The sequence below is a fragment of the Thunnus albacares genome, chromosome 17, assembly GCF_914725855.1.
Source record: "Thunnus albacares chromosome 17, fThuAlb1.1, whole genome shotgun sequence".
Classification (NCBI taxonomy): domain Eukaryota; kingdom Metazoa; phylum Chordata; class Actinopteri; order Scombriformes; family Scombridae; genus Thunnus; species Thunnus albacares.
This window is the reverse complement of record NC_058122.1, coordinates 11431288-11500524: the sequence shown is the minus strand read 5'-3', so window position 1 is coordinate 11500524 and position 69237 is coordinate 11431288. Positions and strand designations below refer to the sequence as shown.

General features: G+C 39.4%; 9 protein-coding genes and 1 long non-coding RNA gene across 10 annotated transcripts in view; 4 read left to right on the top strand and 6 right to left on the bottom strand.

Moving 5' to 3' along the window:
- Positions 1-5335, bottom strand: part of mrps34 (mitochondrial ribosomal protein S34) — a 21210-nt gene extending 15875 nt beyond the window's left edge. The window contains exon 1 of the mRNA XM_044330514.1: positions 5324-5335. The gene's annotated coding sequence lies outside the window, so the exon portion shown is untranslated. The remainder of the gene's footprint in view (positions 1-5323) is intronic.
- The window catches only part of atp6v0ca (ATPase H+ transporting V0 subunit ca), a 5946-nt gene extending 46 nt beyond the window's left edge, over positions 1-5900 (bottom strand). The window contains exons 1-3 of the mRNA XM_044330515.1: positions 5627-5900; positions 2169-2352; positions 1-1188 (exon numbers count right to left, since the gene is read on the bottom strand). The exon at positions 1-1188 is cut by the window's left edge and continues 46 nt beyond it. Of these exons, the coding sequence (XP_044186450.1) occupies positions 984-1188; positions 2169-2352; positions 5627-5705 (468 nt within the window). The 5' untranslated portion in view covers positions 5706-5900 and the 3' untranslated portion in view covers positions 1-983. The remainder of the gene's footprint in view (positions 1189-2168; positions 2353-5626) is intronic.
- Positions 5901-8888: 2988 nt separating this feature from the next.
- ypel3 (yippee-like 3) lies at positions 8889-16376 on the bottom strand. Its single transcript, XM_044332249.1, has 5 exons — positions 16025-16376; positions 14572-14690; positions 12582-12625; positions 11767-11875; positions 8889-10050 (listed from the first exon to the last, which is right to left on the bottom strand). The coding sequence occupies exons 2-5, from the start codon at positions 14686-14688 to the stop codon at positions 9961-9963; spliced, it is 360 nt and encodes a 119-aa protein (XP_044188184.1). The 5' UTR covers positions 14689-14690; positions 16025-16376; the 3' UTR covers positions 8889-9960.
- A 1398-nt stretch (positions 16377-17774) lies between these two features.
- Positions 17775-24835, bottom strand: gdpd3a (glycerophosphodiester phosphodiesterase domain containing 3a). The gene is made up of 10 exons (XM_044331512.1): positions 24282-24835; positions 23541-23583; positions 23094-23229; positions 22393-22438; positions 22127-22245; positions 21056-21145; positions 20685-20818; positions 20446-20505; positions 19550-19601; positions 17775-18396 (listed from the first exon to the last, which is right to left on the bottom strand). Exons 1-10 carry the CDS (start codon positions 24418-24420, stop codon positions 18268-18270), a joined length of 948 nt encoding a protein of 315 aa, XP_044187447.1. The 5' UTR covers positions 24421-24835; the 3' UTR covers positions 17775-18267.
- LOC122966142 lies at positions 21104-21348 on the top strand. Its single transcript, XR_006398330.1, has 2 exons — positions 21104-21185; positions 21293-21348. It is a non-coding gene; the product is annotated as an uncharacterized LOC122966142 (long non-coding RNA).
- Positions 24836-28483: 3648 nt separating the features above from the next.
- mapk3 (mitogen-activated protein kinase 3) lies at positions 28484-41128 on the bottom strand. The gene is made up of 9 exons (XM_044330359.1): positions 40237-41128; positions 38618-38800; positions 36927-37116; positions 34712-34828; positions 34506-34620; positions 34285-34416; positions 32628-32737; positions 31513-31641; positions 28484-29709 (listed from the first exon to the last, which is right to left on the bottom strand). Exons 1-8 carry the CDS (start codon positions 40446-40448, stop codon positions 31522-31524), a joined length of 1179 nt encoding a protein of 392 aa, XP_044186294.1. The 5' UTR covers positions 40449-41128; the 3' UTR covers positions 28484-29709; positions 31513-31521.
- Positions 41129-41530: 402 nt separating this feature from the next.
- On the top strand, positions 41531-46460 carry nudt9 (nudix (nucleoside diphosphate linked moiety X)-type motif 9). The gene is made up of 8 exons (XM_044330360.1): positions 41531-41742; positions 42333-42620; positions 42838-42927; positions 43434-43520; positions 43703-43814; positions 43988-44134; positions 44268-44352; positions 44558-46460. Exons 1-8 carry the CDS (start codon positions 41645-41647, stop codon positions 44701-44703), a joined length of 1053 nt encoding a protein of 350 aa, XP_044186295.1. The 5' UTR covers positions 41531-41644; the 3' UTR covers positions 44704-46460.
- Positions 46461-47800: 1340 nt separating this feature from the next.
- On the top strand, positions 47801-54464 carry si:ch211-11k18.4. The gene is made up of 12 exons (XM_044330358.1): positions 47801-48101; positions 49399-49510; positions 49923-50016; positions 50132-50186; positions 50659-50799; positions 51350-51510; positions 51934-52032; positions 52181-52326; positions 52721-52892; positions 53013-53125; positions 53545-53629; positions 53732-54464. Exons 1-12 carry the CDS (start codon positions 47984-47986, stop codon positions 53789-53791), a joined length of 1356 nt encoding a protein of 451 aa, XP_044186293.1. The 5' UTR covers positions 47801-47983; the 3' UTR covers positions 53792-54464.
- Positions 54465-57029: 2565 nt separating this feature from the next.
- On the top strand, positions 57030-65045 carry rabep2 (rabaptin, RAB GTPase binding effector protein 2). Its single transcript, XM_044330660.1, has 12 exons — positions 57030-57373; positions 59426-59581; positions 60260-60342; positions 60440-60817; positions 60986-61081; positions 61209-61307; positions 61608-61721; positions 62147-62225; positions 62349-62360; positions 62994-63148; positions 64008-64124; positions 64292-65045. The coding sequence occupies exons 1-12, from the start codon at positions 57328-57330 to the stop codon at positions 64394-64396; spliced, it is 1440 nt and encodes a 479-aa protein (XP_044186595.1). The 5' UTR covers positions 57030-57327; the 3' UTR covers positions 64397-65045.
- A 1029-nt stretch (positions 65046-66074) lies between these two features.
- The window catches only part of atp2a1 (ATPase sarcoplasmic/endoplasmic reticulum Ca2+ transporting 1), a 21423-nt gene continuing 18260 nt past the window's right edge, over positions 66075-69237 (bottom strand). Inside the window, exons 23-25 of the mRNA XM_044330659.1 lie at positions 69008-69125; positions 68324-68441; positions 66075-66250 (exon numbers count right to left, since the gene is read on the bottom strand). Coding sequence (XP_044186594.1) covers positions 66240-66250; positions 68324-68441; positions 69008-69125 — 247 coding nt within the window. The 3' untranslated portion in view covers positions 66075-66239. The remainder of the gene's footprint in view (positions 66251-68323; positions 68442-69007; positions 69126-69237) is intronic.

Here is a 69237-nt window from a genome sequence, read left to right as displayed (position 1 = left end):
GAACAGTGAGCTCTCATCTTAAACAAAAAAACCAAACAAAAACAAAAAAAACCAAGACAGCAGCACTACTGGTTAACAATACTAGTGTTTGAGAACTTCATATTAAACATAAATACATAAATACACTTGCACGCATTATGCACTCAGGTCATTCACACACACGCGCACTCACACACACACACACACACACACACACACGCACACTGTCAACTCCATGTCAACATGTGGACATCCTCCATTAATAATCACACTACATCCAGAGGAATTCCAAGCACTTTGAACAATGACCCACAGTGCAATTAATCTAACTATACACAGATAATTTATATATTTTTATGTATATAGGGTATTCAATAAATAGTATTCCATTTAGACAGTTTCATCAAGTCAAAATCTTCATAGCTTTCCATAAATAGTGAAAAAAAAAGAAAAGAAAAAAAAAAGAAAAAAAGTCTTGACAGCTCCTCACCACGGTGATTCAAAAATGGTCCCCAAAAAGAACATGAAAAAATAAATACTAATGTGCACGATTCTTCGGCGGTCTCAAACGAGAATGACAAAAACCACAAACGGAAAAACAAAAACTCAAAAGGAGGGGGATGGGCAGGGGGATAAACGTTGATACTCACACTCACAGCACAGACTGGTTACTACATTTACAAGGGGTGGAGTGACTCTGGACCACTGTACAGGTTAAGATCAGACAACAACATCAGGCAGACTGTCCACACATCATCCCACAACAACCAAAAACATCTTCATGCCCGTTCTGTACACATAGGACCTGACACAACTGGATGGCTTTAAACAATATGGATAGATCACATCTATTGAGGACAGAGCTGTCAAGTTGACCGCCAACATGTTTCTGTTGCCATCCCATCCTGCCAGACCCTCGGGGGTGTAATGGAAGTAGGTGAAAATCTCCTATTTGTTCTTGCTGCTTTGATGTGGAATGAATGAGATGATGTTGATGCACACACTTATTTTGTAGATAGGATGAGGGCCACGATGAGGCCGTAAAGCCCCAGGACCTCGGCGAAGATCAGGATCAGGATCATGCCCACGAAAAGCCGGGGCTGCTGGGCGGTGCCTCTCACGCCTGCGTCGCCCACGATGCCGATGGCGAACCCAGCTGCCAGACCACTCAGGCCCACGCTCAGACCAGCACCGAGATGCAGGAAACTCCTGTTGGAGAAAAAAAAAAAAAAAAAAACAAGAGAAAGGTGTAAGTTATCTGGGAAAGTGCTGCATTAAATTCTGATTCAATACTTTTGATTTTTGTGATCATTTACAGTACAAGAATTAGAATCAAGCCAGGCAAAGTCACTTCTCCGAAATCACTGTGACATTGCCAGGAAGCTAGCAGATACTCTAGACTCCATTGCATTAAGCAAAGTTTTGATGTTAACAGTGAGGGGCCTAATGGTTCAACCACCGATTTGATTGTGTAGCCTTCCCAAATCTGCTCCTATTTCTCTCCCCTAATTTCCTGTTTGTATCTGTATTGTTACATTCAAATAAAGTCAAAAAAACAAAAAAATCTTAATTAAATATGAGTGATGAATCAAATGTGTAATTTAAGATTTACTCTAATGGTCTCCCAGAAGAAAATTTGGTTCATCAAGGCTGACTGGGACATAAGTAATGTGAAAAGATCACTAATAGTGTCAAACCCTCTGAGATTCATTTTGGCTCTGTAGCCCACAGAGACTGTGAGGTTCAGACTCACTGTTCCCACCAAACACCGTCTAAAGCAAACTATCTGCCCAGCAAAACACAGAGAAGAACAAGACATAGCAAATGTACAGAGAAGAAGGAAGTTAATGAGGACACATGTTTTTGTCAGAGGCCTGTGAATATTGGACATATATTCATATATAAATGAGGATGATTTGACTTTTTGTTGAGTCTCTTTGGGTTGCTTTTATGATTTAGCTTGACACAGCTTTATTGTTTTTTGTGTGTTTATGAGTTAAGGAAGTTGGAGGTTATGCTCATGAATGTAATTCAACTCAAAAAGCATACAAACTGTGTACAACATATGAAATAATGTGTCTCACAATTTACTCAAATAACATCAGCAGAAATAATATGCAAGTGTAAAAATGATTGAAATTGTTCTGATCAACTACTGTAACATGTTTGTTAGAAATGTTTAATCTTACTTGTAAAGGGAGACTCTCTCAGAGATGTTGTTTGCTATCAGCACAGCCACCACCAGCCCGTAGATGGCGATGATACCGGCCATGACCACGGGGATGATGGACTTCATGATGAGCTCTGGCCGCATCACAGACATGGCAGCGATGCCTGTGCCGCTCTTCGCCGTTCCATACGCTGCTCCTAATGCTGAGTAAGAGAGAGGAGAGATCCTGTTAATTCAGCAGTTCAGTCAGTGTTAAATCTTCACGTACGAATGATTCCTGAAGGCAGAGAGGTTTCATGTTTAACACAAACCGGACACGTTATAGCTTCAAATTGTGCTGAGTGAGAATAGTCAGTTATGTGACTATTCTCGTGACTTGTGCCACAAATGTTCGCTTCTCCAGATGTCTCCCTCTCTGCTCTTCTGTCACCTCAGGTTTCACTGATGTCTGGTCTGCTTCATTAATGCTGCACATCACTGTTACAGTTTATTGTATTACCTTTGCAATCTGAAATAATATATAATAATACTGTAGCCCTGCAATAATCTCATTTTGTGAGGCTTAATACGATCAGTTTGTGTTGACACCGTGTTACAGACGTATTGACTGAACCTTATCTGGCTACACAACCTGCATTACATGTGGGGAGGATTCAACTCCTGCAGTTATTAATCCACACACACATCACTCAACACAGGATAATCAATGATTGACCAGTATCTATGCTTCAATATAAAAAAAAATTTAGACAATCCATAGTATTCAGTGCCTTTCTTTGACACGTGGAGAGCAGAAATCTGACATGACTCTGCTAGTCACATGCACTGAGCTGCTCTAAATGTGGGATGTTACCTGCTTAACATGAAGACCCGCTGAGAGTGAATTAATAAATAAATCACAAAACACTGCTTACATCTCTTCTCACTTGCTACGGTGGGTGTGTTGACACTTAGCTTATAAGCAATTGTTACTGAGCATTGTGTAAAAAAAGCAACAAAACACTTTCTCCTACAATTTTCACGGCTTTGCACTGACCGACGCTTCTCTTAACAATCAGAATCTTCAGAATCAATTTCAATAATGGTTTCCTTATATTTTCTGCAGTTCTTATTCACATAATGTTTAATTGCATCACCGATCAATTCCATCCTGTCTGGTTACCCACAGTGCCTCGAGAGGCTGTATAAATAAATGAATAGAGGTATCCTTTATATAATGAAAAGAGGTGGACATCACGTTTCTGTCCGACGGGTCTTCAGCCTTACACAGCTGTCAGCTATTAGATGCTTGATCGAGTTGCTTCGAGTGTTTTCTGAAGTGTCAGCTTTCTTATCCTCTCTCCTAAACATTAAAAGCGTTTCCACTCCAGGCAACCGTCACCCCAAAAAATCCCGGAATGACTCCATCAAACTGCTGCCATGACAGTACAACAGCACCCACAGAGATTTTACTGATATATGGATGTAACTTTTTTCTGATTCAAAGCTGTACAGCCCAAATTATACTCCTGGATCAAGATGTTGCTGTACCAGCCTGCTCCATTTGGTTATTACACTACCTAAATGAGAAACATGACAGTTCGAGCAGAACAAAATGCGTGCAGGATAGTCCTAACATGTAGTCGACGCTGAACAGGTAATACATAAGCTGCAAAACACACAGTTCTGGCACAGGCAGTAAGACGCTTCAACAAAAAAAGCCTAAGTCCGTTTTTAGCCCTGCAGTAAATTAAAACTAAATTACATTTCATATTTTAAATTAAAATTGTACGAGTCCAGTTTGTCACAGCAAGACGGACAAACTCCAAAAAAGGTGTCACCTGACGTCATCATCAATTCAAGCCAACTCTGATTTCCTCATTATGGAGATAGTCGTCTTTATCTACACACAACTGACATCACATGACTTAGCTGCCTTAAAATCTCTGTAAGATTATACTGTAAATTCAGTTTTGGGCAGGGGCTGATTTTACCTTTAGGCAAGGTGGGCAACTGCCTGGGCCCCTCAACTAAAAGGGCCCCAAACAGCTATAGTTTTATTATGATGCTTAGATATGAAAAATATTGATTTATGTTAATATCCTAACTCATTGCACCCTAAAATAACTTACAAAAGGCCCACAAAGCACTTAAAAAATTTGCAACTGCAACATTCAAACAGATTTTACTCAGAAAATATAACAATTATAATATGATGCATTATTATTCATTAAATTGTCCAGCATAATATAAAATTGTTAGAATTAAAAGCTCCAACTTGAATAGATGTTAAGTAAATTAACGCACATTTTGCTGATAATTCCTCTCGTTCACTCTTCACTTTAAAGGTGCAGTCTGTAGGATTTAGTGGCATCTAGTGGTGAGGCTGCAGGTTGCAACCAACTTAATACCCCCCTCCTATTATAAGCATGTAGGAGAACCTACAGTGGCTGTGAACTTGCGAAAAAAAAAAAGGTCCTCTCTACAGCCAGTGTTTGGTTTGTTGGTTCTGGGCTACTGTAGAAACATGGCAGTGCAACATGGCGGGCTCCGTGGAAGAGAACCCGCCCCCTATGTAGATATAAAGGGCTCATTCTAAGGTACCAAAAACACGATTCTTATTTTCAGGTGATTATACACTAATTAAAACATACTAATGAATGTTATATTCCATTTCTGCCAAGTCCGTTCTGCTAGATGCCACTTAATTCTACAAACTGGTCCTTTAAATAAAAATCTGAATGCAGGACTTTTACTGTGTGGTATTAATAGTTTTACTATTAATTACTTCAGAAAAAGTACTTCTAATACTGCCAATACGAAACATTTCCCAGTTAGATAAAGGGTAAGAAGTAAAGCAAGACTAGATTTGTCTGGGGCCCCAAAATCACTAAATCCGCCCCTGGTTTATGTTCCCTCTGTGACAGACTGGGTGTATCCTGCACGCTAAACACAGACGGTTATGAATGAATGAATGGATGGATGGATGGACGGATGGGATTATCTATTTTCCCACAGTGATGTTTAGGCCACGATGCTGGTTCATTCTCAGCAACAAAAAAAATCGTATTTCTCTTATAATAATGTGGATCTGGCCTCTCCTGTGCTGCAAAATAAACCCCCATGATGACAGATTAGAGACTGGCCTCTGCCTTGTTGTTACCTCGGTGAGGGTCTGCGTCACCGACATGCAACCACCAGACAACAGCATTAGATCTGGATATGATGAAAAAAAACAAAAAAAAACAACAAGCTGGTGAGGAGCTAAAAATGGTCAGCAGCGTGATGTCGGTGGAGACCTTCCCCACGCCTCTGACTCGCATCCCTGGCAGGTGCGTGAGCCGTGACCGCCTCAGCTACAAGCAACAACGTTTAACCAACGAGAGCTCACTGCTGTCATATATATGTCTAAATATATATAGACATATATATAATAATAATAATTCATCGTTAGAGCAGTAACCCGGGGATGTGAGATGAAGAAGCTGCTGTAGTTACCGCTGAAGACCATGGCCGCAGAGGCTCCCATCACGGCGAAGAAAGGCGAGTACTCGGGGCTCTCCTCAGCAGAAGACATTCTCGCACTTTTCACGGGGAGATACAGCTACGAAGCAGGCTGTCTTATTTTATTTTGAGTTTGCCCTTTTCCCACCGTCAGCTTTGGACAGATTAAAAAACCGAGAGAGGGGGAGCAACAACGTCTCTGTCAGCAAAGAGCACCGGTGGAGAAGGGGGGAAAATGGCGAAACGGAAAAAGTCACATGACCAACCATCTCGGAAGGATCCATCTGTGCGGACTCGGGGGTGCTCGACACAAACAGGGCTTAAAATATCTAACCCTTGTTGTTTATCGCACCGTAAAATAATTGTAGAAATTATTCTGGTTTGACATTGGTTTTCACAGCGGTTACATATGACAGGAGTTTGTAACACCACTATATATAATGTGAGTAGTTTATACAATATTTGTATTGTGGTATGTTCTGCTGCAAGTGCACAGCCTGCAGTTGAAACGCTGGTAGTCATTACACGCTGGCGTATTAAATATTAGGTGTCAAATAGATATTAGAACAATAAACCACAAACACTTGAGTTTTCTCGATACATAAAAAAAATACAACAACAAATTAATATTATAATCTAGAGGCCACTAAATAACAGAGTCGTGTCAACACCCAGCATACATGTCTCCATCCTCCTGGCTGAATAAGACAGTATGTGCTTGATGTATGTTGTTCTCTCAATGGAAACATCATTTAAATCAACAAAAGACAGCGTCCAGGTGTCAAACAAACTAAAACTGGCCTGACTGTTTAACCTGGACGCACATCCTCCGGCAACCTTTGTCAAGGTGACACTGAAATAGAAATGGGTGTTTTTGATGTCAGCTAAAGGGACATTTCACCTCAAAATTCACCTCAGAACATTTTTTCCCCTTCTTCTGGAAAGATTTTAGAGTATTGCCCGGATGTAGTCTTGTGCTTTTTTTAGTTTATTTACATTTTTACCAGATCCTATTTTCTTAACACAATTTAGTGTCCTAAAATGTCTATTTTCTCAACAGCATCCCTCAGGGAGTCTTGATGGTTATCGCAGTTGGCTGTCTACATCATTATCCTGAGAGGAGGGAGGTATTTTGTGTAAGAACAACATGCCATAGTTTATGTCTTTACCTGTCTCCTGGAAATTTATCTTGTCCAGTTTGCATCTTTCAAAACACTTTTTTTTGGTTAAAGTTTTCCATATAGTCAAAAAAAGATTCAGTATCATCAAACTGAGAGATAAGAGCTCCGGCAAAAGGCTTTTTATATAAAGATGCATCACTATATTCCAGTGTATTACACTAGAAAATTGTTTACTGTTTTGTTTTTTTGTTGTTTGGCAAGGCACTAAATCCTCACCTGCTTATTAATAATTAACCAAGCATAACAGATGAATATAGGACTAAATTAAATGCAGATGGGAACATTGTAAAGGAAATCGTTATTCCACAAGCGTTATGATGGATTAAAGGAAAGCTTTGAGGATAATAGACTGAGATAATCAATAAGTCTGTATACTGGAAATAGAAAATATATATGCATATCATTGATACTCTGCCAATTTTATAATCTTTATTTACATTCATTTGTTTTGCAAGTTTGAGTTTTTTATTCCCAGACTCCAGCAGTATTGTCCACAATACTAATTATACTCATGTCACATGTCATTCCAACTACCTTCCAGCTCCAACACTTATATGAGGCTTATCAGGGTTTTTTTTAAAAAAAAAAAAAAAAAAAGTCTAAAATGTTAAATTCAAGTTTTCAATTTCTTTTTTGTTCATTAGTTTCCCCCAGTTGGTGTCTTGGATATGTCTGTAACTCAAGCCCCAAAACAGGAAAACACTCTTGCATTTCCCCAAACATCTATAAATTCAGTACACTGGGGTACAAAGGACATGTACCATGCAGCATAGTAGACCCTCTGCATGCTGCAACATATTACTTAGGATCAAACAAGAAAACGTTGGAAATCATTATTCTTCTTGTTTAAAGTTTCTCTCATTAACTAAGTCCTCTGGTTTCCTCTTTAGCAAACTAGCTCAACTGTCTCATGCAAAAGTAGATTTTTGTGGAGTGAAAAATGAAAGCAGAGCAGACAGCTGAAAATGTTCTGCACACACATGACTGTCAGCAGCCTCGTTACCCGTGTGATTAAAAAGAGCTATTAGTTCTGGTCAGAGTTCATTCATGTGACTTGTTCCAGCTCCAAGTAATCCCCATTTCCTTACTGTAAGAGAAGAATACGTATTATTTTCTATATGAGTTGTCACATTTATGTAATCCTCATAATTACTGCTTTGTTGTCTGAGTATAATGGCCTGTTGTGAAACGCGTTTAGTGCACCGCAAATCCTAAACTTGAATTTTAAGATACATAAAAGGACTTTCTTTTGTTGTGCTGTCTGTGCTTTGCGAACATTAAACAAGTTGAATAAAATTAATATTGCAGCAAATAAACTCAGTAAATGGAGAGATTACAGAATAATATTTTGTTTTTGTCTACTTTTGTTGTTTGTGCAAGACACAGAATTAACATTTTTATAATCCAGTAAATTTCTCAGTAAATTCATTTTCTAACAGACAGAATGGATTTGAGAAAATACCAAAAACAACCTGGAAATATTTTACATATAATTACATATTCTAATAATGTTAGAATAATAAATCTATAGATTGTTTATATAATGTTTTAGTTTATTTCAAGCCCTGCTTGTATTATTTGCTGTAGCCTAATAACCAGCACAGTATCTAGCACATTGATAAATAGTATGAACATATTAAGTTCTAATATATTTTAAAGTACAAATATTTCTACAATCTAACAGTACCTACATCACCATCTGCTGGCTGAGTTACAGACAAGTCAGAGCTCTGTGTTGGATTTCTTCCTGCCTGTAAATGAGAGCTCTGCTAACATAAATGAAGGATGATTTCATCAGAAATTACAGTTGAAACAAACTGTGAACGTCAAAAGTTGCTTTCAACACAGTTTCCTCATATCCATCAGCAAATTTCTCATTAAAAAGGAAGTCAAAAATCATACTGAAAGTTTTGGTAATCAGACTGTCATTTGGAAAAACTCCCCTTTACTCAAACATCTCTATTCTTTAAAAACTATTTGAGTAACTAAAGAAAAGTACGTTGTATGTGGGAAATAGAGCCAAGTTAGTCAAATTACATATATATCACAAGCAAAAGAAAACTGCGCTATACATGTTACAGACACACTGTATTTTAATGAAAGATCAGGTTAAAATTATACACTTTAATGAAAGAAGCAGACATTAAAAATCACCATAAATATGCTACATAATCCTAATCACAACTGAGTAAATGTATCTGTAAGGGCAGCTCAGTGTTAGGTTATACACAAACACATGGAGGATAGATCCCATCAGCATGAAGTAAAACTGTGCAGTGGAAACTCTAGATGTGAACCCCAGACTAAACACCGTCCAGCTTACGACACCTCTCTCTCTCTCTCACACACACACACACACACACGCACGCACACCCACACACACGCACGCACACCCTCTCTCACACTAAAATGTATACCTACAAGCAGAACACACTCATAGTCCAGCTGTATGAATTCTTGCAGGATACTTTCGGGGGCTTTAACATTACTAATTCAACACCCTGATTGCTTTTGGCAAAAATATGAACAAGTGTTACAGATCTGACAATAAAAACATCAATTTCATTGATAGATAATTAAAAAGAACAAGCCCTCCCACTGCTCTAAGCGTTCCCATACCCTTGGATCACTGGAAATAACCTATGGGGTAAACTACTTTACTCAGTTTGGGCCAGATACGTCTAAGTGTGCACCTTAAACTCTAAAGGAAAACCCAAATACTTGTTGAAGAATGTCATATTGTTTGACTTGCACCGGCCTCACCGCCACAGAGCGAGACTGTTTTAAGTGGTCGCTGATATCACTCAAACACACGCTTAAAAATCCGACGTGCACCCACACGTGCCTTTGTGACTACATCTCCCAGTCTTTCACACACAAACCCTGCACTCATTCACTCCATGTCCCAGCACAACTAGCAATTGGGATAGCAGTATCAGCAAATGTGTTGTCGTGGCTGCCGGAGACACATGAAGAACAGAAAAAGATAAGGCATCACATGCTATTCTTGGCAAAGCCGTACGAAGTGAAAGTGTGGCACAGCGATGGCTCGTACGCGGGATGAGGAAGCTACACTTGGAACCCTTGTAAAGTCGAAGGGGATGCAACTTTGAAAAAGTCATGATGAAAGATGGAGATTTTCCCCTCTCAGTCCCAGCCGTTGTCCTTTATCATGTGGGACAGCTCGATGATGTACTTCCCTTCCTTGTACTTCTGACTCAGTTCAAAGGCCTGTTCCTGCAGAGGGGAGGTGCATTTGAGTTGTTAAAAGTCAAAAAAAAAAAAAGTCAGACTTATACCACAGTTATTTAATTTTCTCATCTTTCTTTGAACTAGCAGAATAGGTTTGAATTTCAGGGTGGTCTTTACACTTGATGCTTTCTTCATTTTCATTTAATTTTTTAATTGAAAAGATGTAAACACAGTCTCCCTAGGATATGGAATATTAAACAGCAAACATTAATGCATAGTTACTTTTTATGTCATTTAAAAAAATTAGGAGGCAGCGACAGCCCTGGTATCACAACTGGAGGACTGTTAACACAGCTCTGAATTGTCAGGATTATCAGACATTGTGTGAATGGGTAAAATGTTATTTCCTGTGTGCAGTACGTGGCGCTGGAGATGACATATTAGAAATTGTGTATACATTTGATGAACTATGTGTTATTTAGGCTTCACTTCCCGTTGCCTATAGGAAATACTACATAAGTGGAATATTAATGCAGCGATACATTTACAACTGACATGTATATACATTTTCATGAATATGTAGGTGATAACCATCACTTCCTGTGTCCACCATGTGGCGCTAGAGAACACCCAGTAATTAATACGTCATGTTGCTGTATATCATGTATAGACCACACCATGTACATTTAAAGTAAATAGGATGATGTTTATCACATAAGGCTGACTTCCTGTTGCCAGTAGGCGGTGCTACACAAGTGGGTCAGTTTCCACAGTGTGAAATGTAATTAAGAGATGGCCGTTTAGGGGAACTGTGGAGGTCAAGATGAGATCTGGAAGACCAAGAAAACTCTCAGAGGGAACTGCTCGTATGCTGATCAGAAAAGCAAATCAAAAACCTCCATTTGACTGCCAAAAAACCTGCAGGAAGATTCAGCAGACTCAGGAGTGGTGGTGCACCGTTCCACCGTGCAGCGACGCTCACACAAACAAGACCTCCATGGAAGAGTCAGAAAACCTTTCCTGTATCCTCATTAAAATCCAGCATCAGAGGTATGCAACAGAACATCTACAGACGTGCTGTGGACTGATGAAGTTAAAATAGAACTCTTTGGCCACAATTAGCAAAGGTGTGATTGGAGAAAAAAAAGGTGCAGCATTTTGTGAAAAGAATCCCTTTCCAACTAAATTAACCATGGAGGTGGATCTATCATGCTTTAGGGGTTGTGTTGCAGCCAGTGGCACAGGACACACTGCTGTGCATGCAAGACAGCCCAAGGATATTGCGGAACTAGAAGACTTTTGCAAGGGAGAATGGGAGAAAATCCCAAATACTTGAACTGAAAGACTTTTAACTGGCTACAAGTGTTTGCAAGCTGTGATATCTGCCAGAGGGGGTGTTACTAAGTACTGATTATGTAGGGTGCCCCAACTTTTGGACATGCCACAATGATGGGTTTTTTTTAAAATTTTTGTTCAATATATGACATAAACGTAACTATGCATTGATGTTTGCTGACAATATTTTGTGTGTTTTATGTTCCTTATCTTGGAGAAGCTTCATTTACATCTTTTCCATTAAGAAATCACCAAAATATGTTATTTGTCAAGGGTGCCCAAACTTTTGCATACAACTGTATGTGGCACTGTGCTTCACGTATCCTCTAACATTTGAAACTATTGTCTTTATTCCTGTAATCTGCAACAATATCAAAATAAGCGTAATGGTAAACAAACCAGCATCTTATGTGCAGGTGTACTTACATATTTCCAGCCCAGTGTGGTGTGGCAGTTTTCACAGTAGATGTCGGCAACTGCGTGAAGTCCTGTGAGCAGCAGCCTCTCCTCCGCAGGACCACAGCCAACGTTCACCCTGAAACCAGACAACCCAGTCGTCAAACAACAGCTCCTCTCTGATTTATGGGGGGCTTCGTGATGACAGGACAGACGCCACTTTTACAAACACTACAAGTTCTTTTAAGGGAGATTAAAAAAAGGACTTAAGTTCATGAAACAGTCATGGGAAAGGCCCTTTTCCAACAATACAGTGTTTCAGAGTTCCACCTAAACAGATCAAGGTTTAAATTTAATAGATGCTGATGAATTTAAGATTAAGTGCTGAACTAACCATGACTGGGGGCCCTCAATGGCCTCAGATCTTACAGTTAGAGCCTGACCTACTAACCCAGGAGGAGCATGACTAACATAAACTCACCAACTTCAAGGTCCACTCTATAGCAAATCAAATCATCTGTTGACAATGAGGTTTGTGTAAACATGTCTAATTCTAGGAATTTGATGTCAGGGAGAGCTATTTCAGTGATAATATGCTGGCAAAACAATAAATTCACTTATTTCTGTATCTACAATGTATAAAGATACTTATTCTAATCTGAAAAGACTTGCTATTAGTGATTCATATTTCAGTAATGTCTTTGGAAAGAGGTGACGGTAATTCTAACACTAACTGCCTGAAAATTGCTTTAGGATGCATGAATCATGATCAACAACACGACTGGAACCCAGAGATAAGAATAGTCACGTAATTGTGTGGTCAAATTTTAAAACAAAATACTCACACGGAGTTGAAGAGGTAAGCTCGTCCCTGACTGCCTTGGAAAGACTAGGAGACAGAAGAGAAGAAGACTTGATATACAGATCACAAACACAACATGATATTTACTGCGATTTTTCCAAGACTTACATAAAATTACATTAAAACACAAACAATCCCATAAATAAATAAGAGCAAGTGTGCAAAGCTGCATTAAAAAGTAGTGACAGTCTATTTGGCCTTGTTTAAAATGGATATTTCAGTGGGAATGAAAGAGTTGTGTTAAGTTCTCTTTTTGGCCAGAGATGCTCTGAAGCGGCTGTCTGATGGGAGTAGCTGAAAGGAGCGGTGAAGGAGGTGTGAAGGGTCGTCAGTGATTAAGTCTGCCCTTCTTTTTACTGAGTGACTCTTAAGGTCTGAGAGTTTGGTTTGAGTGGTGACGGTAATTTTGGTTGCACACTTGATGATTCTTGTGAGTTTTTTTCTTGTTTTTCTCTGTGAGGAAGTTGTACCAGGATGCAATGTTGAATGTGAGGACTGATTCGATGAGTGACCAATATACTGCTGTTAAAATGTCCTGTCAGACATTAAAACCTTTCAGCCTCCTCAGAAGACACGTGTGCTGTTGGGCCTTTTTTGTAGGCCACGTCTGCATGTTGTGTGAGGGACAGGTGGTGATCTCAGTGCCCAGGTACTTAACACTAGAACCGCCACAGGTAAAGTGTATGTCAATGTGTCTTAATAAAATATTTATGACTTTTCCTAAAATAATGTTATGTAGCAGCCTTATTATTAAAAGTAGTGAAGATGAATCCAGATTAAAAAACATGGGTATTTATACCTATAACCGCCAACGAGTAAAATTTACCCCTATATGAAATGTATTTATTTCCACTCAGTTCATGTTTAAACATTCTGAGTTGCTAGGCAACGACATTCATTAGAGTGTGTGATCTGACAACTACGTCAAGTCATAATTAAATGATAAAATGAGCAGAGGAGAATGACCTGCAAAAAACCTTCGACAAGTGCCTGAAGTGCAGGAAAGCTGTCTGTGGAAAATTCACAGTCGAGGTGCTGAATGTCTGCTAGAAGTGTGTTTGAGGGACACATATAATCAGATGTGTTCAAATTAAGATGGTTTAGCCTACACACAAATGTTAATTGTCTTTAAAACTTATTTTTAGTTCATTGATTATTCATTCATTTGTGTTTTGCCATGTTACTGTTTGTTGTTTTTAAGCTTTTTAGCCTAATTTGCCCATTGCCTTACTCTGTGTTCATGAATGAAACATCAAAAGAGAAATATATGTTATAAATTTAAAAAAGCTTTAATGGTTACCTCAAGTTTCTTGGTGATGTTCTTTTATTCACACATTGTTGAAATGCCTAAATTAACAATTGATTAGGTGAAATTGTGCACTCGATTTTGTCATTTGTCAACTATGTTGTGACATTAAATCACCCATAAGTGCGGTGGTTGTTAATTGTTATTATTATGGCTCATTATTATCAGTTTGGGGTATTTAGGCTACTTTGGTAATATAAATAGCATGGGTTATCATATTATGTGATGAATGTTGTTTTATAATAATATCACACCACCCAAATATGCAAATATTTTCTTCTAATATCCATTTTCAGTGTCATTTTAGACTGAATTATACTGACAGCTATGCAAAGAGATTAGTGTTCTTAAAGATACTTAGATTATACAACAAGACAAAAACACAGGTGACGATTAAACAAAACTTATTTTGTGACTTTAGACATTCCTTTGTGAAGACAATGCCTAAATACAATGACAGAGTATATCTTTTAGTATTAGAAATGCGATAGCCAGGTGCACAGGTAAATTTAACCGTCAGCGACCTCAGGAGCTTTTAGTGTTAAAGATCTCAGGTGTTTCATGTCAGTCCAGTTTTCTCAGTCCCTCCTATTTTCTAATCAATGTGAGAACAAAAGAGCCAACTGAAATGATTATCTACAACAAAAGGGCGGCAGTATATACTGACCTTGGAGATAAGATCGTCATGGTTGGCCAGATGGGCGCGGCAATGCACACAGCTGTAACGACGGTGGCAGGAGTCCAGGTAAGCCTGGAATGTCTTGGCTTTTGTCAGCTTCACCATGTCTGAGAAGGAAGACAGCAGGATGCTTCTTTATTGTTGTGCATGGTGTTAGGGATGCAGGGACATAGGCTGTGCTTCCTGATACATACAGATCAATCAGGTGCTGGGCTGGTTGCTCTCCTTTATTATTTTGATTAACTTTATCAGCAAGCAAGTCAAGAACATGAGTCACAGAGAGGGTTTACAACTTTTAACACCTTTAATTATAGCAATATGACACTGCAAAACTTCATCCGAATGTAACCTGAGCTGACCTATGTCTTAAAACTATAAACTATAGTGGTGTAAAAATCAGGCCATTAACTGATCAGACAAGGAACTTTTGCTTTTGTCAAGCAAATTATCTGCTTGTCACAGCATTTTATAGACCAAGTTGATTAAAGGAATAAATGAGGCAAAACATTATATATACAGTATATAAGGAATAAAACGCCCATTTCAACCTGGAAAAGAAAAAAGGATGAAAAGTTAAATATTAATTAGATAACAAGTACTCATGGTAAGTAATCAACATCATACAGTATGTCAAGATTACAACAGTTTTAGGTCAAAGTCAAAGGTCAAAGTTAACTTCCTAATAATTCAAATTTATAAGGTTTGATTTACTACCACATAACTTTGACTTAAAAGTAGAAATGTATAGTCATAGTTTAAACAAAAAAAGTTAATTAATTTAGACTTCTGTTTTAATAATTCTGTCTATGTTTCACTGAATTATGATTTACTACAAGTATTTTTGTTTTAGCTATTTTCACAATTCATCCATTTTTTTTCTTTTCTGGGCAGAACTGGACTTCCATAAAAGTAGACGTGAATGTATATTGACAGTGACTGAATTGCAGCCCTTCTAAACAAACAGCCTAATTGTGCTGTGCTCATGTATCTAATCTATTCACATCTTTCTGTCACTATTCAGAAACAGAGGCGGCACATAATAACAGTAACATTTGACAAAGCATGTATGCTCACAAATTGACTAAATAGGTTGAGTGATAGATTGGTTAGGACACATTTTTTTATCACGTAGCTTGCTTCCTAGTTCATTACAGTTTGCACAAACAATCCTCTCCTCTCCTCGCTTCATTAAATGAAACCAGTAACCCAAATTCAGGCCCCTGGCAACGTGTGCTGCACCGTTTCTGTACTTTCCAGCACCGGTCACCGTCCATCAGTCGCTACATAACGACACACAAACGGCCTGAACACATCTGTCAGCTGCAGGAGGACTCGGCCCCACTAGCTCTGACCTAGCTTTGCGTGTTATTACAGCACTGTCACAACATGCCGCAGCTAACAGCAGCTCAGATGCGCAATGCAGGATATTCCCTGGACTCACCTGATAATAACCGAGGCTCTTCACAGACGGTCTACTAAGCATCCGATGAAAGCAGGTATGTGGTCAGTTTTAGGCTCGGTGCAGCAGTCGACCACGCCGCGCTGACGGCTCGGACAATAAAGACGAACACAGACAGCCTCCCGTTTGTGCAGTGGACTCAGTCTTTACCCGCGTTTCTGTCTTTTTTTTAACGTAAAACCAGCTCTCAAAGTTCCTCCGCGGCACTTCGTTGAAACGGGAGCAGGAATCTGACAATGCTGGCAGGCTGACAGGGTTGTGTGCGGCGGCCCCGGCGGGACGAAAATGTGGTTTGTTTATGAAAACACGCAGAGGAGGAAGTCTGAAACGCGTCAGTGAGTGCAAAACAAATCCCCATCGACCAATCAGAGCCCCGCAGTGACGTCTAGAATGTGGGTCAACCAATCAGATTCGACTTCACATGAGCTCTTTGTGGCTATCAGCTCGGTTGCTGGTACAGCTTCATAAATGCAGTTAATAGGTTATCATTTCCTGCCTGTGGTTTTGGGATAAATTTCTCACAGTAGACTCGCTGTAGACCGTGACTGACTGACTGAACAAGTATTTGCGGTTATGTGAGAGAATTCAGGAAATGTTTTATTATCCTTGGACAGTACAGGAGGGATGGGGACAGTTTTGTTGCTGTGGTTTCTTGATTTATTCGCATGTCTGACTTGACGTTGCGTGTTTGCTTTCCTCATCAGTGCATGTGGAGGCCTGTAGCCAGGATCTCAGAAACGCTGAGGGGCAAATTCCCCGAAGACACTTCTACTAACCCATAAACTATCTGTAAAGTTGTCTCAGTGTTTTAACAATCACAAAATGTCACATTTTTTAGACTCTTTTAACCAGAGCTGCAACTATTAGTTGATTAATCGATTAGTTGCCAACTATTTTGATAACAGATTCATCATTTTGAGTCATTTTTCAAGAAAAATGTCCAAATTCTCTGATTCCAGCTTCTCAAATGTGAATATTTTCTGTTTTCTTTAGTCTTCTGTGGCTGTAAACTAAACATCTTTGAGCTGTGGACTGTTGGTCAGGACAAAACAAGACATTTTGGGTTTTGGGAAGCAACTAATCAAGTAATTGATAATGAAAATAATTGTTAGTTGCAGCCCTACATTTAACTGCTGTAGTGTATTTTCTATCTAGGCCAACATTATGATCTAAATGTTTGAAAAGTCTTCCCTCCAGGTAAGAAATCAAACATAGTATAGTATAGTACAGTATAGTATTTACACCAACATAATATCAGTGCGGACATGACTTCAGTGTCCTATCACTGTGATCACAAGAGCCTCGTTTCTCTGCTGGGTCACTAGAAGCAGACCTTTGCTCCTTGTACTGTATTAAAGACTCCACTGATCCACTTATATTCCATTAACTCACTTGTCACATTGCAAGGCACAGCCAACCAGGTCAGAAAAATACAGCCTTTGTTTCACCAACAGACTGGTTGATTATTATCACAGCAATGTGGCTGGACTTTGACCGTGGCCTGGGGAAACAAGGACACAGGTGAGGTCTACTGCACATTTAAACCTTCCGTTTATATGTGCATATATAGTAGATGAAATGTCGAATTAAACACAGATGCACAACAAAGTCCACTACTTTGCTACATCAGTAACGGTATTCATAGAACTAATATTCTTATCTTTACTTTTTCAACCGCACATTTGTGTTCTGTTTATCTCAATACCTCATGCAAATAAAGCAAACATGAGAATCAATTGTATCAGATACTTTATTTATTAAGTGCTACACGTACTGAAACCAATCAAATAATGGCAGAAAATAACATCGGACACAGTCAAAACAATGTCACGTTTACTCTCTTATCATCAGAAATAGTTTATCAGGTCACATGGTTCAGCTGGTTAAATATTCACCATAGCAATAGTCAGATTTGTTGCTGGGAAAAAAATCAATGACTCTCTTTAAACACTGGGAGGTGTCTGAAAGATTGTGGGTGGAGGCCATACAAATGAACCACAAACAAGTGATTCAATCAATATTGATTAAGGTTTAAGATTAATGAGTTTACTCATAGTTAAGACCAACAAGTCTCTGACTCATCTTGGCATAGCTGAGGAAATGCCTCACACTCCTCTTATATTTACTTTTCTCTTACAGTCATGCTTTCTTTTTTATTTTTACACAATCCTCATTTATCAGAAAGTGACCATTTCTGAGATATCATGAGCAGATATGTGTGGAAGTCACTCCTGACTTCCGTGTCTGCTGAGGTAGCTGGTCAGAAGAGATGGGTAGTCACTCATCACCCCCGTGGCCCCGACTTCAAATGCTGCCTTTATGTCCTCATCTTTGTTGCACACAAACAAATGTACCTGCAATTACAGATATGATAAAGTTTAAATCATGCATTTCACTGTTTAACGTTCATAACTTCCTGCAGTTTGGAGCATTGCATTATTGACATATACACAATACTGTACTTACACTAACATATGCAATGGATTTATGCACTTTAACTATTAACATATGATGGATTCTTTCTTTTTGGGGAAAAACATTTTTCTTTTTTATGTTAATGCACCCTTGTTTAGCTACTTTCTGTCATGATGTATAATAGATGATATTATTGCAGTATATCATGGAGTGTGGAGCTCTTCTGGAGGAAATCCCACCCCTCTGTTTTTATATGGATGATGCAGAGAAGACCTTTTCTTGGAAGCACTACTTCATAATCACTCATTCAAGTGTTCAGATGCGGTGAGGCCCTCGGCAGCTGATAAGGCAACAGCATATGACTTCAATTGTTTTCATGCTCAAACTATTCAGTGACCACTCATGGCCTGGCGATGGGGGTGATCTCATCCCGGCAGAGATTAGTCACATCAGGACTGTTTGTCTTGGCTGAAGTATTTCCTCAGTTAAACCATAATGTTTTTGGGTTGAATTAAATCCTACAGTTGATAATGCAGTCATGGGCTCAGCAGTAGCATGAAAAAAACCCAGGTTTTTCGGGTTTGAAAGTGTCTTTGTTGTATTTGGAGATTAAAACAATTTGAGGTTTGTCCTTCTACTTATACTAATCCATGACTACATCATCAGATGAAGGATTTATGAAGATAAATACAACTTTAAGTTCCCCTGTGGAGGTTTTGACCACCAGAGGGACTGTAGAGCAGTGTTTTGATAAGCAGGTTGATGTATTGTTTTTTTTTTTTTGACAAGCACACAGCTGTATGCGTGATCAATGAGCAGTGGGGTGATATGATGTACATTTCTGCCAAATGCAGCACAGGATAATGCATTCCAACGCTCGGCTGAAAACTGGATGGACACTGAAGCTCTGGATCAACACTGAGCTGCACAAATCTGATTTGTTTTCTAATAATTGTGTTTCCTTTTATCTAACCTTTTCATATTTCACAATCCTTGTTTCACAATCCTACGCATTCCTGTAATTCACTTTAAAAACTCCTGCCTACTGCCTTTAGGTATATACTATATACATTTATGATAATGACGTCATACCTGAATTCCACGAGCTGCAAGGTGTTTGAAGAGACTCTTCCTCATAGTTACTCTGGAATGACAGCATAAAAAATATATGAAAAATGTAGTGCTTTACATAAACTGCAGCAAAAAAAAAAAAAATCAGTATTATGTCCTGGGGTGTATTTAAGCTTCATAAGCTGCTTTGCTACACCCCAAAAGGTTGTAACTCTGCATAGATCAACCTCTGTATATTTAGTTTGAATAAGATAAAGGCTCATTTTTATATTCATATATTGACTTTTACATGATTTACAGTACTGTGCAAAAGTTTTAGGCACTTTAGATGTTTCCATTCTTATCCATAATGCAAAACCATCAGGGAGGCATCTGATCAGTCCCAAATTTATTCTGCAACATAACAACAACCCCAAACATACAGCCAGAGTCATAAAGAACTATCTTCATCAACAAGAAGAACAAGGAGTCCTGCAACAGATGGTACGGCCCCCACAGAGCCCAGATCTCATCATCATTGAGTCAGTCTGTGATTACATGAAGAGACAGAAGCTGCTGAGACGCCTAAATCCACAGAAGAACTGTGACAACTTCTCCAAGATGCAGGAACAACCGTCCTGCCAAGTGCCTCGAACTGTGTGCAGGTGTACTGAGGAGAACTGCTGCTGTTTTAAAGCATTGTCACACCAAATACTGATTTGTTATAGGCCTCTTCTGTTTACTGAACTTTGTATGAAGTTAATTGATAAATAAAAACTATTCATGGCATCATTTTTGACAACATCATCACTTTACTTTTAGTGCCTAAAACCTTTGCACAGTACTGTACATCATCAGCATATGTACTACCATATGCTTTAAAAAAAATTTCTCTGAAATGACTTGTAAGAAATGTTATTCTTGGAAACTTCACTCACTTCTCTAACAAAAAGATGACCAGTTTGTTCCTCAGGATGGGTTTCTCAGGAATGAACGTCCTGCCGCGCTCAGAGAAAGAGAGAGAAACAATAGACACATTCACACATTTGTCTCACACCTGACATAACATAAGAGTGGTATAGTCCGAGCAGAGAAATGTGCTCTCTCTTTATGAACAGATTTGGGATTTCACTGTGTAATGACACATGCATGAACACACACATGCCCGCAGCCACACCTGTTGATGATGCGCGGCAGGTAGAACTGCAGTAAACTCTCTCCCAGCGGTACGAAGGGTAGCAGGCCGCTGTAGAAGAGAAGAAGAAGCAGAACGCCTCGGTTCATAGTGAAACTGTACGGCATGGAGCCGTTCTACAAAGAGAAGGAGAGACAGAGACAGATGGGTGCCGACACTGCTACAGTTTTTCTGAATGTGGGGAGTGACGGACCACCAGAAGCTTGTAATACCATCAGATATTTATGTGAATATGTTGTTACGAAGCAAACAGTTTAATTTGAAATATAACAGTGTGAAGAGAATGTAATGTTTGTGATTTGGTAGAATGATGCTGCACAAGTAACTTTGTCTCCCCCAGGTGGTTCATGTACCGCTTTGTGGCATTCATTCATGATGCTGGAGCTCACAGAGGCCCAGACAGTGAGATCCTCCCTTTGGTAGCGTTTAACCAGCTCGGATACCTGCAGACGGACGAGGGAGGGTCACAGATGAGATGTGAATGTGAGTCAAATTGATTAAGAAAGTGTAAAACAAGATGGACATACAGTTGCACAGAAAATATTGATGAAAACACAAACATCTCAGGTATTTCTGTTTTTTTTTTACAGTGCAAATTGTGAGCAGGAGACATCAGGTATAACTATGGTGGACAAAATACTGAGAACACTTCAGGAAAAAGAACCTTTATTAAATAAGAAAGTCAAGTTTGAGAGTCATATCAGGCTTTATGTCCACAAGCATATCAACTTCAAACGGAGCTACATGTTTTTAAAGCAACGTGAAGTCCAGATTTCAAGCGCTTTGCTCATGAGAATAGACAAACAGCGGATGCGACGGACTGACATTTACATAGTTGCTAAGCACCACAAACGAACAGTCTCAGAACTATCAGTGTGTCCACTAAACACATCTGTGACACACTTTAACAAAAAACTATTCATCTTCAGCCTCACAAAGTGCCAGTGAGAGACTGCTTGTATCCAAGGCCCTCACACTTAAAACCTGAACACAAACTGCAGCTCTAAACCCTGTGAAACCTTTATATGGTTTGATGAGGTGCTTTCCTAATATCTGTTGCCCTTTTAGGAAAAAAATCTAAAGCCATGTTACTCATTTTATGGAATAATTTTGAGTATTGCTAGCTCTATTGCTTACTTAGTTTTTGTCTGTTTAATTTTAGCAATGCTACATATTTTCTTGATTTTCTTACATCTTTCAAGATGTCACTGGCTTTTGAGGAACACTTTTCATATCAAATATTGTATCACAGTTTAAATGTTTGTTGAGGTTTGTGTCCAGCACTGATGTTGAATATTACAGATGAAAATCAACATTTTCTCCTTTGACTTTGGGAGATTCTTTCATTTTCTAGGGAAGATGCTGAGATTGTGCTGTGGTCAGAGTTGTGTGTTGTTATTGTTGTTTTTTTGGGTGTACTGCACCTTTTTTATCAGCTGGCTGTTGTTCTCCTTGATCTCAATGCTAACAGGAATCTCGGGGAACTTCCTGAACACGTCCTCAAGCAGAGCAAACTTCCTGTCTGTACCGCTGCTATAGCGACCTGAGGGGAGGAGTGAAAAGGACAGTGACACATTACACACACGCACACACACACACACACACACACACACACTCCCACTGACCTACTTCTTCATTATATGGCTTTTCGTTAATGATTGAGAATTAGAGTATAGAAGGAGAAACTCACCTGCATAAAATGTAACCTCCAGTTTGTTCTTATACAAAGGCAAATCCTAAAAGAGTTAACAAGAGAAGCATAATTATAACAAAAACATTGTGATAATGATTATAACAGTCACCATAAAAAGAATTAAAATATATTTTGGGATAATCATCTGTTTGAACTGAATTGCTACATGCATCATAGCTGTTCCAATACTTAAACACTCATTCACTCAGAAATTGCCTCTGAGGAATAATTTAGATGCTGTGAATACTGTGAATGTGAATGAAAAAAATAATAAAAAAAGTGTCCTTTCACTGTGACAATGACAATGTCTGTATGTTTTAATATAGTATAACACAGCAGCTCACAGTAGCATGAATGAGCTTAGTTGGCAAACTACACTAAAAACACCCAGTAAAGTAAAAGAAGCAGTTGCACCCGTTGTAGTAACCAGCTAACCTAACACTCCTGCTCCAAGGCATCATGGGTAAGTTTAAACCGAATATTTGGGTTTGCATGCAGCTATTTTGCACATTGCAATTAAACTAGAGCAGAAGACTTATCCGAAATGTAAATGTAATTACAGTATTATAAATGTTTGAGAATCTCATTGTTTTGTGTGGGAAGAAACCGTATCCATGCCAACATGGTGGGCAACAAACCACCACTTGGACTCTGTTTGGTCCAGGCCAGAGCTGCTGTCTCAGGATCTGTCCTCCCACCTGTAGATTGAGGGAGGAGACGGTGACGTCGTGGCCGGTTTGCCTCAGCAGATTCTCATCATGTGACACAATCACATGTCCGTCGTGCGTCAAGTGACAGTCCAGCTCCAGCATCTCTGTGCCCTTCTCCACCGCACTGAAGACAAAGAACAAGATGCAGAAAAGGATCAAACATGAAAATACATGCCTTTATTACCTGTACACCGAGAAAACTTTGATTCCCTACAGAACTGTGAAACCTTACTAACCCCAGGATCTCTCATATGAGACAGTTTGCAAGTGGTAATGACTCAATTTCTACCTAAAAGATAAAATCAGACAAAGTTGGACGGTGCACAGTTGGTCAGACTCTCTAAAGAGTCTGTTTTCCTGTAATTCCTGAATGTAATCTGACTCTTTTACAGCTTTTCTGGGAGCTGCATGTCACTGCTTGAGTTTGGTACTCACTGTGTGAACGCCTCCATGGTGCTTTCTATCCTCTCTCCACATCCTGGCAACAAACAGAGGAGTCAGGGTTCATGATGGTAGCAGGAGAGCCCCGATCAGTCCCAAAATACAGAAAATATCTAAACCAAGCCTCATTTTGTCAAACTTGTGTTACTGTTAGCCCCCTTCTGAGAATATTCATGTTGTTAGATGTCATTTAGTACAATGACAACATGTTGTGCAACAACTTCTAGGTTGCACAACTTTCTCCACTGTCTTATTTGCTCAGTATTCAAACATCTGGTATAAAAATATTAGTCATATTTTCCAGATAGCTACAATGAGCCACCGATATCACCGTCCTTCTCACTGTAACACTATAAATGAGAAGTTATCATTCTGATTTCACCTTGTAGTATTTGCTGACTTTTTACATTTTCATTCCTTTATTTACTGCTGATAAAAAAAATAAAAAAAAACTTTTTAAGCTGCAAAAAAAAAGGTTGTTTTAGTGGAAATAACATAATATCATCAGAGACACTACAGGAAAGCTTTTAATGCATTCTATAACCCACAGGGCATCAGTGTGCTACTGGTGAAAGTGAAGATGTGGATAAGTAAAACAGAAATGCTTAAATAGTCTCCTTATCTCCTTGTAAGCATTCCTGACATCCTGACTGTTCACAGCTGGATTACAGGTGTTTCGATTTTGAGCCACACAGCTTCGTCAGGGGTCTCTTCTCCTGGCAGACGTCCGCTTACCTCCTCTGTGCGAGATGTGTGTGCAGTAGAAGGCTGTGCGTTTCTTCCTGTGGAGAATATGGGGGTTCTTCAGCAGGTACACCGAGCTGAGCGTGTATCCTCCCAGCGCCGGGAGGACGAAGTACAAAAAACTGCTCATTCTCCTCACTGAGTCTCTGCAAGACCTCACTGAGTGTATTAAGACAGAGTCACCAGCAAACAAAACTGGCAGAAAAGTGTGTCTTTGTCCAGCAAAAGATGATTAAGCTCTTGAATGAGGAACAACGCCCTTTGCTCTTCTAAAGATAAATGAGCAGATCCAAAAGCTTGACTGACGTCAACCTGTTCCAGTTACCTCCTTGCTCTCGGTCTTCCTTGGAAAATAATAAAAAAAAACAAACTCGACAGACTGGTAAGACAGAAATGTGTTCCATGAATGTTTCATTGCGCAGAAATACCTCACCTTTTCTCCCCTCCCAAATCAATGTGTGTCTCACTCACTCTTAGCAAAGACATCTGAAACCTTCAGAGCGGTAAAGGTCAGTTAATGAAGCACCAGCTCACCTCACCTCTCTCTCTCTCTCTCTCACTGGCCTCTCCCTCGCCTGTGGCAATAGTCCTACTAGTTCACCTCTTTTGTACAGCTGGAATACCAATGGCTTGTGTGCATGTGTCTGGACAGGGCATGTTTGCAACAGTAGCGGTTTCTGACACAACTTCATCTACTTCCAAGGTGCATGGAGAAGGGAAATAAGTCTAAAGAGGTCAAAACTCCAACAACACTTGTAGGATAAAGAACACTGTATGTTTGCCAACACTTTTCTAGGATTTCTTTTATTCTGCTTCATTGTTGGGAGGAAGAGGTAGCGCTCTAAATGATCCTCTTGATAGACCTCCAGGTGGTACAAAAGCAGGAAAATAGAGTTGTTCGTATTGATTGTGCTTTCCAGATTTAATGTTAATGTTCAGATTGCAGGTGAGTTGAAGAACAGACATAGTTTGTAGCTGATGGTTGGGCTGATAACTGGGAAAGACAAAGGCAGGAAGGCAGGTGTCTTCGCCTGAGTGTATTTGACAAAGGATGTGGTGTGTGTGTGAAGATATGTAAACTCAACATTGTCCCATGAGGCCAGAAATATGAAAACAATTAAGTCCGGCATGCACACCCACTATATATACAGTACAAAGTCAGCAGTGTGAAGTACTGTATTGTTTGCATTCAATGACAAAGCTGGAATGTGACAAACAATGGTGCGACTGGCCGAGCCGGCTCTGAAACATTACAACAAGCCTGGTTTTCACTGCAGCGCAATGCAAAACTTTCCAGCGTTTTCTCTCATTTGCAGCTTTTTGACACACAAAGGATGTGTGTGTCCTGGTCATTTTAAAAGATGGATCTTGTTTGCCTACTTTTTTTGTTGTCCGGCTGTCGTGCGTAACCAGGCAACATTAAGCGCGCGCGCTCTGTCATTCTGTTCATGGCCAAAGCCTCTGGGAATGTCAGGGACAGAGGTGGAAGCCTTGCTGAGACATGTTATCAAGGAAGATGGGAAAAGCTGCACAGCCGGAAAAGCAAGTTGCCGAACAGTTATTCACACGACTCTCAGGCTTACTTTACTATGTTTACTCAGTTTCAGTGATAGCGTCATCTTAGGAAAAAAAACAAAAGACCACAAGAGGGGGGAGAAAAAAGAAATGACACTCACAAACAATCAGAACAGTATCAGGAAATTTTATTTAATTATATGTATATAATTCTGCTTCTTTGTTAATCGTTTAATTCATAATACCCATAGAATATACAGACTATAACCCTCAATAACTCATATCTCTTTGACAATCTACTTATATCTTCTTTTAAAATAATTCCTTATAAGATCTTGGAGGGGAAATCAAAAAAAAAAAAAAAGTTTCAGAAAGATTGAAAACACTGCCAATAATAATTATCACGCCCATAAGAGAAATAAGGAAGAAAAAAAATACAAATAAAAACATCCTAATAATAAAAAAAAGACACAACTTTAACTCCCTTTTATGTAAAAAAAAAAAAAAGAAAAAAAAGAAAAGAAAATACAACAACTCACCAATATAACAACAATAGCAATAATAAGAACAGCCATTTAAAAACAACAATATCTGGAAACCGGCCTCGTGACAGACAGGCCGTTAGACTCGTGGATACTGTGTGAATGTATACGGTGCGTTTAAGTGCAACTTTCCACAAACACACAGATACACTCACACATACCTGTTTTGCTATACATGTGAGGACCATAACCCCATAGCATGTTGTGAGGACCCTCCTAGCAAAACCAACACAGTCGGCGTGTGTGTGTGTGTGTGTGTGTGTGTGTGTATATATGTGTGTGTTAGGAGTATTGTGGTCCTCTTGGTTCGTTCCCATGGTTACCCAATGAGATGTTTGGTCTGGTGGCAGGGGGGGGGAACAACAACAAAAAAAACAAGCAGGGCCCGGCTGACTGGTGGCCAAATATACATATGAAATGCATACAAAATATCTGTCTGACTGTTTTTGTGTTGGTCAAAAAGAAAGAAAAAAAACAAACAAAAACACAGTCCCACAGGTGTAAAAGCGCAGGTGACTGTAGGGAGAGTGCCCAAGCTGTGAAGAAACAGTACACACTTCCAAAATACACACACACACACATACAGGAGAAAAAGAGTCTTGGCTTTATGTTACTGATACACAAACACTTGTACACAGACATAAATTACTGCAGACAATCAAAAAAAACAAACAAACAAACAAAAAGCACACACGCAGCAGGTGAAACTTAAAGCTGAGCGAGCAGAGACAGGGAGGGAAAGACCGACCCAACCGACAAACAAACAAAAACAACCTCGACGGGGAGCGAGCGTGGCTGGAAAGACAAAGTGCAGGCGTGCTGATTGAGACATGTGATTGGAGCGAGTTTTCCTGCTCGTACGGCCACCTGCGACGTAGATTTTTCTGAGGAGGGCGGAGGAAAGCGGCAGCAAAAAGTCAGTGATGATGGGTTAGAAAGTCTGCTTCGTCGAAGAACAGAAAGAGGGAGGAGGAAGAGGGTGAGGAGACAGCCCTTTGAGTAAAGCGTGGTGAGTGTTGGGAAGGTGAACAAAACAGTGAATTTCACCACATGCACCAAAAAGCCTCACACGCTGAGTGCTGGCTATATGGCTTCTGAGAAAAAACAGCCTGTGACGTTTAAAAAAAAAAAAAAAAAAAAAATTTGCTGCGAGAGGGCGAAGCCAATGAACGCTCCAGATCTGGGTCTATTCAGCATCACGGGCCTGCCCTGAGAGAGGATCCAGTGCATGTGTTGGTCCATTATTTATACTGGTCCCAGTGTAACAGGCAAATATTAGTGCAGACTGAGCTGGACCCACACAGGTGGCGCTCCACCAAGCAGCAGTTAAGTACAGTCACATCCAGAGCAAAGAGAAGAGGAGAACAGAGACAGACAGGAACAATACACATGCCACTATTAGCACAGCTAGCCAGGCAGGCGTCCTCACAAGATCCTTATCCTTACAGTGAACACATCACCCCGGCACTTTATCACCCACATTGAAGAATTAACATCCAGCATGTTAACAGGTAGCCGGGAAAACACAGAGGCGAGGGGGCACAAAAAAAAAAAAAAAAACAAGCAGAGAGGGGCGAACGGATATATACACAAGCGTGAAGTGATGATGGTTGTTTGGCCGTGGTTGGACTATTTCTTTGTTGATGAGTTTTGTAACATGTACGGTTTTCTCAGTAGTTGTAAAAGAGACGCTGTTCTTGTAAAGGATCACTGAGAGATCATGCTCTGAAAATACTTGTTGGAAAATTGCACTTGCTCTTCTCTCGAGATTGGCCACTACAAATTCATGAATATTAAAAGTTTCTTTAGATTTAAGTTTTCACTGCCAGTTAAGCACTTTAAAACACTTTAGACTTTATGCAGTCGTACTGGGGCAAAACAGTAGAAGATAGGAACGCTGTCAAAAACAGCGTGGTGGGATGAGAAGGTTGATGCTGTCATCCAGGCCCCATTTTTCCAGATGATGTGCTCCTTAGAAATGTATCTGAAGATGCAGGATTGAGAGAAATTTAGGATTCAAGGGGCTTCAGGGTGATGTTAGGAGACACACAGGAATGTAATTTACGACAAGAATGTCATTCTGACACTGGATCAGCTATTTTTTTGAACCAGTGTCTCATATTTTTATACTCATGATATTTGTGCTGTTTCTACTGATGCTTCAACTTCCAATCCTGAATATAAATCATTGATCTTTGATATTTAAAGTCTCTTAACTTACTGCAAATCTGGGTCTTTGTTAGGAAGGACTGCAGTAAGAAAACACAACTTGAATATTCTGGAAAATGGGGCTTATGTAGGAATCACTGTTGTAATATTTGAATCAGGGAAACTATATTTTAAAAAGGTGTTTGTTTCAATCTGATTTGTTCCAATTATGTAGCGCCTCCTGAACATAACCGACAGTTTGTCTGCGAGTTGTAGGCAGAGCAAGAAAAATGTGTTTAAAAACCGTAGAATTCAAAAAAACAGATATTTCATAGCTGCTTCCCAGATAAGTTCCTTGCATCTCTCTGCCACTTTGGTTAATTTCAGGAATGCATGCATTCATATGAACATCATACAGTTGTTTTTTTTTTTTTTTATAAAAGAAAAAAAAAAAAAAAAAGAGCGACAACAAAGAAATCTATAAACCTGCCAACATGCCAGTAAAAACATTAAATGTTTGTTTCAAAATCAAGTGTTCAAAAATGACTTGCAAATATAAACCCCAAAACATACATATACGACTCTGAACTGATCCGAAAAACACTCAAACAACGGTGTACAAACGAAAACTGCGACAAGCACACGTAAAAAGAAAAAAAAAAAAAAGAAAAAAAAAAAAAAGCTTTTATATTTTTGTATGTACATACACACACCTGATTAGCATCCCCGTTCTTTTAGCCCTCGATTTTTCAGGTTCTAATTTACATGGAGCAAGACAGGAGAGTTATGGTGTTGGTTAATACAGTAGTATGAGTTATATGAGGGAGCGACTGAGAGAAGAGAGACAAACAGGTGGAGGAGAGGTGAAAAAAGAGTTTGATCAGGAGAGGAGAGAGAAGGAGAGCTACTGCAGGAGGAACATTAAACAGGAAAAACAAACGTGTAATGAGAGGAGTGAAGAGTCCAACATGGACAAAACTGAAACAGTATGAGTACGACGGACACTACCACCCCACCCAACCACAGAAATCAAAGTTAAACTTAGCTCTCTTGCAGTAGAAATGGAAAGATAAGCAGTTAAATGTTCATATTTCTTGTGTTGTTTTTCTCTTTTTGTTGGTTTGTTTGTTGAAGATGCATTTTTCTTTTGTTTTAGCATGTCGTTTGGGTTCTTCTGCTTCCAAGCCTCTGGGTGGCTTTGTCACTCTTTAGGGCTTAAAAAAAAGAAAGAGAAAAAAAGAAGAAATGCATTTAGTGCAAATCAAATGCAAATCAAAAAGTGATACGTTTTAACTTCCATTACTTCCTAAAGACATAATCCTTTCAAATAAAGCATTATTGTCTTCATTCCAAACATTTGTGATAAGATTTGACTTGTTTTACTTTGCAGTAATTGTTAAAATTGAAGGATGGTAGCAGAACTTCAACTTTCCCCCGCCGTGTAAATAATATGTAAGAATTAACTTAAATTTTAACACTCTTGTCGCTTGGTCTGAAGGACTCCACTACAGCAACGTTGCTACATCCTACAGTAAGATGGCGAGTTGGAGGTTATTAAAGTTCAAATGAATGACAGTCAAAACTAAGAAAACAAGGTCGCAAGCTTGAAAATGAACAAAAAATGTCTTTTTCCTCTCAATTTCAGAGCCTTCAGCTATCAGGCTCCTCTCCTGTGGAACCATCTACCAGATTCAGTCCGGGGTGCAGACACCCTCTCTATGTTTAAGAGTAGGCTTAAAACTTTTCTTTTTGATAAAGCTTATAGTTAGGGCCGACCAGGCTCGCCTTGGATCAGCCCTTAGTTATGCTGCTATAGGCCTAGACTGCTGGGGGACTTCCCATGATGCACTGAGCTCCTCTCTCCTCCTCCTCCTCCTCCACTCCATCTGTATGCATTCATTTAACATCAATGCATGTTACTAACTTTGCTTCTTCCCTAGAGTTTTTTTTTGTGCTTTCTCATCTCGCAGTGAACCCTGGGTTCCGGGCCGAGCCTTCACAGTCCTGTTGGCGTCCTTCCCTGGCTGTTGCTGCTGTTGTTGTTGTTGTTGTTGTTATGATGATTGTTGTTATTCTGTCCCCCCCTCCTCCCTCTTTCCCTCTTTCTTTCTCTCTCTCAACCCAACCGGTCAAAGCAGATGGCCGCCCACCAAGAGCCGGGTTCTGCTTCAGGTTTCTACCCGTTAAAGGGGAGTTTTTCCTCACCGCTGTCGCCAAGTGCTGCTCATGGGGAAATTATTGGGTCTCTGTAAATTAAAGAGTATGGTCTTGACCTGCTCTGTGTGAAAAGTGCCCTGAGATGACTTTTGCTGTGATTTGGCGCTATATAAATAAAAATTGAATTGAATTGAATTGAAAAAAAAAAAAAAAACAACAACAAAAAAACCCAACTTCATCTGTGGAAATACATTTAGTGGCATCCCACATCCTGTTGACTAACTCAGGACATGAGTCCATTTTTCAGATTAATTTCCTCACCACATGTAAAGCTTTGGTTGAGTAATATGCTGATAGCAGCAAATGCATTCAGACTGGTCGCTGGACAGTATTAGTCTGCAGGTGAGGATTCGTCTTCAGGGTCACTGTCTGGCTTTTGTCTCATTATAACACTCAGCAGTCACCATTTTTGGAAAACAGCTTCTGGTTTTTACATGTTTACTGTGCTCTTGTAGCTGTGTGGCGGTTAACACGTTCACTATCTGTGAAAGCTGCTGTTGAAGAGGTTTGGGTGTGTTTGAATTCATGCACGAATGGCGTGTTCTCCACTGACATCTAGTGGCCTCAAATCACAACCGTCTCTACTCAAAGCTCTTCTAGTTTGAAGAAAACAAAATCAGACTTCAAATGAAATAAAACATGTGGCTTTCTGTCATACACTGTTGTTTTGCTTTGGACTGACATTGCAATTGGGTAACAATTGCTTACTATTTAATATTTCTTTTCTTTTCTGCTACCTGCTGTGTGTGTTTGGGTGTAAAAAAAACAACAAAAAAACCAAAAATGGCTTTTTCATGTACCTGTGTGTCTCAGGAGCCTTGGTAGTTTTCCACGAAACGAGCCGTTTCCTCAAAGATCAGTTCCTTCAGCTTCTCCTTGGGGAGGTCGTCCAGTTCCATGGAGAAAGTGAAGGGCTCCTCTGCTACCGGCTACACACACACACGCACACACACACATGCGCACACGCACACACATTTTGAAGAAGAGCAATTTCCTTAAAATATAGCTTTAAAAAAAAATAAGTCTTGCAAAGTCTTGGTGGTGGTAAAATTGAGAAGTGCTGTTTGCCAACTGTTTATTTCTATTACACTGTTGCAGCATCCTGCACACAATTATCAAAGTTATGAGAACCAGCAGTCTCAAAATAAAAACAGCAGCAGTGGTGGTTTAGGAAGAAAAAAAAAAGCTAAGGCTACTGCTGCTATGTGGCCCAAATGGTGAAGTACAAAAAGTGATCCGGACAAAAGAAAGAAAGAGAAAAGCAGAAAACAAAGTACAATTTAATGTGAGCTTTGTGTCCAAATAACTGCTGTGAAGCTACAAAAATTCAATGTTGATGGGTGTGTAGTCAGAAAGTAAAAACAAGGGAACTTTCATTTCTACTGTCAACATTTACATAAACCGAGATGTGATTCGTGATTACATTCTTGAACCTCTCTCAAGCTTAACCGTGGAGAAAAACTTAACTCTAATTGCATTCCAAGCACAGTTAAGAGGCTTCCCAGCACAAAGCAGAGTGGCTCACTATTAAATTGCTGGCTTATGGTTGAAAACAATGACGAACATGCCCACTGTATGTTTGAATAACTAAGCTTCTCTGCATCCAACATTTGTGCAAATCTCAATATGTGGTTAACATGAAGGAGGTGGTTTTTTATGTGTTGTGTTTCTTCACTTTCTGCAAATCACTTGAGTGCAGCAGCACGGTTTTAATATTGATAGAGGGAGCATTCAAAAAAAGGTGTTGTTCTTAAAACTTTTATCTTTACCCTTTAGAAAGATTTAATTATTCTATAAACCTGCTCTTTCTCTGGGCTTTGCAGAATATTCTCTGCTGCTTTTTTGCAGTTTGCAGTTTTGGCAGGAATAACTCAAACCATCTTGAACTGATGGCTCCATCCGTGTTTGTGCGTACCTCATCCGTAGGATCGTAATACTGCTCCAGGTAAGGATGAGCCAGGGCCTCCTCAACGCTGATGCGCTTGATGGGGTTAAAGGTCAACATGCGGCCAAGCAGGTCCAGAGCTGCGTTAGATAAATGAAAAGCTTTAGTTAGTTCAGTCAGCAGGTTGTGCAGGAATATAACATCAAGCTTCATTTTATTTATTGTTCTATTGTATTGTTTATTTATCAGTTTATTACTGAACCAGGCACATTTAACTAAGACATTTTAAACAGTTATTGAAATTCATTTTTTTATAATATTTCTATATAAATTATGGTTGTTATTTTTCTTTTTTTTACATTCTGTGTTAACATCTATTTAAAAATCAATACATTTAATAGCAGTTATTTAAGTTAAAGCTACAATAACTTTTTTTTATTTTATAGTCCCATATACTGTATATTCTAAAATAGAGCTGCAAAGATTATTTGATTAATTCAGTATTTGCCGACTATTAAATTATTCATCAACTATTTTGATATTCTATTAATCTTTTCATTCCCCAAGAAAAAAAAAAGTCCAAATTATCTGGTTCAAGCTCCTAAAATGTGAATATTTTCTGGTTTCTATGATAGTAAACTGAATATCTTTGAATTGTGACTGATGGTCAGGACAATTTACATTTTATAGACCAAACAACTAATCGAATAATTAGTTAAAATTAGTTGCAGCCCTAATTTTAAGTAGATATTACTGTCAGGCTAATTTCGCAATGTAATATATTACCACTCCAGAGAATGTTCTTGTTACAGCTATAATATGTTACAGCTAACATTATCCCAAATGTTTCCAATGTGTTTCAAACCCAGAGAAATCTGTAACTCTAATAAAAAGGTAACGGTCCGTTTCATTTGGTCATTGTGGTTGTTGCTTCTGGCGTCATAAATTGACTTCTCATTCAATTTTACACCACATTTAATGCCTTATTTTCTGATCTTGGTCTATATATGTTAGCTGGATGAAGGATTTTAGCCATCGGACATCTGGATCTGAAGTTATGAGAAAAACAAACTGAGCAAGCGTTAACAGCAGCTCGGCTCTCAGCCCCTCTGGACATCCTGTTTCTGCCAAATAGCGTCTGAGAAACACTACTTTTTAATGTGAAACTGCTTTATTCAGTGTTTTGCTGGTTTTAATCATAGACCCTGTTTGTTTGGAGAGGAGGAGACGTCTGCGGGTAATTCAGCTCCCAGTAAAAACCGCCTGAACAATGAAAACTGAGAGAAGCTGACTGCAATGACGAAGACAACAACTCCCATGATCCCACGCTACTTCACGACGTCATCAAACTCCATCTTTTGTTATTGTTTTGAATGAGAGACGCCTAGAAAATTACATATTGTGCGTTTAAAGCTCTAATATTAGCAAGCTTCTTTATCCAACATAGTCATCCATTAAAAGCCTGTTATACAAAAACATTTTTAGGTTAATAAAAATGTAGAATTTGACTTTTAAAAGGCAGTTACAGGCAACCTTATTTTGTACCAGGGACCATTGGTGCTACTTTTTCTTTATCACTGATAAGAAAACCCTTTGTTGCTCGAATCTGCTAGTCTACAGGTTGTGTTACTTCCATTAAATATTTCTTGCTTGAGCCCTTGACGTTCTTTATCTATAAATGAATAACCTTTTGAATCCGCCTTGTAGAAGAGCTTCTCCCAGGGGATCTTGGGTTTTTCGGGCAGGGACTGCAGGTAGTTCCTCGCCTTCATGTTGATAATGCAGTTCAGATCCTCTTGAGATGGAGAGCCGAGGACGCCTGCACGGAGGAGAGAATGAGGGACACTTTCAAATATGCCTTCTCATGTTGTTAACATTTTGTAAAAATGAGTGAAAACATCGTCTCACCCAGTATGTGGTTGAGCTGATCCAAGTAGTGTTTCCCAGGGAAGATGGGCTTGTTGGACAACATCTCAGCCAGGATACAGCCCACTGACCAGATGTCGATGGACTTAGAGTAGCCCTGAAGCACAAAGACATACGGACAGTCAACAAACTGAGAGACTCTCCAGTCAGATACAAAACCCACATCAGTTAAACAAACTCACGCCTACCTTTGAGTTGAGCATGATTTCTGGAGCCCTGTACCAACGTGTAGCCACGTACTCGGTCAAGAAACCTGTGTGGTCGTGCTCGGGGTCGGCTATCCGTGCCAGACCAAAGTCACAGATCTGAGGACGACACAAATGGTGAGAGGTCAGAAACATCAGTCTGCCAGCTGGTCACACTTTGGGTCATATTTACAATTCAAAGAGCATTTTCTTTCAAATGAATTTGAAAGAAAATGTGTAAATCAATTGTACTGTACTACATTGCATATACTTAATGAATGCACACATTAAGTAACATTAGAAGTAAAAAACATTGTTTTAAAAAGTGTAGCTGTGATTATAGGGTTTTATGCTTAAAGGACTTCATATGTTTTTGTCCGAGAGTGGAATGTATCAGAGAGCCACTGCAACATGTGCTGCCTTTGTTCTTCACTCACTCCCACATGATCAACTAATCCAGGGATTGATGTTTGGCGGCTGAGAGTTCACAAGTGTGCTCTGAAGCTGTACAACGCGGCAAAGAGCAAAGAGAGCCCCTTTTCACTAAAAATCCACTGGAAACAATGGCGTACGTATGTTTACATTTGTTATTTTTTAAAATTACACTACTAATGACAAATTAGTCTTTAATGGAACAAACTAAACAGAAGTGTAATTAGGGATGGATCACCTCTCAGTTTATTATTACTTTTCTAAATATATTGTCAGTTCTTAGATCCTTTTTCATGACTGTACATCACAAATCTGTGATGCTGAATTCACCCATCAGGCCTTTCACCAACCCCCAGTGATCTGATTGGGCATAAACCACTTCCATTTAGCTAAATATTTCCTTTCTAACATTTTTCAAATATAGGAAAGCTGTCGAAGTAAATTATTCTTCTTCATCTTCCAGTTATTACCAATCAGCTATAAGCTTGTTCAGGTTGGGAATTTGAATATCCATTACTGTGGAGGCGGAGAAATCAGCATGTTGCCAGCTGAGAAGCAGCCAGAGTCACAACCCTCACATAGGAAAACACTTAACTTCCTGCTGCTGTATTGTGTTATGGAAAACGCCATTAAAAAAAAGCCCTCGCTGTTCGATTCTTAGATAATGGTAGGTACCTAACCTTACCATGAGTACCTAAAAGGACAAGAAATGTGATTAATTTAGATCCTTATTAAAAAGTTCGATTGTAAATGTTCCAGGAATATTTAACTAATGGCCACTTCACATTTGGCCAGTTATCTGCTAAAATAAGACACATATATCAGTATATCTTTTACAGTCCTGATGATTTTTAGTCTTTTAGTCGTGAGTCCTTTACTATGGAGTATCCCCAACACAGAGTTTGACTCAGTATTTATATTTTAAAAATATATCACCACTGACAAGATATTTATTGCCTTTTGTGAATTTCTGTCATTAGTATGCTGTTATAATGTTGGATGTCTATGTTAAACAAGGTCAAAGTTACAAAATTTGTGGTTATTGATGCAAAAATGCCACCTTCAAATTAAAAGCTAGGACTTCAGTCTGCTCGGAAAGTTCTGTTTATAACGTTACCTCTACTTCCTCTTCGTGATGGTGTCTGATTATTTGCAGGAGCTAACCAATCAGAAAAGAGTGGACTCATTGGCGGGGGGGCCTTAAGGAGACAGGAGCTAAAACAGGCTGTTTTAGCTCCTGTCAGAGGCTGAACTTATAAAAGGCCAGTGTAAGATAAATAATGAGTTTTTTTTTTTAAACTGTAAGTCATGCAAAGATATTCCAGTTGAGTCCTAGAATTAAAATCTAGACCTGGAAATGTGCACTATATGTCACCTTTAAATAGTAACAACTTGGCTTCATTGGCAGGGCCAAGAAAGGAAGGACTTGGGTCGATCCATCACCCACATCCAACATTCCTGGGATTGCTGGTGTAACTTGCTACTGGTGCCACTTTTAAATAAATTTATGGTTCTTGTGTAGTTAACTGAAAATAAGCATTTGCCTTCAATGCACTGTGTGAGACTTTAAAAAAAATCCTCCTTTTAACTTGTGTTAACTCTGAGGGGAATGTTTAATAACTATACTAAATGTACAGTATATTAATGTTTGATTTCCACATTATGGCCAAAAGTCCTCTTTATTTCTGAAGTGGGGAAAAGGCTGCTGACAAAATGGATATCCTGGTGTGTGTGTGTGTGTGTGTGTGTGTGTGTGTGTGTGTGTGTGTCTGGAGGCACAGCTGACCTTGAGGTCGCAGGTGGTGTTGATGAGCAGGTTGGAGGGCTTGAGGTCACGGTGCAACACGTTGGCCGAGTGAATGTACTTGAGGCCTCTCAGGATCTGGTAGAGGAAGTAGCAGACGTGGTCGTTGCTCAGCCTCTGGCTCTTCAGCAGCTTGTACAGGTCTGTCTCCATCAGAGTCTGCACGATGTAGCTGGGAGCACGTACGGGTTAAGGAGGACAACAGCAGGGCCGATAGTATCCACTGAAGCATAAGACTGAAGATTTTCTCCTAAATTAACCAGCGACAGATTTAAGAGTTTTGAATCATACTTCATATTAAAATAGCTGGTTGTCTAGACTTACATCTTGTAGGAGAAACTGAGACTAAAAGACTTAAAACTAGTCTGGTTGGTCAAATAGGTGCAACAACTGTGGTGCAATAAATTTGTTCCTCAAATAATAAACGAACAACCTTAAACTAGTGTGACCAAAGCAACTTCTTACTGAAATATGAAATGTCCCACAGACAATAAAACATCAGGGAGAGCAATGCTCCTACCTGCTGAGCTACATACACAATGGAACCACTAACTAACGTCGGTGCCGAGACGTCACAAGTCAGTAACAACACACAAAGTGGTGCAATGAAGCAGATCAAACAAAACAGACACAAAAAGTACAAGGACATCTTAGATTTTGCTTTCCCTTTTTTCAGTAGACAAAGCAGCTTTTCACAGAAGAACTGTCAGGGCAGCAGCAACTCGCTGACCGGCCGTGCCTACAGTCAACCGCTAGCTGCTCTGCGAATGGTCACTACTGTCACTGACGCTGTCTGGAAGGACTGACATGAATGATAACAGCAGACACGCTGTTAAAACTGAATCAAATGATCTGTTTTAGAGGGTGCTGGTTAAACATAATTAGCAGAATAAAGCTGAAATTATATAGACACATTTCAGAGGGTTAAAACATTTGCACGTTCACATCACTGAGTATTTTTGACATTTTACACTCTGGAATATTGTAACATATGCAAATATCTATGACAACGTTGTGATGTATGAACAAACCGCAATTCAAAACAATGACCAGCAAAACAAGCGGCTCAAAACAATTGAACTTTATACTTCATATGTCGCCTAAATTTAGTTTGCAAGAACTTGTCCAACCACAAATGTCAACTGCACCAATGAACTCTTTGTCTATCTTGAAGCTGTTTAGTTGTTTTAGCATCATCATGCGCCACAATAATATTTTAAAGTGTTTTCAGTGCAGAATTCTCAAAGCTACACAATTAAAATGAAAAAAACAAAGCCCTCATAATCAAGTTAAGGACAATCGAAGTCACTGCACACCGATGTGTTACTGATTACTGAATGTAATATGAACAGAAGTTTAAATTGACACTTTGAGTGCTACACTTACAGTAAGTACAGCACTAAAAAAACAGCTTGTTGATATATTTTTTTCAAAAGACACGAGAGAATTTGTGGGAAAATTACAGTTTCATGAAAACTACAGAATTCGAGGCAGCACTACAGTTGTGTCTGTCAGAAGTAGTGACACGACCTGACGGAGGAGTGAAATGCTTTCAACTGTCAAACACTAAACACAGAATACAATTGTTAAATAAAATTCTTTCAAACCAAGTGTCACATGCATTAACATGAACAAATGCAGTGGGCCGCTTCCTGTAAAGCGTGAAAGGATACACATCCCTCATGTTGTCAATGTGCCGTGCCCTGAGAATGTCGTTGATGCCGATGATATTCTCATGGTGGAAACGCAGCAGGATCTTGATTTCCCTCAGCGTGCGCTGGCAGTACGTCTGATGCTCAAACGGGCTGATTTTCTTGATGGCTACGCGCTGGCTTGTCAAGTTGTCCAGGGCAGAGCTGGATAGGGAGGATGTGGAAAGAAGCAGAAAACAGGTCTCATATTACACACTGCACAGCTCACACACAATGACGATATCAGAAACTGGGCTGATAATGTGCTTTGAAAAAGGGCGTTGCAGACGGCCTGCGCTGCCATGCCGCACATGTGACACATGTCTTTCTGCTGTGGTACATTGTGAAGTGCTGTAGGTGTAGGCCTGAGTGTAGGTGCAGCATCAGTGTGGTGTAGGTGGAGACCAGGCAGTGCTGAGAAAAGATGTGGATGCTGTGTTTCTGTGACTCTGAGCTTACTGTTAATCCTCCTGTAAGTTTTGAGGCCAAAATTTTATGGAAACACATCATCCAAATACTCTTTTTCAAAGATAAAACGAACACAAGACACTCACCCTCAACAGGAACAACAGTTACATCACATCTTTCCTATTGGTAAAAGCATATTGTCTGATTGCACAACACAGTTCACATGTATTTTCTCTAATGGCTGAATACTGTGACGTGAATGATCAGTTTTGGTTGGATACGTTAGTTAAAACTGCAACAAAACATATGCACACCTGGATTATGATGAACATACAGTGCAGATCGTACCATTAATTGGTTTTCTTTTACTGTACCAACAGCTAGGTGTAGACAATGTTTACAAACACCAAATGCTGCAACGGTGAATCACATGACCACGATGACACAAACAAAACAGCACTATGCTGTCACACTCCTGTTTTGGGGGATGACAGTTATCTACACTGTGGTTTACGCTGCCGGAGTGGGCCCAGCTCTCCTGCTAACATCCACTTTGCACTGTCACATCTGATCTCATTCACGGTTCAGCCTGGAAAGCAATGACTTGGTATCGATATCAAGTGCAACAGGGCTGCTCAACATGTCCACGCAAGGCTGTAGATCACATACAGCGATAACACGAGGAAAGGCCTCACTGCGATTGATAAGTCCCACTTGCATCCTCTGCAGCAGCAGCCTTTTTTGCTGCAGGCTGAATATTTAACAGTCAGACTTGTAGGAGAGATTAATGTGATTGGTAGACCGATGCCCGGACGTATAAAACTGCTGTATCGGTAACTAAGTTACATTTGCGGTCAAATGCAGTTTGCAAAAGATTTCTCATCGGATAGCAAACTACGTCCTGCGCAATCACTCCCGATCTTGTTTCCTGTAAAGCTCATAGCCACGCCTGTAGCTAAGTTAAGTCTGCTAACCTGCTAACAACAGGATGGTCTGCTTTAATGTCTGAATGTTGGACATTCGTTGTAAAAAACACACATCATGACTGAACTCACGTTTACTGGTTTGTTGAATACAGCAGCTACAGTTAGCTGGCTGGGAGTAACGTTATTTAATAATAAAAACAGCTTTTTGTTAGCTAGCACTTTGATTTAACGTTAGGCTACAGCAGCCCAACAGCGACGACAACTCACCACACCATCCCGTACGCCCCCTCCCCGATGTAGGACAGATTCGTGTAGCGGGGGCCCACGTCAAAGATCTGGCCCTTCACGGACTCGGACGCGGTCTTGGTTCCCGCAGCCCCGGGCGCTCCTTCGTGCGCAGCGGTGCCCGTCGGCCCGGCAGCAGCAGCGCTGTTGGAGCCTGCGGCCCCGACCGCCGCGGTGCTGCTCGAATCCGCCATCCTTCCTCTCCGAACCGTCCCGGTCTGTCAGAGTGTTTAACCGGAGCTCCGCCGCCGCTCGCTGCGCCGTCTCACGTCCGTCCGAGGCTTTAACCGAGCGGATTGTTTGATTGCCGGAGCAGAGCGACTCGATCACGGCCCTCTCTGCTGCCCGAGTGTAAATGGATTTCGTGCACGAGCGCGGATTTGGTCTCAGCACCGAGCGTAAATGCGCGTGCCAAACCACGGTAATACAGGTGCGTTAGAAATGCTTACTAGGGTGGCTTGTGTGGGCGGGGTCAAATCTATTGGCTACAGTTCAACTAAGAGGCTTTTTCGTTGTGTACCATTTCCCCCCAGGAAATTGTGATTTTTTTGCGGTCGCAATAATCAACGAAAATTCAAGAAATCTCCTCAATATTTGCGAGAGTTTGCAATTTCGCTAAATTACTGCAACTTTTTGTTATGAAATGGCCAAATCAACAGACTGCTTGCGATTTGGACCAATTGTGGCATTTCACGTTGTGATAACTTATGTCATCACAGCGCATTCAGTCAAGAGTATCTAGCTGCAGACAAAATGGCGGCCATGAACGCAGACATCTTGGACCTCCGCCTCCTCGGTTGACAGGAAATCATGTGACCTTAGTAGCGGTTGGTCTTCTTTTAGTGAAGTATCACATGGATTTTAAAAAATATACAAATTTCATTCATTTGAAATATACAATATTTATACTTTATTTTAATTTTATACAATATTTTAAATTAGTACAGATTTTAAAAAATGAACCAATGTAAAGTTTATTCAACAAGTCTTTGAAAAGTAGCCAGTTCTTGTAAATGTTTTATGTAATGTTCAAATCAAATTTATTTATTAAACAATTTATTAAAAATGTGAATAGGCCATACCTAACTGGAAGACCCTGTGAGCTACCAATGAAAGACAGTAACCCTGAGCAATTTCATAGCATCCTCAGTTTCATTGTTGAAAATTTTAGTTCTCATTTTCAGAAAATAAATTTTTTAAAAAAAATTAACACTGAAATATAGTTGTTTCTGTGATATGCAGTATGCACTTATTGATTACATATGACTCTTCATTGGTAGTAGCATTTTTAAAAAAACAACAACAACGTCACCACGTCGGGTGGTGCACTCACTTCCTGGTTACTGTGTGTTGCATGTTGTGCATGCCGCAATATTGATTATTTGACTCAATGGTACATTTCATGCCAAGACGACACTGGATAGGCGGGTTTCGTCTAGCGCTCACCCTCCTCGGACTTCCGTACACCGTCTGCAGCTCCGGAGTTAGGTATGGAAGGATAATATTCATGCAGATTTAACTAAAAGCTACTGATATTTGGACAGTTTCCGCTTTGAGCTAACATTTAATCGACAGTAGAGATGGTTAAGAGCTGGAGCAGCTACTTCTGTCAATGTCCTAAATCACAGATGTTATGGGCAGAGCCAGGCGATATGATTTAAGTCGGTATTACAGTAGTTATTACCATCAGCTAACTGTTTTTGATGTCAGGACAGTACATTGACGTGGCTTATTATGAAGAATCATATACTTTATTTCCATTCATCAGTCATGTTAATATGAGATGTGATGTCAAACATAAATAATCATTCAGGGTTAGCTAATATAACAGTTATTCTGTTGTCATGACATGATTCTACTGCTCTAATGGCAAACAGTAAAGTGCTGGGTTTCCTTATGAATATATATGTTGTCAGTTTATTGTATAATAAATTAATATATATATATATATATATATGTGTGTGTGTGTGTGTGTGTGTGTGTGTGTGTGTGTATTTTATAGATTTAGGCGCGAACACTTCACACTTCACTTGAGGGTGATGGTTTTACCATAATTTGTTGTTTTTCTCTCACTGCAGGCCTGCCATCTCCTGCCCATCTGGTCATCCATTCAGAACCAGTCAAACCATCAGACCCGTCAGTACCAGTTGCTGTAAACTCTACACGACCAGTATCAGTGCAATGCCATTCTCAGCAGCGCCTCATGTGAAGTCAAGATGTGCCCAGTATCCAGGGTCCGAAATCAAACGCTTCCCTGTGCCTGATGACAAGGTGGACTGGAGTCAGGACTGGCCGGACTACGATCCGGTCAGCTACACCAGCCCCTCAGTGGCAAAGAAGCCAGAATGGGCAGATCCTGATATTGGGTGAGTAACACATACTGTACGTTGTACGTTGAGCCAGTTAAAGGTCAGTCAACTATTATCGACTCCAAAATATTTGTTATTTTCTTGGCTGTTGTGAGACATTTTCAGATTTAACCTTGTATAGCTGTGTCAAATGTTGTGTTGTGTGTGCTGTATGTTTTCACAAATCAACTGGAGGTTATTCATGTCAGTTTAAAGACTTTTCCTTGTTTTGCAGCTCTTTCTCTCCAAAGTTCAACACTGTGGATGGTTCTGTAGACAGAACAAGCTTTGAGGGCAGTTACAAAGTGGAAAATGGAAAGCCGCTGTAAGTTATTGAATACCAAGAGAAATGGTTCTCTCACAAGGCGTTTCCCTTGGGGAATATTAGTTAGTCATTCAGTCACTGTCATTTGGATTGGTTTTACTCAAAGATAGATAGAAACTAGACAGTAACACGTCATGGTATCAACTCGACTAATTTGTTTGCAAACCCCACCTTACTTTTACGACCAGCAGTAAGTGCTTTCTGGGATGTTGATTCCCAATGAGGTCTGTATCATTAGCAACTCTCTCACATTACTGGAACATTTCATTAAATGTTAATTTCAAACACATTTCTTACTGAGGCTTTAATACTGATACACATGATGTCAAGATGGCTGGCTAGAGTAAAAAAACAAGTGCTCTATGTGCCCTTTACCGAAGAACTTGTGTTTGTAACAGTATTTCTTATGTTCATTTAGAGTTTTCAAGTCTTTGTATACAGATGCTCTCAAAACAGCTTATAAATGAATTTGACATGATTAGCCAATTCATCTTTTACTCATCCAGAAATCCTCATGGACGCACGGGGCTGACTGGTAGAGGTTTGCTGGGACGATGGGGACCCAATCATGCAGCAGATCCCATTGTCAGCAGGTAACTTTCCTTTACTTTACATATGGGTTTTATCCAGATATTTGCTAACCACAGTTAATTTCTCGGCTGAGTTATTAACTGAAGACTCATTCAAAAGAGGAAAAACAGTAACACTTAGGGCACTTTGGAGCTTTAATTTTTTATAAATGCCTGATGGCCTGATGTACGTTGTTGTCTGCCAGATGGAAAATAGATGCTAAAGGAGCAAAGATAAATCACTCAGTCTCCAAACAGCCTATCCTGCAGTTTGTGTCCATCAAGAGGAAAGACTGCGGGGAGTGGGCCATTCCTGGGGTTGGTGGCTTTTACATTTGTTGTTCAAATTTTTATGTATGTGTTCTGTTGTTTTGCACTCACTTTTACATTGTGTCATTTGCTGCTTTGCTTTTCATTGTGCCTATCAAGATATCCTCACAGCTATTCAACAAAAGTAAATTCACATGCAAGCGTATATGCCTGTTTTGTAGGGGATGGTGGATCCAGGAGAGCAGGTTTCTCTCACACTGCAGCGGGAGTTTTCGGAAGAAGCCTTGAACTCGCTGGCAGTCTCGCCATCAGAGAGAGCAAAAATCCATGAACGCATCACCAAACTCTTCCAATCATCAGGGTTTCAGGTCTGCAACTGCAAACTGCAAACTGCGAACTGTGACATTTTAGTCAATGAGTGAGGAATGAGGAACACTAATAGAATATACAGTGAGCTTGTACGTGAGGTGAAATGAGTGTCTGTGTTTTTTTCTCCTTCAGGTCTACAAAGGCTACGTAGATGATCCTAGAAACACTGACAATGCTTGGATGGAGACAATCGCTGTCAACTTCCATGATGACACAGGTATCAATAACTGGGAAGAATGTTTTATTTTTCCTCTTTTTTTTTCTAATTGTCACTATTCAAATGTATTCTTATACTTAAAAATTTACTAATTCCACAACATCTCCAGCAACTTGCAGACTGTTTTTAAATAAATTATTATGGTTCCAAATCAAAAATGACGATGCAAGTTTTTGGTAATGAGAGATCTTTGTTGTTACTGCAGGCGACAGCGTGAGTGAGCTGCCGTTGCAAGCTGGCGATGACGCAGGACAAGTCCAGTGGGTTGATGTTGACTCGTCCTTCCCCCTCTATGCGAATCATTCCCATTTCCTGGAGCTGGTTGCCAAAGAGAGGAAAGCTCACTGGTAACCAAAGGCGAAAGACTTTATTCTGGCATAACAATGAAGGAAACATTAGAGTGCTGTTGCTCTGATGTCTTACGTGAATCCTCCCTCACTAATTTCAACATAATAATCACATTGATGCTAATATGCATCTCATTACTTTGACATGGTTATGTATGTCCATTATACACTATACAGCAACATTATGGCCTTGAAGTTTAAGACTGATATAGTAGATCTTGTGAAATGAATGAAAGTAGCATGTTTAGCTGTTGCAAGAAGAAAAAAGGTGTGAAATCAAAGTTTTTCCAACTATTTTAGAACTACTGTTTGACTTATGTTGAAGAAGAGAAAAAAAATGTTCATTTCCATTAAAAAACAAAAACTTTTGACTCACTACTTGGAAGAAGCTTAACCTGAGACCGATGCTGCTCAATGGAGCACTTCATTAAAAGACGAAGCTAACCACATTATTTCTATTGGATCAAATTATGCTAATGTATTCAGTGTTAACAAGGATCCCATTAACTCAGTGTGATCGTGTTAAGAACAAACACAATGAGCTGCTGAACATAACACATACCACATTAATTTAAGTGTGATAAGGGGGGCAATCAGAATGAAATAGCTCAGACTGACTTTGATCTTTACATGTGAATAGAATATGAAGATCCCCTCACAGGCCAGCCATGCAGTGACACTGAGCATAAACGGGCTGAAGCTAGAGGACAAACATGTTTTCAAGTGGTAACAGATGGTGGAAGCAAAGGCCATCTCACACTCAACAGCCTGCCTGTCCAAATGTTCACATTGTTACGTGTCATCTCACTGGCCGGCCATACTTTGCGATGAAACAGGGATGCAGAATTACGCCTTAAATGGCTTGTATCTGTTAAGATTCCTGATACAAACAGTAACACACAGACGTTTCCGTCATCAAAAGGCAATCAACAACAGACAACCAAGCTGCATAATTAGCTTAATTTAGTTATAGTATTGAGAGAAAGCTGCATAATCCCATGTTTCTTACTTTGCATTAAATCATGTTTGTCTTTGCACTGAATTAAAAGTTAGAGATTCACAAGATGTGAAGTGTTGTTTATGCTATAAAGCTAGAGGGGACGTCTACTGGGCACTTATGGGAAAGGAGGGAGAATGTGGCTGTACTTGGGTTTATAAAGTTGAAACCTTGTACAAGAAACAGTTCATTGAATTAGCTTCACAGCAGTTCTATGAAGTACCACTAATCTTATAAGCCCTATGAGGTCTTTTTACTTGCTCTTTGGCAGGTATGTGTGCAGAGTTTTTTCCATCTATTTCTACAGTTCAATCTTTTAACAAGAACATTTTGTGGTGTAATCTGAAAATTCACATCCATACAGATACACTCTCAGCTCTGGTGGCTATATCAGCTTATACACAGACAATTAGCTTATATGAACCAGAAGGTGTCTACTCTCTAAATTTGCACTGAGTTTCTTTGAAAGTGGCTGATACTGTGTTTTCCTTTTTACTTGAAATTGCAAATCATTTGTAACTCTTGAGTTAATTTGTGCATTTCTCCTCTTAAAATCTGTCTTTAAATTGATCATTATACGTCGTACACTGGATTTACTGTCTTACAGTATGTGTAATAGTAGCCGTCTTTATGTCTCCAGAATCATCAAATGTTTGTGTAACACTTGAGATGCTATGAGGTGCCACTAAACGAAAATTTAAATGAAAATTCTAGAAATTTTTCTTGTTTTTTTTTCATGGACAAATTAAAGGATTGAAATTGAACCATGTTTCATTTGGACTAAACTGCATCACACACAAATATTTGTTTATTTTGTTTGTTTTACGCTGGAAAGTTGTGTGGCGTCTATGCTGTGTGCACTCTTTTCACCACCTTGATGCAGGCCCAAACATTTCCACAGACTACTGTATAAAGGATGTTCTCATCTGTAATCATTTACTAAATTGAGTATGTTTTTCTGAGTGGCCTTGAACTATAGTCTGTTCAAAGCAGCAAGCTATACTGCTGTACTGCAGTCATAGATTTCCGTATAGAAGGACAATTCAGTAAGACAAGGAGGTGCAGAAGAGTATTTTAAGGTTGAGAACATTTATACTATATTCTGTACTTTGCATACATGAAATAATCAATAGAAAGTCATGTTACTGAGTGTGTTGCTCATCAGAAAGGTTCAAAAGCCAGTAAATGCAAAAGACAGATGCCAGGGTATTGTCACTCATAAATGGTTGTTTATTCCAGCCAGGCTCAGTGGTAAGCACAGAGCCTAACTGTAATGGGTTTGATTACCAGACACAGCCCTTTCTGTGTGTATATGGCTGCCTGCAAAATGTACTGCAGACATGAAAAACCTCCTTCCATTTGTAAATTTGTAATGTCTCCTTTAAGAAATTCAGTGTCACTTCTTATTTGCCTCCGACATTTTACCAACACATTTGACATTTGATCCAAGTTTTTATCTAAAAATAAAAACCTAGCTTGGCCCAGTTGTCCTGATCCACCTGGGTTTCACTCTGGCGCCTCTTCGTCCCTGGGACCCAACCCAACTAAATAAGTTCAGTGTTGATTTCAGTACTTCTGGAGAGCGTGATACCTGGTTCACAAACTATCCCTGACTGATCTGCTTCTGTTTTTTCTCTGCCTCTTCGTCCCTGGGACAACCAGAGATGCCTCCTAACAGCACTGTAGCATTTTTATCTTTTTTTTTTTTCTTCTTTTTGTCCCTTCTGCTCTCCCTCCCCTCTATATCCTTACACACACACACGCACACACACACACACACACACACACACACACACACACACACGAGCATCTAGTACTAAGCCACATTTTTATTTTTCTAATATTTTATTTTTATTATTTCGTTACTTATCTTGCACTCAATCTGTGCCAATCACTTATCTTGCACTAAATAAAATAAATTAAAAAAGACATTTGATCCAGATGCTGCTGTTTAGCGTCACAGCGTCAGGGACGGCTGTGTATTTATATAAAAAATTAAAAAGCATTTTATTACATCATTTATTTTATAGCGTCCCCATTGAGTGGCTATTGATTGGTTAGTTTGCGTTGATTCAAAAGACAAACTACATTACCCAGAGGCCTGTGCGACATAAGCCACTCAATCTGACGACGTGGCCGAGGTACGTTTCTGCCAGTGTTTGGTTTCAGCGGACCGGGGTGATTCAAACAAGAAATACCGGCTTTGTTCATTGCTTGCCGGGCGCGTCGTGCACTGTAGATGCTCTGACGAATCCATCTGAAACTTTGGTATTATTATTGTCTGACGATGTCTGGAAAAATCAAAAACCGAACTGCTGCAAACGCAGAGTCGATATCTGGCGGCGTGTCCTGTGATGAGCGCATCTTGCGGGATTGTCATCAGCTGTACACGGATCCCGACAGTGGTGAGTTGGCTGACACATAACTTGCTGCTCCAACCGTCCTTTGACTTCGATAGTGTTCCTATTTAATAAAAAAGCTAAGCCAGGAAACCGCTTGTTCACTGGATGTTAGCCAGCTAACTTAGTAATTAATCTAACGGTATCCCTGGTGCCCGAGGCTAACTGTTAGCAAAGCTAATAAGCAGCAATTTAGATTCAGATTTAGCTGACGTTGCTCATTAACGCTGATACTAGTTAACTAATTAATCTGTTTAGTCAGCTACAACTCGCGTTACAATAGATAGATATCTGAAGTCTTGGTTGTATTTGTAAATGCGTTTGTATGAGTATGAGTATATATGTATATATAGAAATGTTACTTATAGTTTTATATTTTTATGATGTACAGTCATGTATACATATAACATATAACTGTTAACTGTGAGCATGAATACTAATAAACTCAAAGTCACTCACATTTTTGTAATGTAACCTAGGTTAGTTCATAATATATAAGAGTTTTGTGATAGTTTGTGTCAGAGACTTGTCATGAAATTAATGAGATGTAGTGTAGTTACTTACATCCATTGTCTACCATCTATGCCCTTCCAAATTTATTATTGAAATATATTTGAGCCCTCTGCAATCACTTTCTTCACTCAATACATTTGATATTTCTAGTTCGTCTTGCTCTTGACTGACTTACCTGAGTCCTGCAGGTGCCTCCACAACAGTATGATGACTCCAGTTTTGCTTAATTTATATTAACATCTTTGTTTGGTGTAAGAAGCAGTGTGTCTCTATGATCCTCTCGCTATTTGTCACTTTGATTATGAAGGTTACACTACTCTATTTAGTATTTAGGCTACACTATGGTATAGAATTGAGTATTTATAGTATATAGTTTAGAGAATATTATAGATCCAAGATGAAACTGACAAAAGGGCAGGACTGAGAGATAAAGACACAATCACAAATCCGTCTGCTACCTCAGCACCACAGAAAGTGCCATGGATTTATCAATACACAGCACAGTTAGGCTACTGATATTTCAGAGCCATGCTCGGGGCATATATTCTAACTTGCACAAACCTCAGTCAGATAAAGGATCAATGAGACAGGCAGACTACACTAACATATTCAACTAAACCACCTCTCTGCCCCTGCCCTCTTTCTGCTACTAGGGGATGGAGAGGGGGGATGGCTGGTTAAAAAGGGGGATGTATTTTGGTCATTTTACTAATAAGGGGGATGGCATCCCCCCTCAAATCGCCTACTGGCTATAAGTGATTATTAAAACCGTGTTCTCTGGTTTGTTCAGGGTTGATCACAGTGGCCGAAACTGTTGGTGTGAAGTTGCTGCCGCCCAGGAAAAAGATCACTGTATTGCTGATGGGCAACCATTCTGCTGGGAAAAGCTCCTTCATCAACTGGTAATATATATTTGACAAAAGTATGTCTCAGAGGACTTTATACAGAGCAAGTCCATCTAGCCAAGATCCAACTACTAAATGATATGATGCCATATATGTAACAGAACAAAATACAAACTGCACACAACAGAAAATAGCATGTTATATTGTCTGTCTAGTATAATTTGTAGCATTCAGCTACATCCCTCCTTGCACAGGTTTTGTATGCAATTTATAGAAACATTTAACTGACAAATGCAGGAGTGCAGTAAAGATCATGCTGTTAATACTCGAGTCAGCCAATACACATCAATAATAATATAGTTTTAATTGATTTGTTTTGGACACTGGACAAAACTGACGGCTCCATCAATGCATCACAAAGTTGTCTGATACCAGGTCCTTTTTGTTCTGCTTTGTTTTTTTTGGTCAGGTATGTCGAAGAGCACATCCAGCGCACTGGAGTGGCGATTGAGACCCAAGGCTTCAGCTTTGTGACGAGTGGGCGCAAGAGAGAATCTCTCACAGTGAGTGCATTCTTACAAAAACACTTACTTTTAATATTGATTTCAGTACTTGTGGAGAGTGTGACACCTGGTTCACAAACTATTTCCGACTGATCTGGTTCTGTTTTTTCTTTAGGGAAATGCCACCCTTCATCTGTATCCACACTTCAAGCCTCTGCAACAGTTCAAAGGTGAGATTTGCAGCTTGAATCACGATCCCTTCCTGTGCTATTCAGGAGACTCATCACAGTGGCACACTCTGTTTCCCCCTCAGGCTGCTGTCACACTGATGCATTCCCAAAGTGCCAAGAGATTCGCTGTATATTTTGTTGTTGGTCCTTTTTTACACTTTCTTCACTTTTATATTACTGTTGAGGATGCAGCAACAAAAAACAACACAGATGAAGAGAGACAAGGGATCAGTGTGGCAACACCCACACAATTCTTCTATTAAAACACTGAAGACAAACAGATGTTATTTATTCAGGTTATTGTGCTGCACTTTAAAACTTTGCTCTTAGTGCAACAGCCATGTGGCTTCATCATATCTTATTTGAATGTTAGGTGATCAGTATCAAACATTAATAGTTAAATTATCAACATCCACTATGGTGCTTATTTATTTTTACCACAATTCTCTGATCTTCCTCAATTGATTTCTAGGTGTTTCAGAGTACTTGAGCACAGAGATCTGCACGTCGCGTCAGAAACGGTTCAGCCTGGTGACTTTTGTGGATTCTCCAGGGTTGGTGGATGGTGATATGAAGTATCCCTTTGATGTGGACGAGGTTATCCTGTGGCTGGGTGGGTTTCTGACCTTCTTCTATTGTTTTTTGACCTTCAGTTATTGTGTAACTGTAGTTATCGAGGTTCTCCATTGTGACAGCTGGTGATGAGCAACTGAGTTATTTTAAATGGTTTTCTTTGAATAGTACAAAATGAGGCAGGCAGCTCTACTGACTATGTTCAGTCTGTGTGATGGTAAAATGAAATCCTGCTTTCAAAAAGGTGCTAGTTCATGGTTGATTCAAATCTTAAATGCAGTGTTCTGTTTATTAGTGCTTTTTATGTCTAAACTGAAATAGGTCTCTAAAAGAAACCGGGAGATATCCCCAATGTTGACAGCTAAGATTTTGAGATCATCTTTAAGTAGAACCATATTGTCACAACACAATGAAAATGTGATGACATGATGCTAAATCCTCTGTTTAAATTTTTTAAAAAGAAACCATTTTAACAACTACAAAAAATAATAAAGACAACAGTTTAATGATATAATAATAATATCACTCGGAAATTACAATGCAGTTTAATAACATAGTTAAATAATTGTCCTTCTCACTGTCACACTCAGGTGATCTTTGTGACCTGATTTTGGTCTTCTTCGACCCAATGGGTCAGGCTCTGTGCAAGCGCACCCTCAACATTGTGGAAAGCCTGAATGAGAAACACGGGGATCGGCTGCATTTTTACCTGAGCAAGGCTGACGAGGCCGGGGGAGAGTCTGACAGACAGGTATGTACAGCAACGCCCTTCTACGTTCATCTGAACAAAAACACAATATTCAGACACCTTTGTAGAAGTTAAAGAAGGAGTTTCCATTTACATCTACAAGAAAAAAAATCACATGCACTGCTTTATATGGTTAGACCTAGGCCCCTCTAAGAGGACTGATAACCAAGAATAGAATATGCCCTCTTCATGTGCAAGTGTGTGGGTAGCTTAAAGCTGCTGCCAAGTGTTTTTATCAGTTCTGGTCTGTTTCAAGTATCTAGGAGAACAGAACACACCAGTAAATGGACACTCACCTCATCAAATATAGTCCTTTCTAAGAGAATTACTAGATATTGTCACAATGATACTAAAAAACAGGAAATGATGTCTTGACTCTGTCTTCCTCTGAGTGACTTGATTATTTCTTTTGCCTGGCTGACACAGAGAGTAATGATGCAGATTGTCCAGGAGCTCTGCAAGCGACCGGGACTCAACAAATGTGGTTTTGACATGCCCACCATCTACATTCCCAGTCCAAACAAGGTAAGGGTAACGAGGTGATCCATTAACTTTTTAGGCTCGTACCTCCGCACCCTTAACTCGCTCTTTGCATGTCATTCCAAATAAAGTCCTTTTAATATAAAGTACCTGATAAGTATACATTTACTTTTGTCTGTGTTCCTGTTCCTAGCCAAGTCGCTGCGTCAACCAAATTGAGGAGGTGTGTCGCACCGTCGAGAAAACTATTAACCAAACAGTCCAGAATACACTCAACTCCCTTGAGAAGGACTGTGAGGTCATCAGCGAGGCCATAACTGATACGCTCATTAATGACAGGTAACACACACACACACACACACACACACACACACACACACACACACACACACACACACACACACACACACACGCTTTATTTGTATGACACTCCCTTCCAGGAGATCCTGGTAGTTTTAGATGTTATTCCCTGTAATGCCACTAGGGGCGTGCAGGTTGACAGTAGCTGATTTGACATGGGGCCTTTTATTCTGCTAATAATCTTAAAGAGATTATTATCCTGTTATATTTAGAAATCATATGAAGTCTCTCATAGGATTTGTCCATAATCCAGCTGTGAGTGTGATCCCGTGCAGAGAATTATTTTATCAAAAACAAAAGATTATTGGGATACACACAGCAGCGTCAGTCAGTGATGCCTTCACAGAATAATCTCGACCCTCTGCTCTCACAGGCAGACCAGTGTTGAGAACCGACGCGCGCGCTGCAAGAGCTGCTTCCTGACTCTGCTGGGCTTCAGTTTCCCACTGGCTCTGATGGCCTTACTGGTGCTGGGCGCTCTGTCCAAGGAGCTGCTGGAGATGGCTTTGGGCCGCGAAGGCAAAGAAGCACTTGGGCTCTATGTGGTGAGAGCTCACTGGGGTGGTGTGTGACACCGTGTGTGTGAGACAAACAATCAGCAGCTGCACACACAGTTAATGTTCAAAGCAGTCAAATCTAATTATAGCTCCTCTTGTAATTCACAGACTCCCATCGTGAGAATGTTTGAGTCACTCTCTGTGGAGCAGCAGCTTTACAGCTGTGGCGGACTGGTCCTCCTCTCCTTCCTCCTACTCATCATCGCACGCTTCTCCTTCAAGTAGGACTCTAATTTATTGTAATGTAACGTTAATTTCGTACTTAATCCTGTTTTATTTTTATCCTTTTTTAATTTATTTTACACTTTAATCCTTTTTTTTCTTTTTATTTATCTCCAGTGGAAATGCAACTTTTTAAAAAACTTTTTTACACTCTCCTCCAGCTGTGACACTTTTATTTCACTTTTATTTCTTCTTGTAAGATTAAGTAGGTGATCTCACCTTAGTTTTGAAAAGGAAGCATAAAAAGTCTGTGTTCTTCAACTATAGTTTTTCAGACACTGGTAGTAGATTCCTGTTAGGCAGCTGAATGTGATTAGGACTCTGTGGATTTGCAACACTACTCATGACATTTACTTAATAATAAATCTGATCAGATTCTCGGACTTTGACATGTTTTCCCTTTTTTAATTCTACGCAGGACTCGACCAACTTTGTCAGGCAAACAGAAAAGGCAACTGCAGGAGAAGCTGGAGTACGTTCAGGAGGTGGTCAAGACCAAAAAGGTAGAGTGTGTGTGTGTAACTGGTACTGAAATGGTATTGGCAATAAAAAAAAAAAAAGGCAGTATTGAAGTATGTTTAACTGTCTATTTTCTCTCCCTGCAGAAGAAGCTGTATGAAGACTATCTACGCCAGAGTGTCAGCGATCATGACATGGACTTGTAAAGAAAGACTGAGATGTACACTAAAGACTCAGCATCTCCACAGTCACACGGGACCAAATCAAATTTCACTCAACCACCCGATGCTGTATCTTTGTACACTCATAAAAACCCATTAAGAGTTCTGGTGCTGTTCATACTGTAATACCATTTAACGATTAGGTAATGTTACCTCGGTATAAACTGTTAAACCACACTACCTGCAGGTTTGGCCTAAAGGCAATATGAGCTTTTGTTACTGATCGCTTATTTGTTGTGAACATTTATACATGTATTCTGTGCCTCTGCTCCACTCAACCATTAATCCAGGCTTATACCACTTAAGATATTTAAAAATGTTCAAACTATTTATGATATTGCTTTATCAGAGAAATTGTATTTTGGTTAAACAACAAATAGCACTGGTTTACGTGAGTCACTTTGTATGAGTTATCGTTTTTTGAGACTTTGACCAGCATTTTATACAGTACTTTGGCTGCTTTGTATCATGAATTTGCGGTTTTGGTATCAATCCATCAATATTGACATAACTTTTGCTATTGTTGGAAATGAAGATTGTAAGCCAGCAATCAAACATTTTATCGGTTACCAGATCAACGTTTTGTATTTCTCTTTCCTACATTGTGACCATGTTTTAATGACAACTGATTTAAATAAAAAGCATTGTTCAATATAAAGAGGGATGAGGCTTTTTATTGAGATTCTGCTTTTTGGAGCATAAATTTCAAACAAATCTTCAGAACACTGATTTTCACATTTCAAATTGTGCATTTAGTCATTTCTTTGTACTTTTAAATTCTTTGACTCTGAAGTTGGATTAACTTTGCTCAGTCACAGGCCTCAAGATCTCAAAAATGTCATCTGTTGGATTGGTGAGTTGACAAAAGGAGGGCCACATTTTAGACTAAGTTATCAAATATTGCTCTGCCTCTACTGCAACTGCAGAATTAATTGCAACTATAGAAGCATGTGTAGATTGGGAACAATATAATTCTCAAGTTTTCATGTGTAAAACAAAATGTATAACAAGCATAGACATGTGTACCCATATTCCTCTTCTACATGTGTTCTCTGCTCCACAGTTGCTCTGCCACACCTGGATGATGCAGAGGCAGGATGCATGCCCTCATAAATATCAGATTTCAAGATAAGCAAATGAAAATCAAAGAGGCGTGTAGGAGAGATGAGGACTGGAAAGTTGAGTCTAATCAGCTCAGTGAATACACCCACTCTTTTGGCCACAGTATGTGGACATAAGGATTCTGCTGTAGTCACAGATTTTTAACCGTTTGAAAGCTGAAATCCATAGATCATAAATCAGTGGCTGCCACTTGAGGGAGAACACAGTTATTTCAGGTTCTGTGTAGTTTTTATTGAAAAGCAAACACAGGAAACTATCAAAGCCTGTATATAAATGCCTTTGTCAAGCAAAGGAAGCAGGTGCAAAAAGACTTAAACACCCAAGCTGCTGCTGACAAAATACAGTTTCCTAGTTTCAAGGTAAATATTAAGCTTGGTTTTAAACATCTGTGTGAATTATTCCACTTGTGTCACAATGTAAAACAATTTAATTTTGTTGGTTACTTAGAATAGAGCCTTGCTATTTTACTCAGAAGGGTAATTAAGCATAATATGTAGGGTATGATCAAGTCCCTCTCGAGTTACCGTTTTTTTTTTAACCATTTTTTTACCGTTTACTTTGATGTGTATCATGCACATGACACTGCATAATTACATGACCTTTTCTCTGTGAGGGACAACAGAGGACTTCACATCATATCAGCATGCAGTATGAAAATAACCTACTTACCACACAGAGGACATTATACTCCAGAACATGAGGGCCAATACAGACAAAGCTCATTCTGTCCTTTGTTAAAGGACAAACTTTAAAGCAAACAGATGTCTGTACACATTTTTCTTTGTCATTGTTGTTCAAAAGATAGGATTGGCCAGTTCCTTAAGTTTATGGCAGGGCGTGAATGAAGCCATGACAGAGCAACTCTGTAGCACAAATCAGCATGACACAGTAACACCATTTCTAACATCCTTTTCACTTTTAGAGACAAACTGGCCAAATAGGCAAAGAAGGCAATAAATGAAATGTTGGTGGATCTGATTAAAGCAGATGTGATTTGCAGTATTTTTTATGATTTTTTGAGTGGGGGGTAATAAATGTCCCCTAAGGAGTTTTCAGGCTGTATTTACACTTCAGATTGGGAAGAGTAATATTGCCAGTGTTGTGAGCAATCATGACACACGGTGCATTAAAATGAAAAGACAGATTCAGGGACAACACAACTTCATATTGTGTCTAAGTCAGAGGTTTTCAAAGTAGGAAGCGGACCTCAACAGGGGGGCTCCAAACAGTTTCAGGGGACGCTCAGCGAATGGAAGTGAAAAAATATTACATCATTTATTACATTAGTTATGAAAAGGAGATCACATGGAATAAAAAGAGATAGTTCAGAGATACAGTAGTTTTGGGGAATTTTACTGTTTTTCCCACTTTCCCAGAGTTATAAACTAATATGTGCTTTAGGACAGACTTTTTTTTAAATGTATTTAGTGTAGTCTGAAGTTATGTCAAACAGCAATGTTAGGCTATGTTGGCTCAATTGTTGAGTGTGTATGGGATCAAATAACATAATTATGATCCCATAGGCATCCAGGAATTGAGCGAAACTAAGCAAGTAAACTAAGGGGGGTGGTGGGGGGGGGGGGGGGGGGGGGGGGGGGGGGGGGTGCCCTTTTTCCAGGCTTTGTCTGAGGGGAAGCCCGCAGTCTCAGACTTTGAAAACCCCTGGTCTTGCCCCTGGTTACTCTTAACTGTTAAAATAAACATATAAACCTCCCCAGTAGCAATATTCATCCACCAGAGGGTATCCTTATTTAGGGAAAAAATGTCTTTGACACCTCAATATTACTCTCATTATGATATGCTTAAGATAATTGAAAGCATTTAATTATGTGTATCATTAGAATATTGTTTTTCTTAATTTATGACATCAAATGGGAAATTTGAGTGTTGTTGGTCATGACAGGATTATAAGAAGTGGAAAAAAGTACATATTTAAATTAGTAATTTGTGTTATGTCAATACCCCATCTGTAAAAACACAAAACAAATAAACGAAACAAAACAAAAAAAGAAAAAATATAGCAAAAGATAAAAATGTCAGTTTTTAGTGTAATTTTGGTTCAGTGACCTCCAGGGGTCACCAATCACTGGCCATGACTCTCCAGAGAGGCTATCTGGGTGTAACAATGATAAAAAACAGAAGTGTGACCACTTTTCTTGGCACTGAACAAACAGAGAAACACTCAAATTAAACGCAGAACTAAATTCCAGTGAAGAAAGAAAGGCATTTGTGAACAGGAAGGAGGTTGACGTGTTTCCGCAGGCTTAGACCGGGGAAAGTTGTTTCCTGAAGTTGACACCAAAAGCCCTGGTGCTTGTTCAAAATGACTGCGGCGGGTTTCTCGCACTTTTCATAGACGTTTGTATTTGTCTTTTCTCTCGTCGGACGCCCCGCTGGTGATGGAGCTGTCTGACGAGACGATGACCTCAAAGAGTGAAGACTCAGGTAATAAAAACCACAGCGTTAAATATTAATCTGCTTCATATGTGACGGGATTGGCTGTGAGTTGACGCTGACTGCTGCACACCTTGAATTTCAGTAAATATTAACTCTTAACTTGTTGCTGATCTTCAGTGAAACCTGTTGATGGTGAGTCAGGTAGCCAATAAACGGCCTGTGTGTTAGCAGTTAGCATCGCCGACCATAGAAACGAACGGGCGCAGCTAGCCGCGAGCTAACACTTTATTTGTGGTCAAACTGGGGTATAGTGACCTTTTATAAATCACCGAGGGGGGTCCACTGGTCCTGACTAAAGTGAGTTTAAATCCAATTCAGTTGTCATTTCACTCTGAAGACATTAACATAACTTGAGAGCTGTTTAACTTCGTTCATAGCTATTATCCTAGCCTATACTTTACTAAAGTTAGTCATAATAACAAATTAGCTAGCTAGCAGTACATATTTAGATATCCCTTTGACAAAATCGTAGTTATTAGTAACCTAGTATAGCAAATTTAGGTCCTTTAGCCAGTGTTGGAAAGTAACTAAGTACATTTACTCAAGTGCTGCACTTAAGTACAATTTCGAGGCACTTGTACTTTACTTGAGTATTTCCATTTGATGATACTTTATACTTCACTCCACTACATTTCAGAGGGAAATATTGTAATTTCTGCTTCACTACATTTATTTAACAGCTTTAGTTACTTGTCAGATGACGATTTGACACAATGGATAATATAACAAGCTTTTAAAATACAACACATGAAACCAGTGGTTTCCAACCTATTTGGCTTTTGAGTCTTACAAAAAGCAGTGTGTAGTCGGGGTCACATTTCAGATGTCTATGAGTTGTAAACAGCTCCACCAATTAGTGATTTCCCTCTAAACTTCTCACATGATTTCATTTCATTAAATGTTCAAATGATCCAACATTTCACCAAAGCAGATTTGTGTATCAGAACTTAGTTTTTTCTTCTTTTTTCACCCATTCACTCATTTATCTGGGGAGCCTTTGGAGGGTTAGTTGTACTTTTACTTAAGTAAAGGATCTGAGTATTTCTTGCACTACTGCCCTTGACATGAGAATATTTACAAACAGCAGCAGTAAAAGAAAGATAAAGAGGTGTGTGTTTGCTTACTTGATACTGTACAAAATAATGGTAGCAACTCTGAAGCTTCAAAGTACTTTATTTCCATGATAGTTGTACCCCTCGTGTGTATTTGACATGTCAAAGTACAGTAAATTTAAGGATATGACTTATTTTTTCAGGTCTGTTTTTAAACAATAACCAGGTGTTCAACTGTACTTTGAAACAGTTTTTTCTTGCTGTAATCATTCCTCCTGTTCATACTAACCATTAAGAGATCAGTTTCTTGAGTGATGACAATGTAAGTGATGGGGGACAAAATCCACAGTCCAATGTTTATCTAAAGCTAATATGAGGCTTTAACAGTCAGCTTGGTATCTTCATAAGTTATGTTCACTTTAGTACCAAACTCACACTTTGTGTTACTGTTCCTCTGCCACAGCTCAGCAAGGAAACACTGTCCAGAGAAACAAAAGAAAGGGAATTTGGTATTAAAAAGACTTAACTTTGGAAGATTTATACTTGATTTGATTAATGCAGATGGCTGAGAGCCTCATTATAACTTCAGATAAACTTAGTAATATATTTTTGCATAGAACACAGACCATAAATTTTGTCCCCCATCACAAAATGTTGTGAATACACAGATTACTACATGGCTGACTCATGCATAGTATTTATGCAACTGTCAGGCAGTTTCACTATGAGAGCAACAAGTGGGATGCCACAAACATGTTTCATAGCTTCATAAAACTGAATGAAGGAAGCAAGGAATTTCTCAGCATATAAATCAAAGACATTAGATAAGCTTTTCTCGTATCGTTAAGTATTTCCAAGTCTTGTCTGATATTTTTGTAATATAGATTCCTGTCACCTCACTGTATCCCATATTTGTGCGACTGATGCAAACGCCCTCAAAACAGCATAGTGAAGGGTAACGCACCTCAACCTGTTTGTCATTTTACAGAGGTGAGCCTGCAGGCCCAACTAGCCGATTGCAGAGCTCAGGTCGAACACTGGCAGGGTGTGGCGACGATCTGTGAGCTGAGCAAACAGGAGGAACTGGCAGAGCTGCAAAAACAATGTGATCAAGAGATTCAGTCTCTGCAGGAGGCTCTCAGAGGTCAGTGTGTGTGTGTTTGGCTGTAAGTGTGTGTTTACGGTGTGTTTGTGACAATCCTTGTGTGCACATGGTATGATAATGTCACATAATAAGACAGCATTACAAAGACAAACATAAGTTGTGTTTGGAGCATTGTTCAGTAAATGTCCCCAAGGAAAATGCAAACTTTGACAGTTTTGTTTTCATTCAACAACTTAAGAGCCTCCCCTCAGAACACTGGACAGACCTTGGCTTTTATCTTTTAATCATGTCAGGTATGTACAGAGATGCCTGGCCTTTGAAAGAGCTAACCAAGAACTAGAAACTGCATCTCAACTCTTAGCGCTTACAGCATGTTATTGATTTTTGGAAGAGTGGAAAAGAAAGTATGATTGAACCTAAACTTACAGTAAATGAATGCAGAAGTTTTCTAACTATGACTTGGAAACCTCTCATTTATTGCAGTGTTGGGGATTTAAAAAAAAGTTGTACTAATGTTTAATGAGAACTAAACAGCCATACGCCTTGTTTTCAGTTCCTTATTATGTAGTTTCAAATTAAGGCAAACTTTCAGTCTTTCAGACAGCAGACAATCAAGGTATTACTAAGTGTTTTACCAAGTTATGCTCCTTTTTAAGCTGCACAAATGCAACGATAAAATGGTTTCATCATTATTTCGTTATCCTGTTGTGTTTTCAGAGACAGCAGCGCAGTATGAGGCCAGGATCGCTGTTCTGCAGTCTCAGCCAGTGGAGTGGAGGAGAGCCAGCGGACAGAGCCTGGTCAGTGTGCAACAGTGTGTGTGTGTGTCTTTTTCCCAAAATTGTTTACAAATGTTTTGGACTCAGTCCCACCTTTTTGTTTCTCTCCACCTGTTAGATCGGCGGAAGGAAAGGCAGGATGGAAGCAGAAGCAGCCAGTAATGAATCACCGCCATCGATCGCAAACAGCCTGACACACGCCGAGGCCACGGCTCCGACGGACAGGACGCACAGCCAACCAGCGGAGCTCGAGGCGGCGGCAGAGGGAGAAGGGGCCGCGCTTACGACAGAAGGGTATTTTTCACTGCGGCACTGCGACTCGGCCTCCTTGTCCTCCTTCTCCTTAGACACGCCCTCTCTACCCAGAAAACCCCACGCTCAGGAAGATACCGACTCGCTGGTCTCCACAGGAACTTTGGTGCCTGAAGCTATCTACCTGCCGCCCGCTGGTCATCGGCTGGTCACGCACAGTGACTGGGATACACTTAATGCTCAGGTTCGGATTTGACGCTGTAATATCTGCTTCAAAAGTCTGGTTGCAGGAATTTGATTTTAAGATAGATTTGTCTTTTGAAAAAGCAACATTGATCATTTTTTTTCTGGGAGGATTAATGTATTGTTTACATTTGACAATAGAAAATGTCATGTGTGCTGTGTCGGGCAGGTGTCAGAGCTGCGTGGGGAGGTGAGTCGACTGCAGGCTGAGAAGGAGGAGCTGGAGAAAGAACTGGATACACAGACCAACCACACACACAAACAGGTGGGCGACACTCCTCTGAATATGAGTTTACACCTGTGAGTGTGCAGAGTATGAGTCAGTGACACACACACACACACAGTGAACCTGATGTGCAGACTTATACGCATGTTAATTTGTGTGTGTTCAGGTGTCCGTGCTCCAGTCTCAGGTTCAGACTTCAGAGGCTCTCCTCCAGGATTTACAGAAATCTTTTAGCCTATCACAGAACGCAGTCCAGGGTCGACTGGTGAGTGATAATAATGTCAAACGTTACTGTGTCAAGTTTTATTTAAACTAGCCTGTTTAACATGTAAACTTGCCAAGAATATAAATGAAGTGACATCTCTTTAATTGTTTTCTTGCCGCAAATTTGTAACTCGTGTGCATGATGACTCACTCATCCATCACACACTGAACAAGTCAACAGTAGTGAATTGATTCCTGAGGCGAGTCTGTAAATACTGTGCACATTTGTGTGTCAGCCAAAAAGATATTTATTCAGTAGGTGTTCAAACCTGCATGTGTGATGGCTTTTGTGTGAGTCCAGGCAGAGCTGTCCCTCTCCCAGAGGAAGATGTGCAGTGAGCTGTCCAGACTGAAAGGAGAGGAGGTTGAGGATGAGGGACCAGAGTCAAGCTCATCGTTCCCAGCAACACTGCAGGTATGATTACTGTTTCAGGTTTTTGTTTACAGTTTATCTGCCCTGTAAGTGCTGGTGATGAAAAGCCACTTAGAATCCATTTAGTAACAAGTCATATAAACATTGTATCATAATTAGTCAGATATTTTCACATAAATGAGTCACATCCAGTATTTTTAGAAGAATAGTTTTACATAGTGTTGTAAATGAAAAGGGAACAGAAACCAGTTTGACGCCTGTTTGTCTGAGAGGAGAGTTCCTCTTAGTAACGTGCTAGTTTTAATATGTTATTTGGTTTCTTTAATTTAATAAGTCATGCAGTGCAGCTGGTCAGATAGTGTTTGTGCTTGGATTTGTGTTTCAACCTTTTAATTGGTAAATGAAAAGCTGATGACAGCTTTATAGGAGGTATCAGTGTGTGTTCACTGTTGAGCTCTAACCTGCAGGGGGCGCACTGTGAGGAGCGCCTTCGCATCGAGATAGTCAACTTGAGGGAGCAGCTGGACACCCGGGCAGAGGAGAATGGTCTGTGCTTTATATTTTTATTATTATTAAGGCTTTTTTTGTACACTGTCTTGACTGTGACACATTTTTAATTCTGCACTCTCTCTCTCCCTGCCTGCTCTGACTTGCAACCACGATCATCAGAAGTTTTAGAAGGTGAGTGAACAAATCATTCTTATTAGTCTGGTAAGCCAATTAGTAAATCTAGTGACTGGTGTAGGGTTACATTTATATTCAGATTTATTTCTCTGTTAACATTTGTATCCCCTTTCGTGAGTATAATCTTCTTCTTCTTCTTCTTCTTCTTCCTCTTCTTCTTATTGTTATTGTTATTGTTATTGTTATTGTTATTACTGATAGAATTGATGGCCAAAACTAGGAAAATTAAACCCAACTTGAAATAAATTGTAATTTTCCTTATTAATAATGACAGAAATCATAATAATTAAAAGAAGACGAAAAGACAAAATTTATTTGTCCATCCAGCCTTCATCATTGTCACAACTATGCAGTACAGATGCCTCTGAAATAGCGAAAACACAGGTGATTCCCCTCTAGGTAAATGGCAGTGCACCTAGCAAGGCAATCATGCATTTACATACCATCCAATCAGCATTGGAATAAGGAAGGTGGTTTAAATTAGTTCACCCTTAAAAAAAATGTCTACCAGACTTGTGAATCCATGAAATCTCTTCAGATATCATATGTTGATACAAATTCAGATAATAAATAGACATTATATAGAATGAAGTTAAGGTGATGGACCTTTGTTTGTGATTGTGTCTGCAGTGCAGCTTTCCAGTCTGAAGACAGAGACGGAGAGGATCCAGGCCCAGAAGGACCAGTTGCAGGCTGAGCTGCTGGCCTGCCGCACTGAACTTGAAGCCCTGCGGGTGGCGCTCTCTCATGTGCAGAGCAACAACAAGACCCTCAGTAATGATAAAGTAAATCCAACCTGTTTTTTGTTGCTATTTGCACTGGTGGAATATCCTGTGTGTGGTGGGCTGTCACTCTGGTGGCATTGCTGAGCAGAAATATTAATTCTGATCATTTGTAACAATTATTTATCATGATTATTCATCTTAGTTTCAGGAAATTAATGTAAAAAGTAATTAATTGTACGTACACACCTTACATCTGACTTTTCCCCAATCTCACAGTTACTGCAGTGAGAAAATATTGTTTTAAGTCTATGACTGTGAGCTTGATTTACAACATTATGTGTCATATTATTGTTATTATTATTATTATTATTATTATTATTATTATTATTATTATATAATGAGAAAAGCGAACACTTGTGAGTATTGGTGGTGGGCTATATATTGATAATTGATTGACTGAAATGAGACTTGATGTGTAGAATTTTATTTATCTTTACACTGTGAATACTTTAAACAGTAGCATGTGTGCTACACTATATATGTTTTTGATATAACCATTAGGGTTATAACACACTTACCTAGCAAGGCAGCTGGATTCACAAGATCACATGATAATCCATCTTGTCAGGCTTCAAGTTATGTGCTTGTGTCCGAACCACCGGTGGTTCGGTCCAATTGGCATCCTATAAGGATTCTCGCACGATTTCGTGATGTCACGAATCCAACTGCCTTGCAAGGTAAGATGATGATAGACAGATGGTTCATCCAATCACCTGCCAAGTATTTTTTGGAAATGCCTGCCCTTTTCCAAACAGTTTCCAGGGACGACTTCTCAGATGGTTCTGAGTAACAAACCATCTGGCGCGTCAGGTTACTGACACACAGGGGCTTTATTCTTACTCTTCTCTCTGGCTGTCAGGCGGGCCTGCAGCAGCAGTGTCTGGAGCTGCGCAGCCAAGTGATCAGCCTGCGCTCCCAGGTCGACACCAGCCAGACTGTTCAGAGGGACTTTGTGCAGCTCTCCCAGTCGCTGCAGGTAAGAAGTGGTCTGGATGGTAGAAGTTAGCTTGAGAAAATGAGTAAAATTATTATGACTTGCAGAAATACGAATCCCAAAATAATCCCAAATGATTAAAACTCATCCACAAGGATTATATCAATAGACGTACAGTATTTGACTCACCTCCTCTCTCCCCCCTTCAGGTGAAGCTGGAGTTAGTTCGGCAGGCTGAGAGTCTTGAACAAGTCAGAGAAATCCTGGAGGAGGGAGTCAGTGAAGCCGGTGCCCCACCTGCAGACGCCTCATGAGTTTCAGAGAGTCACATTGGAACCAAAGAGCACAGACCAAGATGAAACCTCCCAAGAGTGACCGAGAAAGCTCAAGCGACCACAGCCGCATGAAATATTGATGCTGTGGTAGAGTGACCACTGGAATCATCACAGCTGGTGCTGCTAACACTTGCATAGTGACACTGAAGAAGGTGTACATACTCCTAAACGGAGACATTATTTGTTTGTTTCAGAGATGATGGTTTGGTGTTAATGACTGAAACGGTTGCTTAGTGACCAAAGTGATTTTTGATGAACCGTGAATACTTTGGTGACACTTAAAATTGTCTCACACTCCGTTTTTCATACATTCAGTAACGCATCTATTCCTGTAGTAATACACATGTAAATGTATTCTGTTTATAATACTGACACGACTTCAGCAAAAACACTCAACAGTCCAACACTTTTTTGCACTCTTTGTAATTAATATGCAAACTACATGATGATTTTTCCATGAAGACTTTTATGCATCTTCTTTGTGAAGAGTTATGAGGACCTCTGGAAGCAACGGATCACAGTGCAATAATGAATAACGAAGTGATACAAAACAGAGAGACTCTCCTAAATTAACTGCAATTCAGATGTGATTTTATTAAATATATTAATTTGTTGTCTTTTTGTTTTAGCCTAGTATTAACTCTTTCCGTTCTTATTCCAACCATACTAGCTTTTAGATTTCCAGAAAATATATGATTGTGGAAAAGGAAGCTAAGTAAAAATCAAGAAATGTGAATGTGTGAATAACATCTCGCCAATTTGTTTTGTCTTAATACACACTGAAAAATTACACACTGGTAGGTTCCTTCAACTTTTGAGTTTATAATCAAATACAGATATGATACTTTATTAATCCTGGACTCTTAATTTGCAGAAGGGTCACCAGAAACCTCTGACTTATTTGTGTAATAATGTATTTAATAGACAGCATAATATAATTAAATAATAAAATAGGATAAATATTGTAATACTTTCCATTCAACCTATTTGAATTTACTTGAATGCTTTTGAACCTTTTTTAAAAAGTGCAGATTCAACAAGTTGAACTTTACAACTTGAAATGTGACACAAGATATATAAAAGCACTACTATAAAAGGTCGAAAACCCCTGATTACTGCAACAAAGATTCAAAACAACAACTTTAGAGCAATGAAATTTAGTCTAATGTTGTATAGATTTATACATAACCTGTTTATAGCTACTGAATTTTTACCATGGCTGTAGCCTTCTCATTAACAACAATAGTCAGAAACCAATTTAAAAAAGCAGAAAACTGATCATAAATTAATACTCATAATGGATTGAATGTTAATATAACAGCTGTAGAGGTTTTATTATAAACACTATTGGACCTATATTGACTTTGGTTTCAGTTAAAAACCAGGTATTTACTGACTGTTATTCACTACACGATAATCCTGTTATGCTCTGCTGCATGACCGCATTAAGGTCATGAGAGGTGCTTAACATTAACAGCAAATTATACACACAAAAACTGAACACTGACATCCAAGTTTGACAATTTCTTTATTACATATCTTTATTCTTTAAGAATAGAATCAACATAGAATAGCTTTAATAACTCTTACCTATATTGTATATTAATTTCAGTACATACACAGAAAAAAAATATTTTGCAGCTTTTTTTTTGGTGTGTTTTCAGATGGCGTATGCGTTTGCTTTTGTATTTATGTCACTTGATGCTTTAATCATATCAAGTGACTGTTGGCACACTCTCAGTTGGAGCGCTCAGCCTTTTCTCTCCATCCTCTGTGTCTGAGCGCTCTCTCTGCCTCGGCCACTCTCTGTTGCATTTCGCCTCTAGACTTTCCCTGGATGGACAAAAACAGAAGCTTGTCAGTTGTACGTCATTAAGCTAACGGGGGAACCATTTGCTGCATACATTCCAGTCAAACCCAATAGAAACTTTTTCCTCACTTTGTGACTGAGCCAAGTGAGAAACTTCAAATTGTTTGAAGCATTTTTAAAAGGTTTTCTGTGTGAGAATGTAAAAGAAGTCTACGGTTATGTTAGCAGTTCTGTGCAAAGCTAAATGCTGTTGACTATGCTAACATGCTTATGCTAGGCAGATAATGTTTACTATGTTCTCATCTTAGTTTAGCATGCTAACATTTACTTAATTAGCACAAAACACAAAGTACAGCTGAGACTGATGGGAATGTCATTAGTTTTGCAGGTATTTGGTCATAAACCAAAGTATTGGACAGATTAAAATTTTGATCTGATGGTGGCTCTACATGAAAAGCGAAGGGACATCAACTGAAATTTCATGGCAATCCATCCAATAGTTGTCCAGAAACTTTACTCAAAATCATAAATGTGAACTTCATGGTAGCACTAGAGGAAAAGTCTGGGGCTCACCAAAGTCATAAGGATTTGTCATCTAAGGACCGTGAATATCTGTACAAAATTTTAATATCTATCAATCCATCCAATAGTTGTTGAGATAATTCAGTCTGGATCGAAGTTGTGGAAAAACCTAACAAACAGACCTGGCTAACATATTTCTAGAACTTGGTAGATTTTTCATAATCACATTTTCTTTGAGAGAAATAATCGAACACAATCCAGCAACATTTTGATTGCTGGATAACCTCGTTAACAGAATTCAAAATATTGGTTTGATTGCAGTCAAAGAGCAAGCACACACCGAATGTGCCAACAAGCAATTTACTATTTCTACTTTAAGAGGAGCAACAAGCTACTTCAAGCAATAACCAAAAGTGACTTTTCAAGATTCCAATAACAAACAATAAATACCAACTACGTAATACTATGCATGATGCTGACATTAATTATTAGATTTCCACTGGCATTTCCTGACAGTCAGTAAAACTGACCAGGATCCAAGTTCATTAGTCCAGAAAGATTAGCAAGACAGAACGACGGGAAAAACATACAGTATACACACACTGTATAAAACCAAACATTAAACTTTTAAGACATGCACAATGCAGAGAGCTTCAACCTTTCGCTTGAATCTGGGGAATACCTTGTTTTGTTACAGGGATACGGAGGAGGGGGAAACAGGTTTAGACTGGATTGTCAGAGGGAGGAAGGAGAGGAAAATTAGATAAATGTCATCAGAGTCAACACAGATTAGAGAAAGGAGGGTGGAAGACAATTAAAACTTTTGTGAGGAATAAGAAAAGACGGAAGAGAGGTTAACAGTTAAAAAATACATTAAAAGGCATTTAAGTGGGAGGTAAATTATTAATTGAGCACATTTTACTTAAAAATAAATGAAAAGGAGACCGGGATTGCACAAGTTCAGGTTGAAATGTCAAAGATGGAAGATGAATAGAAGGATATTTACACACTTTTACATTTTTTTTGTTTATAGCACAAGCAGCTGTCCCTAACTATTGTTACTACAAAATACTGCTGCATAATATTGAATATTTTAGTACTGTATAGAAGAAACTTAGAAATTGCTATTTCATGTGATTATAAATGGTGGGAGATTTTTTATAATATTAATTTCAAGTACAATAAGAACAAGGTTTTGATGCACATCATTATCAAATCCTGAAACTTTGTCCTTTGATATTAGCAGAGCCTTCATCACTCATCATTACACACCAACATGTACTGTAAGGACCACACTCTCCCAGTTTCTCCCACTTTCAACAGTTCTTGTAAAATGTTTCCATTATTAAATTAAAGGTGCTCTTAATGCAGTGGGAGGACTAGAACAAGATTTTTAAATGAAATATAATTGCATATGTGTGCAGTTCATATGTCATATTACAAAATTATCATCTGTTTACCTTACAAGTTGACCTATATTGTATTTACTGTTTAAACTATAATCCTCAAATTATGTAGAATAAAGGAAATACATGTTAATAATACATGTTATAATGGTCAGATGTTTAGCTTACCCTCCAGATATGTGCGAGCCACAAACTTGAGAAGCTCATCAATCAGGATGACGGGGAAGGAGAGCTTCGCCACCACAACCCACTGCTCCACAGTCAAGTGAGTGAGCTTGAAGATCATCTGTGGAGAAGAGAGAACAGCACTGTCTTACAACCACCAAACTGGATGTACAACCTCCAGTAAGAAACAGCTGCGTATTAATTATATAGACACTACTATCATGAATGGTAACATGGCTGTGAATACCTTATTTGATACCTCTAAAGAATTATAATCAGTATAAATGTCTGTTTCTTCCATGGAAGAATGTGTTTTAATAGTGACCAATCAGATCAATTAATAATCCCTTCTGTGAGTTTGTATCTGATTGCTTCAGTTTGGTCACTTTAAATATTCATTGAAAGTATTCTCCGTACGTGTTCACCTTGAATTGTGTCAAGACATTAAAAAATATATCTGAAAGAATGAAGAAAAGCTATTATTTCACACCATTTGATGAGTTCATAAAGGCCTCACAGAGCCGAGCGGCTGGTTTGATTGTGTGCCACCTCTGTTAGTAATTTGGGCAACAATGTGAGCGAGAACATGGAGGCTGGTGAGGCGGTGTGTGAGTGTGCCGGTGCGGGGAGGAGTGGATGGATGTTTGATTTGGAGAAGAGGGCTGTAGTGCGGGAGGCCAGACTCACGGGCAGGGGGTCGACGTAGATGATCATGAAGTGAAGGGACATGGAGAGGGTCATGGCAGCCACCAGCCAGCCGTTGCTCCAGGGGGGCATGCGCACCAGGGACTGGTTCTCAGACAAGCTGGGGGGAGGGTTGGGGTTGGATGGGGAGGCGGAGGGTTATGTTAATGCAGACTGAAAATGTGTGAGTGTACATGAAAGAGTGTCTGTATGTTGAGGTGAATGCATGTAAA

Coding starts and splice junctions, on each gene's coding strand:
- nudt9 (XM_044330360.1), top strand. CDS start 41,645: ATGGTACATTTCATGCCAAGACGACACTGGATAGGCGGGTTTCGTCTA. Junction 43,521..43,702: donor GCAGATCCCATTGTCAGCAG/GTAACTTTCCTT, acceptor GTTGTCTGCCAG/ATGGAAAATAGATGCTAAAG. Junction 44,353..44,557: donor CAACTTCCATGATGACACAG/GTATCAATAACT, acceptor TTGTTACTGCAG/GCGACAGCGTGAGTGAGCTG.
- rabep2 (XM_044330660.1), top strand. CDS start 57,328: ATGGAGCTGTCTGACGAGACGATGACCTCAAAGAGTGAAGACTCAG. Junction 61,722..62,146: donor CGTTCCCAGCAACACTGCAG/GTATGATTACTG, acceptor TCTAACCTGCAG/GGGGCGCACTGTGAGGAGCG. Junction 64,125..64,291: donor AGCTCTCCCAGTCGCTGCAG/GTAAGAAGTGGT, acceptor TCCCCCCTTCAG/GTGAAGCTGGAGTTAGTTCG.
- si:ch211-11k18.4 (XM_044330358.1), top strand. CDS start 47,984: ATGTCTGGAAAAATCAAAAACCGAACTGCTGCAAACGCAGAGTCGATA. Junction 52,033..52,180: donor ACATTCCCAGTCCAAACAAG/GTAAGGGTAACG, acceptor TCCTGTTCCTAG/CCAAGTCGCTGCGTCAACCA. Junction 53,630..53,731: donor AGGTGGTCAAGACCAAAAAG/GTAGAGTGTGTG, acceptor CTCTCCCTGCAG/AAGAAGCTGTATGAAGACTA.
- gdpd3a (XM_044331512.1), bottom strand. CDS start 24,420: ATGAGCAGTTTTTTGTACTTCGTCCTCCCGGCGCTGGGAGGATACACG. Junction 23,584..24,281: donor ACACATCTCGCACAGAGGAG/GTAAGCGGACGT, acceptor GTTTGTTGCCAG/GATGTGGAGAGAGGATAGAA. Junction 19,602..20,445: donor GTCATCTTTTTGTTAGAGAA/GTGAGTGAAGTT, acceptor CTGTCATTCCAG/AGTAACTATGAGGAAGAGTC.
- ypel3 (XM_044332249.1), bottom strand. CDS start 14,688: ATGGTGAAGCTGACAAAAGCCAAGACATTCCAGGCTTACCTGGACTCC. Junction 11,876..12,581: donor GCTTACCTCTTCAACTCCGT/GTGAGTATTTTG, acceptor GTCTGGTTTCAG/GGTGAACGTTGGCTGTGGTC. Junction 10,051..11,766: donor CCACACTGGGCTGGAAATAT/GTAAGTACACCT, acceptor TCCCCTCTGCAG/GAACAGGCCTTTGAACTGAG.
- mapk3 (XM_044330359.1), bottom strand. CDS start 40,448: ATGGCGGATTCGAGCAGCACCGCGGCGGTCGGGGCCGCAGGCTCCAAC. Junction 38,801..40,236: donor GGGGCGTACGGGATGGTGTG/GTGAGTTGTCGT, acceptor CTCCCTATCCAG/CTCTGCCCTGGACAACTTGA. Junction 31,642..32,627: donor ATTACGATCCTACGGATGAG/GTACGCACAAAC, acceptor GTGTGTGTGTAG/CCGGTAGCAGAGGAGCCCTT.